This window comes from Sciurus carolinensis, chromosome 8, assembly GCF_902686445.1.
Source record: "Sciurus carolinensis chromosome 8, mSciCar1.2, whole genome shotgun sequence".
Classification (NCBI taxonomy): Eukaryota; Metazoa; Chordata; class Mammalia; order Rodentia; family Sciuridae; genus Sciurus; species Sciurus carolinensis.
The window spans coordinates 2,848,196-2,917,990 of NC_062220.1; the positions used below are offsets into that span (position 1 = coordinate 2,848,196).

General features: G+C 55.6%; 2 protein-coding genes across 4 annotated transcripts in view; both read right to left on the minus strand.

The window, feature by feature from the left end:
* Window positions 1-21,495: 21,495 nt before the first annotated feature.
* Window positions 21,496-32,005, minus strand: LOC124990553 (collagen alpha-1(XVI) chain-like). The gene is made up of 4 exons (XM_047560669.1): window positions 31,929-32,005; window positions 31,241-31,315; window positions 25,307-25,768; window positions 21,496-22,769 (listed from the first exon to the last, which is right to left on the minus strand). Exons 1-4 carry the CDS (start codon window positions 32,003-32,005, stop codon window positions 22,673-22,675), a joined length of 711 nt encoding a protein of 236 aa, XP_047416625.1. The 3' UTR covers window positions 21,496-22,672.
* A 30,826-nt stretch (window positions 32,006-62,831) lies between these two features.
* Insig1 (insulin induced gene 1) overlaps window positions 62,832-69,795 on the minus strand; it is a 10,999-nt gene continuing 4,035 nt past the window's right edge. For all 3 annotated transcript variants that reach the window (XM_047561519.1, XM_047561521.1, XM_047561520.1), the window contains exons 4-6: window positions 68,323-68,489; window positions 67,914-68,013; window positions 62,832-64,762 (exon numbers count right to left, since the gene is read on the minus strand). In XM_047561519.1, coding sequence (XP_047417475.1) covers window positions 64,733-64,762; window positions 67,914-68,013; window positions 68,323-68,489 — 297 coding nt within the window. In that variant the 3' untranslated portion in view covers window positions 62,832-64,732. The remainder of the gene's footprint in view (window positions 64,763-67,913; window positions 68,014-68,322; window positions 68,490-69,795) is intronic.

Genomic DNA, 69,795 nt, shown 5'->3' on the forward strand with positions numbered 1-69,795 from the left:
CTGTCACTATCTAGACACCTACCCACCACCTATCATCTATCACCCGTCACTATCTAGACACCTACCCACCACCTATCATCTATCACCTGTCACTATCTAGACACCTATCCACCACCTGTCTATCATCTATCACCCGTCACTATGTAGACACCTACCCACCACCTGTCTATCATCTATCACCCATCTCCTATCTAGACACCTACCCACCACCTGTCTATCATCTATCACCCGTCACCTATCTAGACACCTACTCACCACCTATCATCTATCACCTGTCACTATCTAGACACCCACCCACCACCTGTCTATCATCTATCACCTGTCACTATCTAGACACCTATTGACCACCTATCATCTATCACCCATCACCTATCTAGACACCTACCCACCACCTGTCTATCGTCTATCACCCGTCACTATGTAGACACCTATCGACCACCTATCATCTATCACCCATCACCTATCTAGACACCTACCTACCACCTGTCTATCATCTATCACCTGTCACTATCTAGACACCTACCCACCACCTATCATCTATCACCTGTCACTATCTAGACACCTACCCACCACCTGTCCATCATCTATCACCTGTCACTATCTAGACACCTATCCACCACCTGTCTATCATCTATCACCTGTCACTATCTAGACCCCTACCCACCACCTGTCTATCATCTATCACCCATCATCTTTCTGGACGCCTATCCACCACCTGTCTATCATCTATCACCTGTCACTATCTAGACACCTATCCACCACCTGTCTATCATCTGTCACTATCTAGACACCTACCCACCACCTGTCTATCATCTATCATCCATCACCTATCTAGACACTTACCCACCACCTGTCTGTCATCTATCACCCAATACCTGTCTGTCATCTATCACCCATCACCTATCTGGACGCCTACCCACCACCTGTCTATCATCTATCACCCATCACCTTTCTGGACGCCTACCCACCACCTGTCTATCATCTATCACCCATCACCTTTCTGGACGCCAACCCACCACCTGTGTGTCATCTATCACCCATCACCTATCTGGACACGTATCCACCACCTGTCTGTCATCCATCACCCATCACCTATCTGGACACCCATCCACCACCTGTCTATCATCCATCACCCATCACCTTTCTGGACGCCAACCCACCACCTGTGTGTTATCTATCACCCATCACCTATCTGGACACCTATCCACCACCTGTCTGTCATCCATCACCCATCACCTATCTGGACACCTATCCAATATCTGTCTGTCATCTATCACCCATCACCTATCTGGACGCCAACCCACCACTTGTGTGTCATCTATCACCCATCACCTATCTGGACGCCTATCCACCACCTGTCTATCATCTACCTATCATCTATCTATTATTTATCTATCTATTACCTGTCACATCTATCTCTCTAATACTAAGGGGAAACACTGGAAAAGCCAAGGGCAGATACACCAGGTAAGTCCGCACAAGAGGACACGGGGCCGAGGCCACATCTGGAAGGGCACCCTCCACCGCGTGGTAAAACCCTGCGGACGGCTCCTGTCAGTGCAGCTGGGGAGGCGCTCTGGTGAGGAGCAGGGCTGTGGCCTGAGGCAGGAGTGTGTGGGGGTCCAGCTGGATGACAAGGGGTAATGTGAGTACCGTGTCACAGGCTGGATCGTGTCCCCTGATCCACACCTTCATGCCCCACGCCCCAGAACCTCACGGCATGGCTATATAGGAGAAAGGTCTTTGCAGAGGGTGTCAGGATAAAATGAGGCCATCAGGTGGGCCCTGATCCCACAGGGCTGGTGTTCTTAGAAAAAGGGGAGGTTCAGACACAGTCAGATGCATGCTGAGGGAGGGCCCATCTCAAAACCAAGGAGAGGCCTCAGGAAGAAGCAGGCCTGGGACTTCTTGACCTCAACCGCTGGCCTCTAGCCCCCAGCCTCCAGCCCGTAGCCTCCAGCAGTGCGCTGAGTTAGCAGCCCAGGCTGCGGGTTTCCTTTCAGTGGCCTTGGTCCCCTCTGCAAGGGTACACGAGGTCGAAGCCCACACAGCCAGCATCTGGCAGTGCAGGGTCCTCGGGTTGGGTTGGTGACTTTGTGGGGTTGGGGGCAAAGCAGGATCAATTTATCTTTACTTTTTGTTTGTGGCCTCACACCAGGAAAAGTGAATGGCAATTGCCTGAGAATCAAAAAAGAACACAGAGCTACTAGAGAAAGAAATGAAAAGCAAAAGACTCTGGATGGTGTTTCAGGACACTGAATTAAGCTAAGATTTCAAATTTTGGAAATGTTCTGGGAAATTTGAAGCTTTATACAAATTTTTAAAAGACCTCTACTTGGGTTTAGGAAACGGATATTTGTAGACATGGAAAATGTTTCCATTTCTTTTGCTAGGGTCTCTTTCAGGCATAGAGTGATTTGTAGACTGTTTTGCTCCTAAAATCATGGTATTTTGTCTTTCCATAACGGACAACACTTTCTTGTAATTCTGCGGGGAAACTCAAGGTTACAAACTCTGGTGGAATCCGGTTCTGACCTCAAACCTGGGGACAGAGCCTCAGTCCTGGCCTCGAAGCCTCTGCACCAAGCAGCACTCTCCGTGCTTCCCACCCAGCTCTGCGGCCTGGACAGAGGGCAGAGTGGACACCCGCTGGCCTCCGGAGCAGAGCCCAGCCAGGAGTGGCCCTGGTCCGCCTGGCCAGGCTCCAGTCCGGAAGCCAGTGCCGTTAGCAGTGAGCACCGTCCCCCTTGCCAGGGGACGCGGCGGGCCTGGAGGCAGAGGCACGCTGGCCCTTTGATTTCGTATCTGCACCCTCGGCTCGGCCTCTGTTCACATGCTTTAATAGGAGGCTGAGATGGCCAGAACCTCCGACTGCATAGTGATTGTGGGAATAAAGATTTGCATTCTCCATAGAATCCCCAGAAGCTGAAGGCTAACATCCAAATTTGAGAGTTCAAAACTGTTTCCATGTCTTTAAAATCACCAACATTTTCAGGGCATAAAGGGTGGGCGAGGAGAATCTATTTCCAAGTGCTTCCAGAGGCTCGTGCGGGTCCCGACTGTCACTCAGGATTGTTAGTTGTTCTCCAGATCTGATCAGCCACTAATTTGGCCTCAGGTTTTTTATCCATAAGCCAGGCACAGATGGACGTGCCAGAGAGCACTGGGACCACCTCGATCCGGGCACCTGGCCCCCAGGATCCAGGGCCTGCTGAGCAAAGGGGCGTGGCGACATGACCAGACCTGGCATGTGAGGCGTTCCCACACCCTGCGCACTCACTGGTGATCCTTGAGTCCGAGCTGGGCAGCAGGGACCACACCCGCCTTGCTCCCTGACTTCCCTGCTCCTGGCCCTCAAGAAGTATCTGCCAAGAGAATGGACATCATAACGAAAGCCCTGATCCCTGAGCTCGGCGGGACCCTAACCCCGGCAGGGGCTGCCTGGCGTACCCGACCCTTCTAGAAACTTGCTGGAGGTGGAACAGCTTTGGGAGGTAGGTCCTGCCTCGACACCACAGTGGGGCTCCAGCAGGGTCCCTGGAGGCTCGGGCCACGCTCACTGCCCTGGTGCTGGTCTGCACCTTGTGATGATACCCATGGTGGCAGCCATGTCCTGGTCACCTACGGAGCACTGCACCCAGAGGAACTCACTTGAGCCTCACAGCCGCTCTACAGGGTTGAACCTATCATCACCCCCATTTCACAGATGAGAAAACCGAGGCTCAATGAGATGATAGCTGCCCTGGTCATGGTGGTCTGAGGCAGGGCCAGTCTTACTGGCTCAGTGGGCCCCTGTGACGTGGTGGGGGGCTGAACCTGGGGCCGAGGTGGGGGTGTAGGGCACATGTTTGAGACTGTTGACCAAGGGGGGAGACTAGACACCCTGCCCTCTGGGTGTGCACTGCAGTGGCGGGTGCCGAGGGGCCTGGGGTGCACAGGTGGGGGCCTTATGCTGCGGTAGCCCTCTGCCAGAGCCCTCTGGAAGCCTCTATCGTCCCTCCCAGGGAAGACCATCCGCGTTCCTAAGAGGGCTGTGGAGAGCAGGGAGCCCCTGGGAGAAGTCGGGGGCAGTGGGGGCCTGGGGGCTCCAGAGGGCTGTGGTGAGGAGCTGTTCCTGATGGCCCCTGGTCGGTCATGGTGGCTGTTAAGGAGGCAGTGAGCCTAAGGGAACACCTGGCCAGAGGGGTCTCCCCAGCCCCCAAGATGCAGACCCCATCCCCAGAACCTGCAGGGGTGCAATCTTAGGTGGCGTGGGGACTTTGCAGTTGTGGCGTGGATGTGGGAGGGAGCCCGCTGGACGAGCCCTGTGTGGTCAGCAGTCCTTTACTGGGACAAACACTTGCAGAGCCACTTACCAAGACAGAGGTGGCTCTGGATCACAGCTCAGAGCTTTCGGCTTTGGTTGGTTCCTGGGGCAAGGCCGCACGTCATGGTGGGAAGTGTGGGCAGAGCAAAGCACTCACCTCACGGACAGGAGGCAAAGGAGAGGAAGGGAAGGGGCCTTCAAGGGTGTGCCCACTACCTGAAGACCTCCCACTGGGCCCTCTCTTAAGTTCTGCCTGTCCCAACAGCACCTTCCTGGACAGAGCCTTCACCACGTGGACCTGCGGGGGACCCCAGATCCCCTGCGGCAGGCCTCTAACATGGGGTCCTTCAGCAGAGAACCCTTCCTGGTGCAGGGTGGATTTGAACCGGGCTCTGTCAGGTATTAGCTGTGAGGCCCTGAGGGAGGGCTTTAACCTCCTGAACCTTGGTTTCCACGTTGTGTTAGTCAACCTTTTGTCACTGTGACCAAAATACCTGACAAGAGCAACTTGGTGGAAGAACCGTTTATTTTGGCTCATGGTTTCAGAGGTCTCAGTCTATAGTCAGCGGGCTCCACGGCTCTGGCCCAAGGTGAGGCAGAACACCATGGCTGAAGGGCGTGGCAGAGGGAGCAGCTCAGCTCAAGGCAGCTGGGAAGCAGAGGACAGAGGAGCCGGGGACAAGATCTAACCCCCAGTGACCTACCTCCTCCAGCCAAGTCCCTCCTGCCTACAGATACCACCCAGTGACCCATTCCAATTATCAACCCACTGAACGGATCAATGCCCTGCGCCCGTTGCAGCTCCCACAGGCCAGCCGTCCCCACCCCTGAGCACGCCTCGTCGTCCATCGTGAGGCCCGGCAGGGACCCTCACGTCCAAACCCTCACGTGTCTTTCTAATGGGACCAGGGCGCCTGCTTTCTTGGTTCTGAGGGTTGAAGAAATGAGTCGGTGTCTGCCATCCCTTGGCGGAGTGCCTGGCACACGGCGAGCGCCCTCCACCTGCTGTCACCTGGAGTCGAGGCGACTTCTCGCAGCGAGTCCCCTCGGACTTGCCTCCTGTGCACACGGCTGGGAGTGCTTACCCAGCCCCGCCTGGCCCTGCATGGCGGCACTCGGCCCCAGGCCATTGTGACCTGGTGCAGCTGCAGCTGGCTGGGCCGGGAGTGGAGCTGGGGTGGCCTCAGCAGCCTGCTCCACCGGGGGCGGAGGGTGCGAGGGTCAGGAGCAGAGGGCTGGAGCCTGGGATCAGGGGAGACGTGGCTGCGCCCCAGCAGGGCTGCAAGAGCCCACGCTGAAGCACAAGGCTGGGGCCACAGCAGGCGGCCATGCACCGGGCACCAGGCTGGATACACAGGTCACGTTGAGGGTCGGGCCATCCCACCCACCATCTGCTCTGCTCTGTGGGGCCTGGAGGCCTCTCACAACTGGGACACCCAGGGCAAGAGGACCCATGTGGACCCTGCTGAGCTGGAGTGTGGACCCTGGAGACGGTGCAACAGGTCCCCAGCGGGTCCAGTAATGAGCCTCCAGGGAGGGGTGATGGCGTGGACGCTGGCAGCCCGAGTCCTGCAGGGGGCTGGCCACCAGCAGGGGGCTGAGGCCTCTTCAGACGGAGTAAGGGTGAGTTCAGGGCCCTGGGACCAGCTGGGGATGGAACCAAACCCTCAAGCGCAGATGGGGGAGTTTGGGGGCTGTTCAGTTCCACACAAGACAGCCTCTGATCTCAAGGGGAATGGCTGAGCCTCCCTCCGGAACTGCCTCCGCTTCCTGGGTATCTGGCAAATGCCACCATGAAGACCCCATAAGAGAAGATTTCAGACAGTAGCCTCTGTGAGTCTAGATGGAAGAAGGGAACAGCCAGGACACACCCATCTCAGTTCTCTGGAACCAAGTTCTAAGTGTGGCAGGCTGTAGTGACTTTTGGGGTGGGGTGGGGGCTGTGGATTGAATCCAGGGGTATTAAGCCAAATCCTCAGCCTATTTTATTTTAGATTTTGAAACAGGGTCTCACTAAGTTGCTTAGGTCCTGGATAAGTTGCTGAGGCTGGCTTTGAACCGCATCCTCCTGCCTCAGCCTCCTGAGTGAGTTGCTGAGACTACAGGTATGTGCCTATAAGCCTGGTTAGTACATTTTTTAAGAAGAAAATCTTGTTTGATATTCTTTTTTAAATTGACTCTTCATATTTTTCCTTAAAAATAAAAAATTAAACAGCCATTTCCTGAGACAGGCAGGGAAATGACTTCACAGTTTGTTCCGGGGGCCGGCACGTGGAGGTGGGTCTGGAGCAGAGGACTGGCGGTCTGGCCTGAGGCTCCCGGGTGGCCGAAGTCTCTCCTGAGCCCAGGACCTGCAACAGCATGTGACTAGTGAACGAAGCTGGCCCGATGGCAGGGAGGACAGCACCCACCTGCCCTTTGAATGACCGTGCGCCGCCTCCCAGCCTGTGCAGGGCAGGGGCATGTGCAGGGCAGGGGCAGCCAGTGCAGGAGCCTCCGCACCTGGACCCAGCCCACTCCGGGCGACCTGGGCATGCTTTCTCAACTGCCCAGTGGAGAACAGTAGTGCCTGGCTGGCCACATGCTGGTGAAATAAGAGAAGGGACAGTGCAGCGGGGTTCAGGGACGTGTCCTTCAAAGACACTGAGTGGTGGTCTCCTGGAGGATGGACCCAGCCCTGGGGCCCAAGGCACAGAGGCCATGTCCTGCTCAGGCCGTGGAGAGCCTTGCCCACAGGCCCCAGGGAGAGGGTGCCAGCCCTCACCTCAAGTCCTGGGCTGGGCAGCACACTGCCCACCTGCAGACCTGCCCCGCCGGCTCTTGGCTGTGTACCGCAGACCTCGGCAGCGGTATGAAGTTATGTGCTTGGGTAGTGACAGCAGCCTCCGGGCTAAACTTTTGATCCGTCTGTAGCTGACATCTTCAAAACAGAGCGGCTTGCAGGCTCCCTGTTCCCTAGCCAGCGGTGGCAGTCTCCTGCCGGGAGTCGCAGGACGGTAAACGCAGACACAGCACACAGACAGTCTGCGTGGCCACCCCGTCCCAGGGGTTCACCCGGCTGACCTGGCCAGGGCGGTGAGGACCAGCTGCCCGCTAGAGGCCCCAACCCGAGGCCAGCCTCCCAGGGCTGCTCTGTGTCGCCTTCTTTCTGTTCCCCTGGGCCCTGCATGTCCTCAGGAGGCACCAGTGACCAGGGCTTGGCAGAGTGTGCAGGGCCACGGCAGCTCCCTGGGGATCCTGGAAGCCCCTCCACAGGGCCTGGGGACTGAGGGCCACGAGCACTGGTGGGCAGGGCCAGTCTGTGGTGCGGCCCTCAGGGCCCTCAGCTGCTCTGCTTCCTTGGTCATCCAGGGGACCAGTGCCCTGTTCACAGAGCAAGGGTCAGGGAAGGGTCCTCGGGGAGTCCCGGGAGGTGTGTGTGCTGAGCTGGATCCTGAGAGGAATGAAATTGCTTGGGAAGCCACAGCGAGGCAGGGGGAGGGAGAGGACCAGGGAGAGGGGTCTCTGGTGCAGTGGCCCGGGCAGGCGGGGCTGTGCGGCAGCGGCCGGGCAGTCTGCACATGCCTGAGCCGCTTCAGCCCCGACCTCAGTAAGATCCGTCACCGTGGAAGCTGTTTTAATTGGGGGATGTGAACCCAGCCACCGCCCCAGGGTGTGCAGGGCACCGGGGGACTAGCCGTCTCAGACGGGGAGGGGCCAGGCGGGTACCCCAGGGCTCCCAGCCTGTGCTGCCTCTCCCCACTCAAGAGGGATGCGCTAGTGGAAGCACAGAACTCACAAAGCAGTGATGGCATGGCTTCCCTTCCAGAAGCTTCTAGGCATAGCCTGCTAGAGAAAGTTGCGCTGGGATCAGCATGGCGCTGTGCGTCCCCGGGAAGGCTCTGTCCCTGTGTTGGGGAAGAGCAGAGAAGGCTGGCAGGAGGAAGGGTGACCACCAGGCTGAGCCCCATCCTGCCCGCTCCTCTGCTCTGCAGGGCCCGAGAGGCTAGCAGGGATGGTGCGGGCATCAGAGGTGTCTCGGGAGGTGCACTTGGAAGGCCACCCTGCCTGGCGGGGGGAGCGCAGTCGGGTGCGATGGCGCCTGGCCCCGTGAGCCCCACGGGTCCCAGTGATGCTTCCTCATCAGAAGCAGCACACAGTGTCTGTGGAGCCCAGTTGTTGGCGATGCCCGGGCTCCAGCCAGGCAGCCGGGTCAGGCAAATGGGATGTAGGAAGTGCAGAAGAGGTGACTGATGGGCACGAGGTGACACAGCTGGGAAGGACAGAAGAGGCCAGAGCCCGTGTCTTGACCCAAGGGCACTGTGCTTCCCACTGCCACACAGATGTATCTGGTCAGAGGGCCAAGGGGCCAGGAGGCCACTCAAGGCCACAGGATTCCTCCCACCCACCACGCCTGGGCAACATTCTCGCCCCAGACTCCCCGCAGTGGGTGCTGCTCCTGTGGAGGCCCCAAGATCTGCTGTCTGAAAGCTGGGACCAGAACGGTGGCGGTGGAGTTCAAAGGCCCGAGATCTGGAGATCCGAGGGTGCAGATTCCAGCAGCTGGAAGACCAGGGCACTGGGACCGGAGAGCCCACCTCACGCAGGCAGCTGCAGCGCAGGGTCTGCTCCTGCTCTGGCTCCTGCAGGTCCTCCAGGACGCAGGGGCCAGTCCTGTGCCTTCTACTCTGGTTCTCTTCTAGTTTGGCCCTGAGGTTTATCTCCTGAGAGGGGCCATAAGCCAAGATCGCCCCCCTCTAGGAGAGTCCTGATGGTGGAGCCAGATTCCTGGGCGCCTGTGAGTGAGATGCAAGGGGCATAAACCAAAATGTGGGAAAGAGGAGACCAGGGTGCCCCTGGGACGCTGGCAGGAGGTTGGAGTGGTGCAGAGCTTGGCCAGAGGGTGGGGCGGGGGAAGGACCTGTGCAGCCCGTGTGTGTGCGGCACGGATCAAACCTGCGGCCTCGATGCAGGCAAGGCTCTGCACCTGAGCCGCACTGCCCGCCCCAGACGCTTCTTTCTCATTTTTTATTATCCTTTAAAATTTTGAGACAGGGTCTCACTTAGTTGCCGAGGTTGGCCTCAACCCCGTGATCCTCTGGCCTCCCTCCTGAGTCCCTGGCATGACAGGTGCGCTGCTTCACCTGACCCGACTCTGGCTTTCTTGGGGTCCACAGGCATCATACCACGGGCTTGGACGGGGGCGGGGACTGGCGAGCATGAAGACAGTGTGCCCAAGTGGGGACGTGGCCACAGCTCGGCCTTCATGGGGGTCGGCAGCCATGGGCCTGCTGAGTTGGGAGGAATAAGTGGGCTGGACCACAAGCAAGCACATGGTGGGGAGTTTGTACTGGGCCAAGGGGCAGAGGATGCTGGGCTCCAGCAGCTGTCAGGCCTGTGAGCAGTGCTCTGGTGGCCCCTGTGTCACAAAAACCTGGGCTGCAGATGGGCTCCATCCTTCTCCAGGGTGTTAGTCTGGCTCACTCAGAAATAAGGCTGACTCAGAGAGCGGGGCACCCTGTAGCCCAGTCAAATTAACCATCACAAGAGGGTTGAACGCGGTGCCTCCTGAACTCGTATCCACCCAGAGCCTGAGTGTGCCTTATTTGGAAATAGGTCCTTGCAGAAAGAATTGTTCACAGACCTTGAGTTGAAATCACCTGGCTCTAGAGTGGAACGTTCGTGGTCATCACCAGAGGAGGCGAGGACTCCCAGAGACACAGGGAGACAGGCACGTGGAGACAGAGGTAGAGACTGGCACGAGGCAGCCAGTAGCCAGGACACCAAGGGAGCTGAGGAGGTGGGGAAGGGCCTCCCCTAGAACTCCAGAGGGCGTGCAGCCCTACGACACCTTGATCTGGGACTTTCAGCCTCCAGAACCTCCAGAACTGTGAGAAAGTATGTTTCTACTGTCAACACCACCCCAGGAAACGGACAGCATGTGTGACAAATGGGGCTACTTCCTGTCCTCATGCATGCATGTCTGCCCTTGGCTGGGGACTTCACAGGGCTCCCCCTGGTATGGGCAAAATGCCCTCCCCGGCTTGTGACTTGGCCAGGCCACCTCCATGTGCTGATGGCATCTGAGCAGACGTGACGCTGCACCACAGCTGACCAGAGTCACTGACTATGCTTGCAAGGTTTCGCTCATTCTCTGGCATCTCTGCCATCCACTGTGAGGAGTGAGCTCCTGGGTCCCACTGATCCCAGGATGAGAGACAGGTGAACCGACTTATACCTGACCAGTGGCATGAAGTGGAGCTATCCCCGCTGCCCATAGACCCCAAAGCAAGACAGGTATGTTTTTTGTGGGGACCCATTTACTTATTGGGGCTACTTGTTACACAGTCTCATCATAGCAGTAGCTGACTAACACATTATGCAACATCTATTCCTGTCTTCCAGCTGCCTAACTGCCACCCTCTACATCCAGATAACCACCACTGTTAGCTGTAAAATGTTTCACTTATTCATTTATTTATTTATTTTGAGGAGGAAAAGAAGGAAGAATCAAACAAAGGCAGTAGACTTCACTCCACAGCGATGGGGACCAGTTGAGGGTTGCAGCGGGAGGCGCTATGGCGAAATGATGGGGATCAGCCTGCTCAGGCCCCGGAGGCTACCAGGTGAGGGAAGGGGAGGAAAAGGAGGCTGAGGAGCCAGCCACCTTCTGCTTATTCCCTCCTCTTCCTCCACATTTCCTCTTTGGTTTCGACACTGTGCTTAGACCAGGAGTCGCAGGCCCCTGCTCCTCAACGCTGTCATTTTTCAGCCGGGGAGGCTGGGCCTCTGGCTGGGCAGGTCGGGGGGCCTGGGCTGCAGACGCCATCCGTCCAGGGCGTGCTGACGTGGCTGCAGAGTGGGACTGTCTCTGCCGCGGCCTCCCCTCGCCCCTCCTCTAGCTCCAGGGAGAGCGAGGCTGATTTAGACTTCCGAATGCAGGAGGCCGCTGCAGGCTGGATTAAAACTCACTTTCATGGCAGCTGGGTGTCTGACAGAAACGCCACAAGCTGGCGCCTGCCAGTGTTTCTGGGCCGGCAAAGTGAAAACCTTGACTTTCTGCAGCTCACACAGAGGCGCCTTGGGCGTTCTGCAGACCTGCCATGTGACCAGCACGGCTGAGGGGCTGCTGTGGGAGTCACGTCGGCTCTCACGTGACGGGGGAGCTAATGGCGGAATGCTGGTGCTGGGCACCCACTGCCCCCTGACGGTCACAGCTCGAGGCTGGCAGGGCTGCCTCCCTGGGTGGGGACTGCCCCCCACCTGGCCCTTTAACGGGAGGCCGGGCTCTGGTCCTGCCGTCGCACAGAGGCTTGTAACTTCAGCAAAGCAGCGCGCTCGCCTTCAGGCACGATGGAGCTCTCCGTCTTCCCACCAAGCAGGGGCGCCTCCGGCTAAACGAAGAAACGCTGGGTCCCAGCCCAGCTCGCACCTCTCCCGAACCTGCACCGCGCAGGCAGGAGGAACCCACCCAGGGAAGTCCGAAGTGCAGAGTGGACTGGAAGGAGGCCGCAGAGGGGTGGAGGCTGGAGTGAGGCCTGGCCCCATCCCGTTCCACGGCGCTCCAGTGGGGACGGTAAGCAAGCCACCACCCTGCCACCTCATCTGGAGAACTGGCCATTCCTGGGGCTTCAGGGCGCTGGTGTGGAGACTCCTGGCCTGATGGCTGATTGCAAGTTGGATGGAAGGATAGTCCAGTGAGCCGAGGCCGAGAAGGAAGCTCAAGCAGGCATGGGCGGAGGGTTAGGGCGCGTCCTGAGGTCCAGTGCCTTCTGCTGGCAGCAACCATCTGAGATTGTAGTTATCACCCCTGGCAAACGAGGCAGCTGAGGCACATGGAGGCTGGCCAGCTTGTCCAAGGACAGAGCTGGTGAGGAGCAGGAGCACTGGCCCCAGAGTGTGGTCCTGGCCACAAAGCACATGTCTACCCACTGTCCCCAGCCAGGCTCTGCGTGAGCATCTGGGGGCACCAGGTGAGTCCTGCATTCCCCATTCAGCAGGGGAGAGAAACCGGCTCCCCAGGGGCAGGATGGGGGCAGCAGCAGAGCAGGTGAAGGTGGCCTCTGCAGAGGGCACTTCTCAGGAGGATTCGTGGTCTCCCTGTCTCCTGCTGCCTCTGCCCCCTCAGCCTTTACTGATACTGATACTGATACTTAAGCAACAGTCACCACTACTCAAAGGAAAATTGTCAGGTGTCAGGCAAAAGTGCAAAATTGGGACTTCTGCAGCATATAGGAAAATTGTGCATGTCTCTTCTTGGAAAATTCTAGAACACTCAGATGCACTGAAAGGAGCTGGGCAGCTCACAAGGAGCTCTGGGGTCTCCAGCAGGTAAGTGAGTAGGAACAGAAGTGTGGAACTAGACAACAGGAGGGACGGGGTGGAAGCAAGGCCGGCCTCTGCGGCTGCAGCATGAGGGTGGAGGGAACCCAGAGGTGGAGTAGCTTGGAGGCAGGACGGGGTGGGTGGCAAGCAGGAGCAGAGACGGTGGTCCAGAGGCAGGTCCCGCAGGGTGCCGGTTCCCCCACCACCCCATGCTCGACAGCCCCGACCTCCCTGAGCCTCAGCTTCTTCATCTGAAGCAAAAGGGCTTCCTGCCGCCTCCACCTGCGTCCGTCATGAGGCTGCTACGGCCTGCTACCTATCCACTGCTTCCTGCGGTCAAGGCCCGGGGGGGTCTTGAAGTTTGTACCTGTGGACACAAGGCTTAAATGGCTTAAAGAGGCCACCCAGCTGGCCGGTCACCCTCTTCTGCTCCTCCCTCCACAGGTGAGTCCTACCCATGTATTTACTGAATTGCTTTTACCATCTCCAGGTCTGTGCAAGGTATTTCAGGAACAACAACTAAGCAAAAAAGATCCCCTATCTTCTAGAAGTATATTTGCCAGCTGGAAAACCAGACTCCTACTCAGACAAGGACCCAGGACAGGCAGACTAGCCTGAAGCGTGGAAGTGCTGGTTACAAGCCAGCAAGGATCACCCTGCGCACATAGGATTCGGTGCACCCGAGGTCTTGGCATGGCGCATGTTCTCTGGGGTGAGGGAGGCCACTGCGGAAATCCCAGGTAGGCCTCCACTCTGAAGGGTCCCTCCAGCAAAGAACTGAGTTCTCCTGGGTTTCAGGTCAGCACCAGCTGGAGCTTCTGGGCGGCCCAGGACAACCCTGTCGCTCACTGAGTTGACAAGGTTTGAGCCCAGTGCAGGGGTGCCTGCTGTTTGCTGGCCAAGCAGCACGTGCCCCAGTGAGGTAGGAAGAAGTGAGGTGGTGAAAGGAGGCTGGCAGAGAGGGGAGGAGCCGGAGCTCCAGACCCAGCAGCTGCAGCAGCACCAGCTCTGCTCCCAGGCCCATTTCCTCCAAGAGAGTCTGCAAAGCGCGCAAACCTTGGAGGGCTGTGAGCGTGGATTGCTGACACCTGCACGCGTCACTAGCAAAGGGAAAATACTGTCAGCGGCCTAAGACAAGGGTGCTGCCCAGACGTCATCTGTTGACTGGATGGAGTCGGCCCAGCTCCTCGAAGACCCAGACCCCTGCCCACCCTGTGCTCACGCCAAGGAGAGCAGCCACCAGGCTGAGGCCAGCCCACACAGCCCTCATGCCCACGGCCTGCAGCTTCCTTTGGAAGAGCCCCGGGCGCACCTCCCTCCCCAGCACGCACACTCCTCCTGGCTCCGCGTGAGCATCCTGCTCTACCTGTGGCTTTCCTGCATACATAAACCTTGCCTTCAGGTTCAGTCTTTGTGCTTTTCATGAATCCTGAAATTCCTTTCTGTGGCATAAGTCAGGAACCTGCCAGGGCCAAGCTGAGGTCACTTCAGAGGCCCTCAATGGACCCCTGTCCAGTAGTGCTGGACACATGGAGGAGGAGCCATGTGTGATTAAGGCAGGTGCCCACCACCCAGCCCACCCACCTACTGAGACCTGACTGGTCCCCTGGGCACCTGGGAGAAGAGGGAGGTAGTCCCAAAGGGAGCAGGTAGGGACGTGTGTCGTGCATTGGCTGTCGCCACATCTTCTGGGCGCTGCAGTATAAACATCAATAGTCAAAAAGCTCTGGACGCACAGTGGAAGATCCAGTTCTGATTTAAGTTCTTGCTAACTAGACGATCATGGGGAAGTGACTGAATTCGTTTAGGCCTCTGCTGCTACATCTATAAGACAGGTATAACACCAATTGAGCGGTCAGCCATTCCCACAGAGCATGGCAAAAATACTCCAATAACTACTAAACCTAAAATCCACGTTGCCTGGTCAAGAGGATCACAGTCTCCTGAGCTCCAACTCCTTGGGGTCAGTCGTGGTTACCTGCTGTCCTCCCTCCCCACAGCTGTATGTTCTGCCTCTGGAATGCCCTTGGATCTGCAGCCTCCCCACACGCCACCCCAGCTCCTCACTGCCCCTCCCTGATAGCCTCAGGAGCTGCCTGGCTGCTTGCTATCCTGATGGCTGTGCCCACTGTCCATCAAACATCACTGGCAGGATATTGTTCCAGAAAAAATAGCTGACAATCTCCCTTCCCAGATCAGAAAACCCAGCTGGCCTCCCTGCCCATGGAGTGGACTCCAGGCCATGAAGGATTGTGCAGAAGCTAGCCAGGTCTCCCCCAGCCCTGTGTCTTTAGGCTAGTCATTCTTTCTGACCTCATCCACCCTCCTCACCAGATCTACTTCCCTAAGATCCAACTCACCGAGGTACCCAGCAGAGGGGCAGGTCCTCGGGCAGCAAAGCAGATCATGCCCAGTGGTGGCACCCACGCACCAATCTAGTCATCGACTCATCTTTCCATCTGTGTGACCTGTGGGCATTCCCAGGACATTCTATGGGTACTTTGCTTCCACATTTCCACCAGCACACAGTAGGTGCTCAATAAATGTGCTCCCATAGTGGGAACCCAAACTCAAGCCCCCGACACAAAAAAGACAGGATGAGCTAACACAGCTAAGAAGTCCCCGCCTGGTTAAGGTTGGAGATTAAGGTTGTAGATAAAAATCACCTGGCTGAATACAAGTACGTCTGTAACCATACTTTATAGATACGGAAGTGGAAACTCAGAAAAATCAAGCAAGTTGCTCAGTGTAAAGTGGCAGGTTCCAATTCCAAGCTGCCAACTGCAGAGTCCATGCACATCCCCCTCTCCTGGGTGGACACCTCCTGCCCTTGACTCTCAGGAATTGCTGGCGCCCTTTGTGGGCAGTTTCCCTGTTGCTTTCCCTCCCTCCCTTCTTTTTTTTTTCTGGTGCTGGGGATTGAACCAGGGTCTTTCTACCACTGAGCTACACCCCTAACCCTTTTTATTTTTTATTTTGAGACAGGGTCTTGCTAAGTTGCTTAGGGCCCCACTAAATTGCTGAGACTGGCCTCAAACTTTCAATCCTCCTGACTCAGCCACCCGAGTGGCTGGGGTTGCAGGCATGTGGACTTTGCCTGGCAGCTTCCTGTTTCTGAGAAAGCCTAGAGATGCAGTAATTGAGGACTCTCAGCAGAGTCCATGTCTCCTGCCCCAACGTAAATTTGGACTTTTTTGTTTTTTAATGGTAGGACAAAGAGCAGGGATAGTGAGATGGCAGAAGGGCTAGAAAGAGGCATGTTCTCTCTGGTATTGTACTTGACACTGCGAGGTTGCTGCTATGACAGCACCCTGCAGCTGTGAATAAAATCAGAGACACTGACCAGGCAGTGACCTGTGTGTTGGGCCACAGATGCAAAGCATGACGGGGTGCAGATCCCTCCCAGGAGGGTGTTCACCAGTCCTGCTGGCGTCTGGGGTAACAGGGGCCCTCCCTGGGCTGTTTAATGACAAGCCAGTGCCATGGCACACCATTGTCAAACATTCTTAAGCAGGGATCATCCTCTTCTTCAAGCTGAAATAGAATATTGTAAATTCAGAATTGTAGTCAAAGGAACAATGAGACTCAGAGAAGCCAGCTGTGCTGCATTTGGGAAAAGACAGGGATGGGGTAAGTCGCCATGGTGCCATCCTTGGGCAGAGCGGATGAGAGGGCGTCTCTTTGTCTGCCCCTGTGGTTGGATGCCTCTGGATGCTGGCGCTCTGGTTGGGAACATCAAGCGTGCACACACCCAACTCACTGGAGCCAAAGTATTTGCAGTAGAAAGTGGTATTTGCTGAGGGTAATGCCTGCCCCTGGAACCTGTCTCTTCCGGGCCATGCCAAACCCACCATGTGAGGAGGAAGCCTCCCGCTGGTGTTTCCAAGGATGACTTCAGAAAAACAACCTGCTTTGTCCAGCACCACAGACAAGAATGCTGCTCCACAGGCCCTGAGATCCAAGTTGTGCACAATGCTGAGGCTGGCACTCTGCAGGCAGGAAGGGAGGTCAGGCCTGTGGGGAACCAGGCGTTCCTTTAACTGCTTTTCAGTTTCTCCATTCTTCTCCCTGTTTTTCTTCACCCCTGCGTTATCTAAGGAGAACATTCTCGATGTTGGTGTGTGCCTCCGCTGGACAGCCCACGATTAGCCAGGTGGCACGACTGTGCCAGGATTAATCAGTGGGCACATTCCTTCTGAATTCAGAGGGAACCAGGAAAAAAGCAGGTGCTCACCCAATGGCCCCAGGACTTCTGTCTGCTTGCAAGTCGACCTGGAAAGGAGGTCCTCAGGGATTCCTTCTAGAACAATCTGCAGATATCCTGGAGAGTATCTGAATACAAGATGGTGGCTTTCCCAAAGCAAGCCTGAAAAATGCATTTCAGACCCAGTTTGTGCACCATGGATGCACAGACAGGGCAGCCGTTCTCAGGGTCAAGGTGACAGGAGGAGGAAGCCCCTCCCTCCATGCCGACACTCAGATCTGAGCAACGAGGTTTATGTGATAGCTCGAGAAAACATGATCTTGTGCCGCGAGGGCTACTGCCACAGAATGGAGAGTCGAGAGACAGCATCGTGATTTAAAATTGAATTTTAAATGACTTTTCCCAGCTCTCAAAGTCCAGCCTAGTTCCTAAAGCAACACACAACTGGTTTCTTTTCCTGCTTTCCATGGAAAACAGATGCACATATTTTATACTTTATCTTCCGAGCAGCGGCGGATGGTTGCCTTTTCCTTTCCTCTTTTCACTTTTCATGCTTTTTACACTTCTTTCCAGTGTTAGGATGGAAATTCCAAAGCCTCACAGTTACATAGTACTCCTACCTCCCACTGGAGACCCCTTTTGAGAGAGGACAGGCTTCCGGAACCCACCATCCACATGGACTCTGTCTAGGTTGGAACTGTGGTGGAGCCCCGCACTGCTTGGGCTGCAGGAGGCCAGAGGCGCTGCTCCGGCAGCTAGTGTTCACCCTGGGGCCCTCTCTGTGCCTGAGCCCCAGACCCCTCCGGCTGCCCCTCCCCTGCCCTGAGCTTTGCCCTCCTGGACCCACCAAGAGTCTTTTGGAGGCAGGACTTCACAGGGAAGGTGTCCTTGTCCCCAAGGAAGAAGGCATGGACTCCCAGTGGTGCCTTTCAGACACCGTTGGGGAAGTGCTTGGGGTGGGGTGGGGGCTGTGGCACAGGAACATGAATGCGGATCGGGCTCCACGGTTCACCACCAGCTCTAACCTGCAGACAGACAAGCAAAGAAACGCGGGTTTCCGAGTGACTTGCATATTTCTCGATCAACCACCCTTTAAGCTCAGGCTGGATAATGTTTGACTCCAGGCTGTTCATGGCGCTGCCTGCGTTCGCTCTGCCAGCTTAAGGACCTGTGGCGTGGGGGAGGGAGCATCACTAATCCAGCGTCCCAGGCTGCGCATGCCGCGTGCGGAAGCCAGCTCTCTGGCATTTGAACACCGGCAGGCTGGAGCCCTTCCAAGAAGGCAGTGTTCTGAGCTCGGACTTGCAGGGGTGCTGGGCCCCGGCCGGGGTGGGCACACCACCCGCTTGCACAGGGTGTCACACTCACATTTTAAGGAAATTGGAAGATCTGTGCTTTATGCTTTCTATTTTGTGGTATTTCCCAAGAGAGACCAGTCTGTGAGTTTTTGTGGTCAAACATACACAATTTATGAATGTACACAAGTCTCAAGAAATGATGTGACTCCATTGGAAGTTAAATGTGTTTAGGACGAACAATCAGCACCTGCACGCTTGGTGCACAATGCAAGTCAGGTCTGACTGCAGTGAGGCTGTGTTGGCGTCGTCCGCGTCCCCGAACCTCTCGGGGTCCTGTGAGTGCGTTCCATGCTCCAGGTAGGTCATTCCTGCGGAGGTGCCTTCTCATTCGCAACAGAAACATGAGAGCAGGGCCTCTGCAAAGGGGAGAGGGGCGTGCTGCCCTTGCTTAGTTCAAAGAGCACGTCCTTACAGACGCTGCCACCTACGACACACACTCGTCATGCCACCGTCTGCCTCAGGCACACCCACTCTCCTGAAGGGTGAAGAGGCCGAGCCTGTCCGAATCCCCTCTGGATTGGTGGCATGTCCTGGGCAGTGCTGGGTGACCTGTGTCCCGCGGGGCTGCACCTGGTTAGTACTTCTCCATGAGCATCCTGCCTGTCCACCAGGCGTGAGAGGCCATGGAGGAAAGCTAGGAAAGCTGGCCATGACCAGGCAAATGGAAAGCAGGAGGAGGAGGCCACGAGCTTCCTGGGGGCTGTGTCCCCACATCCTTCTCCTCTCAGAGGAGTCACGAAGGACTGATCTTGCAGAGCCGTGGTCCTCAAAGCAGGCAGGTGGCCTCCAGGGCCGCCCTCATGGGCATCATGGCAGAGGTTTGGGAAGGTGCAAGGGCTTCCCATGGTCAGGAGGAGGAGGACCCCTCCTGAGTCTTCAGCCTCGGGCTGTGGCTTCCACTGCGCCCACGCACCCTTCCCCTGCCTGTGCCCCTTCACCAGCCTGTGGACACAACCAAAGAGCTTCCTTGACCCTGGCTTCCCTGGGGCCCTCCCCTGGTCTGGCTGTCCTCGGCCTCCTCCTCGGCTGCTGCTGGATCTGATCCTGACCTGACTGGATCATCTGGGGCTTCTCTGTGGCCAGCTCTTGGCTCGGATGTCCCTCAGGTGTCCTCTGGGTGAATCCTCCCAGTCTGGTGAAGCTCCGAGGGCTCCCCAGCTCTGACGCTGGAGTCCGTACCCTTGCTTCCTAGGAAGCGAGCATCCAGGAGATCCCCAGGGGCTTCCCCTCCATGGGAGGGGCTTTGCCTGTGATGGAGAAGGGGTGTACAGTGGGTCCCTCCTGGGGGGGAACAGCATGGGGACAGAGGCCGACTTAGGTAGGGAAGTCGGGCTCCGCAGGCTCTGGCACCACGAGGTGGATAAACCCACTCCATCCCTTCCGAACTAGAGCCTTCAGTGGCGCCTTGCCTTCTGGCCTGCCGCCACACTGTGCGCTGTCAAGACTGGGGAACTCTGCCTCCCATCACCCAGACAAGAGGCACACTGTGTGCTGTCCAGGCTGGGACACTGCCTCCCATCACCCAGGCAGGAAGCACACTGTGTGCTAAGGCTGGGACACTGCCTCCCGTCACCAGGCAGGAGGCACACTGTGTGCTGTCAAGGCTGGGACACTGCAGGAGGCAGCTGACTCAGGGCCCCGGGCTCACCTCCCACCTCTGGCCCCATGACCTGCACTCGGGGCAGCCTACTTTCTCCCAGGGGCGTCGCTCTCCACTCCAGGGAAAGGAGGAGTGCTGAGGTTGTCCCTGCCCACAGGAGCTGCGGCCAGGTAATGCATGGGGGAAGGGAGGCAGTGCGTGCACACCAGCCATCCAAAGTCTCCCCGGCCCCCCTGCAAGGCTTGGTTTCCCCGAGGTGAGGAGGCAGGCAGCAGCCAAGCCTACAGCTGGGAGACGCTGCTGCTGCCACCAACGGAAGTGCTGCAGGGGTCCTGGAGGGCCCTGGGGACAAGGGGATGACAGTGAGACCCACCGGCATCCCCTGCAGGCAGGCCGGCAGGCTGTCGGGAACAGCCGGTGGGGCAGGGGCCGAGGGATGCTCCCCCTCTCTACCCCATCCTCCAGGCTCTGAGGAGGCCGTGACCCTGGCGAGCCTCCCTCCTACCTCCCTGGCACTCTGCGTCCTGTGCCAGCCCCTTGGCCTTTACCCATACTTCCTACAGTTGGTTTTGACTTCCTAACTGGACTGTAAACATTTCCGGCAGGATTCGTAGCATGAACTGTGGATCTGTGCAATCGGTAGGAGTGGAGATGAGTAGGCACGGGTAACTCACTGGGCCACTGAGGACCTCGTTTCTGCTCCTGGAAACTGATGGTGTTGGAGGAGTGTCTGATTTTATCCTCAGCAATGCTGAGCTCTCTTTCGATTGAATTCATTCCTCCCTTTGAGGGGGTTCTTCCATCCTTTTTTTTTTTTTTTTAAAAAAACTCACTCTATTTTATAGTTCAGATCATTCTACCTAAAACTTCCTACCCAACAGCCACCAGGCCCCAGGAACCTCAGACAAAAGGCTCTGCATGACCAACGCTGTATCCCACTAAGCACACAGCTGCTGTTTAGATGCAGGGGACTGGATGAGAGGAGCAGATGAATCCGAGTGAAGCGGAGCCCCTTGGACAGCGCCGCTTGGATGGAGGCACAGTCTCACCTTCAAATACGAAATGCAAGTGCTCTGAGTTAAGAGGGCCCTTAAATAACGCGTTCGAACCTCGGCAGGCCACGTCCAGGCGCCTGGCCCCGGGTCTAGTTTTCTTCTTCCATGTGATGAAAGGCTATGCTCTGGCTCCTGGCGGGAGCTCCGCCCCAGGTTGTTAGCATTTTAGCAAGCGAGCGCCCCTCCAAGAGGCCCACCGGTCAGCACACTTGTCAGAGTGCCTTCTACCTGCCAGTCCGTAGAAGAGGAGCCCAGTCACCTTCCAGAAAGCGGGGCCTGCTGGGGAGATTCCACCAAGCCAGGCGAACTGGTCCTAAGCCTGTGCTGCCTGCGCCCTGGCCCCGGCCCACCACGCACCCGGCTCCGCCCACTGCCCCTCTGTTGGCATAGTGTGAACCACCCACGATGTGCAGGCCATCCTGGAAATGACCACTGTACCTGCTCCCACAGGGTGGAGGACAGGGCAGAGGGGCCACACAGCTGAGCTGAAGGGTGCCCCAAGCACCAGAGCCTTGGTCTTGGCTTGTGAGAGCAGAGTCCACACTCCTGCAGATGTGAACGTGGGCTGCAGAGCCCCCCCTTCCAGCTGGAGGGTGCAATGAGTGGCATATCACAGACGGAGGACCAGCGCCTGCCCACCGGCTGCTCCTGAGCCTCCCTGTGCCTGGGCACCTGCACTCAGCAGTCATGCCTGCACAAGATGGGGCTGTCGTCCCTGCCACTCCCTCGAGGCCCACATTCATGGAAATGGAGAGCACCAAGGTTTCAGTAGGTCGGAGCCATCAAAGACCTCGGGAGGCAAGGTGCCCCTTCTGGAGGTCACTACCTGGCCTGTGGCATCAGCCCCTTCTCAGGGCTGACTCCCAGGAGAGCCTTGCCCTAGCAAACCCAGAGTCACTTCCCTGGGCTGGAAGAGGAGTTCACTCAGACCACAGAGCCACCTGTCCACCTCTTCCACCCACAGCACTACCGGGCAGGCACTGGACCCAGCACTGGAGGGAACGCTGACTGCTCTGGGGGAGTCACCTGTCCGGGTTTAATCCACATCCACTCCTTCCACAGCACAACAGAGCTTTTATCTTCACTGTCCGTGGAGGGCAGGACAGAAAAGGGTGCTTTGGATGGATACTTTGAATTTGGTGCATGGTTGAAGTCACGTCTTGTAGGAGCCCTACTCCCAGGGGAAGGGGCTAAGCCAGTTAGGAGTCTCTTCCTGCCCATGGAGGGAGACTCGGCAGCTTCCTGTTCATTCAGCACCCAGTGCATGCATCCCCCTGCCAGAGGACCCAGAACCAGAGGCCTTTCCATGTGGAAGATGGACCAGGAAGCACATTGTATGCACGTGGCTGGTGTTGTGACCAGCCCTACACTGGCTGCCAGGACCCAGAGGGCCCATGCCAGCCCGGAGTGGATAGGAGTTGGGGACAGTGCCAGGAAAGGCCTTCCAGGAAGAGGTGGGCTTTCAGCATGGTCCAGGTTCCCAGGACAGTGCAGAAATGGGCCTTGCATCTGTGCCCAGTGGGCACTGCTTAGAAAGCCAACAGAGGTGCTGCAGGAAGTGCAGGAGCAGCTCATAGGAGGCGCCCTTCCACGCGTCCCTCCTTGTCTGGATCATCACACTCTCCCACCTGGGGCTTGGAGGGAAGCTGACGCTCAGGTCTTCCCAGTAGGAGCCAGGCAGGCAGGTTCAGGTGGGGGTAGCCTCACGGCTAAGACAGCAGGTCTCACCTTTGATGCTGCCCAGAACCACAGTCTTCAAAGCTGCCGGGTGACGCATAAGGCTGGGCTGACAGGCACTCAGCTTCACCCACGGGCTGGCGTGTGGACTGTGGGTCTCCTGTGCTCCTAGCCCTGGTGTCTACTCAGGATGGCAGTAGCTCTCCCACTTGTAGAGGAGGCCGCAGATTTCTGGAGGCCAAGTGACTTCCCAGACATCACGGACCTAACGAGAACCAGGCGTGGGATCGGAAGTTCACAAGCCCAAGGTCAGCTCCTCCATCACCTCCACTGGGGAACAGAACTCCGAGTCCTGACGGTACACACCTGGCACGCAGCCAGGGACTCGGGACCTGCTGCCACGGTGCACAATTTTAGGGTTCCCTGGAGCCCCTATTTTTGAAGGGGCCACAGAGCCACGAGTCTCCTCAGGAGCAGGTGCTGTTCTCAAGAACTTGTTGTTAGAACTGAAAGTATACAGTTGGCTGGATGCAGGGGACAGGGTGGGACTTAGAGAGGACAAGCCTCCTAAGAGCACCTTGACAGTGGAGGTCCTGCAGGGGAGGGAGCTGCAGGGAGCCAGTCTCCCTCCTGAGCAGGAGGGGAAGGTGCTCAGGTGCCACTTTGCTTCTAATGTTCCCTGGCTGTCAAGAGACACAGACACACCTGAGGGGAGGTGAGCTGAAAGAGACCTTGGAATGCTGCATCTCCAGCCAAGGAACACCAGGGAATGCAGACTGGCAACCCCAGAAGCTGGGAAGAGCAGAAGAGGTCTGCCCACACCTTGACTTGGGACTTGAGACTTGAGACTTTCCTCCAGAGCCATGAGGAAAGGCCTTTCCATGTTCTGCACCACCCACTGCCAGGGAACTTTGTTCTGGAAGCCCTAGGGTGCCCGTGCAGACAGGTGAGGTGACAGTGGAAGGATGACGCGGTGCCAGGTGGGCATGACCAGGGAGGCTGGAGACGGAACATGGCGTCTGGAGGCCGGACAGGAAGATAGCAGGGCAGGGAGTGAGAATCTGGGCCTTGAGCCACTCTGCACCCTGTGCCAGACAGGAGGCAGCCCAGAGAGGGAGGCAGGAGGGCCTGGGAGCAGCCCATGCCTGGGTTTCCTTCCTGGGAAGTAGGGGTCTTAAGCCTTCGTCATTTGGCCTCCTCAGCCCTTACTGTGCTTGGGACACTGCAAAACAGGCTGGCCAGCCAGACAGGCAGCAGGTGGCTCCTGATAGGTCTCCTGAATCCTTGGTGGGCACAGCTGGAGTAGTACCCTGCTCCCTTCCAGAGCAAAACCAGCTTCCCAGTCACTTGGAGGGAGACCCTGTGGGTATGGGAGAGGCAACCCCAGAAAGAGTAGATCTACATATTCACCAAGACCTAAAGCTCCTTCTCCCAGCCTGGCCTCCGCAGACTGGACCCAGCCAGGAACACTCGCTACTGCCCAGGGAGCCAGTGCCAGACTCCCAGCTTCCTACCAGCCCACCTCCCTGCTTCAGCCTGAGTGCTCCTGGCTCTGTTTCACTTGCAGAAATATTTTTTAAATTTCATTTCATTCAGTCATTTTAAAAAATACAAGTTGTAGTCAGGCATGGTGGTACACACGCGATGCCTGCAACTCAGGAGGCTGAAGCAGGAGGATCACAAATTCAAGACCATCCTCAGCAACTAAGACCCTGTCTCAAAATAGAAAATAAAATCAAAAGGGCTGGGAGGTCAAAATAAAAAGGAAAGAAAGAAAAGAGGGAGGGAGGGAGGGAAGGGGAGAGAGAGAGAGAGAGAGAGAGAGAGAGAGAGAGAGAGAGAGAGAGAGAGAGAGAAGAAATAAAAGAAGAGAAGAGAAGAGAAAAGAAAAGGAAGGTGCTCCCCATGTGAGGCCATTTTGTATGCTGCTTGTCCCCCGGAAAGGCAGCACTGTCCCTCCAATGGAGTTGAAACAAAGTGAATTTGTACTGTGAGAGAGTAGGTCAAACTTCACACAAAGAAAAAGAACAAAATGAAAACCCATCTAGCTAGAAGCAACTTGCACCACAGGCTAACCCAACCTACTCCTTCCACAATGAAGCAGCAGAGACCTAAAAGCTGAGAGGACCTGCATGCTCAGGGTCAGTCTAGCTGTTCCACCCCAGCCCCTGCTGGGGGGAGATAGGCAGTGTCCCGACTGCCCACCTCCCACCTCCTGTCTTCTTTCTCTCCCAATCTACTTCTCAGCCTCCAGCAGCAACCCCACACCTGGCTGCCTTACACAGGTGGACAGAAACGTCAGGCTCTGTGGTAGCTTCCCGGGAACCACGCAAACACCAAAGATGGAAAAGCTCTCCTGAGCCCCGCACCCCTACCGGGGCCAGTCCCCAGCCAGGCGCCTCGGTCTGGCTGCCTGAGCTCTGCCTGCCTTCCCCAGATTCTGCTTGGAACCCTGCTTTTGGACGTGAACCTCACATCTGGCTAAGGCGCTGCAGCAGCTGGAAAGGGACAGTTTCCCCAGGTCCAACGTCTCTCCCCAGACCGGTGACCCCGACGGGGGAACTGAATTCTGAGGAGTGAGAGGGGAGGAAGAAGATCCAGACCCTTCTCCCTCCAGACCCTGCTCGAGCCCCTCGCCTGCCGCCTGGTCCCCTCCTAGCCCACGCACCCCGCGCCCCGCACGGGGACCCAGAGCGGCAGCAAGGTCGGGTCCCTCTGACCCGGGGGAGGAGCGGGGGAGCCGCGGGAGAAGAGGACCCATCCAGAGGGTGGAGTCGCGGCGCCCCGGCCCCAGACACTCACCGCAAGGCCCGGGCGCCCGCGGTCGCGGCGAGGCCTTCTGGGGCCGAGAGAGTGGCTTCTCGCTTCCTCGGGAGCGGGACAGGTCCGCCCGCAGCCAGGCCCGACCGCCCTTGCGCACCTCGCACCCCGCACGCGTCCGCGCCCGGGGGTCCACCCAGCGCTGCCCCGTGGCGCGGGCCGGCCCGGGCGCGGGGGACGGGGCTGGACGCTGCTGGTGGCGCCGGGGTCCGGACAGCGCGGGAGCGCCCGTGCAACCGATGCCGGCCACGGAGAGGCCGGTGACTCGAAGGGCCCGAGGGCCCGGGCCTGGCGGAAGCCGGCGCTGGCGGGGCGGCGGACCGGGGCCACGGAGCGCGCGGGCGGAGGGCGGCCCTGCCCTCCGGCCCCTCCCCGCCGGGCCGCGCTACTGTACCGGGCTTTGCCCAGATCCCCCCGGAGCGGAAGATGGAAGTTGGCTTTTGTCTGACCCGGTCAGACGGAGCCGTTTTGTGGGATAAAGGCTTAACGCTCCGTGAACACGCAGAAAAAGCTCAGCGCTGGCCCTCTGACAATCCCATTGTCTCGGGCCTGAGCCCGGCGGTTTGGTCTGAAAGCGCCAAGTTCATGACATTTCAAAGAGAAATGATACTGGGAGCGGGGGTGGGAAGGGAAGCGGGCGCGGGGGAAATAAAATCCCAAAATACAAAGATAACAATATTTGACTCTTTCCCCACCCTGCTGCCCTCCCCAACTCACAACAAATCCCTTTCTCCAGACCTATCCGGAAGGGGGGTCAGGCTGGAAAAGCCGGGATCAATCACCAGCGACTGGGGTTTGGGAGGTGAAGGTGTGAAAAGATGTCCAAATAAGCCTCGTGGAAGCTGTCTGGACTGCTCGCCAGCACTAGCAGCCATTAGCACAAGTTCCCATTGTCTGTGAGCCCTGCAAGATCAGAATTTGCCAGAAGGACTTTAGGTGCCAAAATGAGTTTATTTTAAAGATCTAGAATGTTATTGTTTTCTTTCAATTTTTATTATTACCATATTCTTTTTTTAAAAAAAGCAAAATATTTTCTGAGGCAGGGAGCAGAGGAAGTTCCATTTTTAGGGTTTAATTTGTTTAATGTGCCCGTCCAAAAGCAAATAATTCAGGAGAGAAAGCAGAGTAGTCAGGAAATTGAATGTGTTTTGTCTCCAGTGAAGTTTCCCTTGAGTGATTTCGTTTGCTTTCTGTCTCGCCCAGGCTCTGCACTCAGACCTCCAGCGAGCCTGGGCAGAGGGGGCAGCCCCCAGGCCTCTCCCCAACCTGACTGCCTGGGGTTGCTTGTCCCTGGCTAGGTAAACTGCCCTTCTGAAGAACAAAAGTGGCCTTGCAGAATCATTCTAATGCAAGGAGAAAATAGGATTAGACCAAAGTATCAGCAAGGTAAGTTGGATTAACAGCAAGGTTGGCTTTCTTTGGCAATTTTTAATTATACAAAGGTATATGCTTCTCTTCCCTGGTTTTATTTAAAGAGGCTGTTTGTTTGTGCCCAAGAGGTGAATGATGAGCGATAAGGCTCTGTGTGGAACTGGAAATGTATAACCTTGCAAAATGTCATCCCGCCCTGCAAAGTGTGACACGCAGGGTAGATAAAGGGAGAGCTCGGAGCCGGCCTTTGTTAACGCTTCTTGCCCCCTGGCGTCACTTTGATGGAAGGACACCCCAATCGCTAGGCTGAGGTGTCTGCCAACAGTTCCCGCTCCTTCCCACAGACAGTGGGGAGATGACTACAAATCGATTCCTTTTTAAAATATCCAGACAAAGTCAGGTGTTTAAAAACTTATGAACAGGAATCATAGCTGATTAAACCACAGGGGGAAAGAACTAGCAAAAATCCGCTGTTCATATTATTTTAAAAGGTGTCTGTTGCCTTTTGCCACATTTAAATTTAGTCTACATTTATCAATCAGGTTCGTGTGTGTGTGTGTGTGTGTGTGGAAAATTAACACAATTTCTTTGGGGCAAGGGAAGAGAATTTATAATTGTTTAAGTTTGCAAATCATTTAGCAATTAACTTTGGGGCAGAGGGTTGCAGCTCCCTGGGCAGCCAAGGACTGTTCACAAGCCATTTGGAAGTTATTGAGTCTAACTGTCTGTGGCATTTCTGAAGGTCTTCTCCAGGCTGAACTGTAGACAGAAAGCCAGAGGGGATGGAATCTAATCCAAAATGTTTTTTGCAGTTCTGACTGAGAGCGAAACATGGGTTTGCAGAAGCTCAGGACCGAAGGAAAAGAAAGTTGTGCTTGATGGAAGTTTCCCCTTTTGGGGGACGGCTGGGGAAGAGGATGGCCATGGGACTTCAGCTTCCCTTTCAGACACTGCACATGGCACGACCATAGAGCAGACTGGGAATGTCATCTTCTGTAAGTGGAAATAGGTGTCCCCAAAAGGACTGACTGTGGTCAGACTGCTGGGGAGGTTGCAGCAGATGTAGGTCCAGGAGGGCTTTTGTTGGTTTGCCAGTGTTTCTTCTGGACGCAGAAGCAGGAGAAGCTTGTTTCATCTGAGGGGGGCTTTGCCCATCTTGTTTAACTGCTGTTCCAGCCCTTCTTGCAGAGAAACTAGAGAATCCCTGGGCGGGTATTTCTACAGTTTTCTCTGGGTGATGCCTTCAGTTAAATTCAAGAAGCCTATAATTCCATTTTGATTAATCTGATAAAACAAGAGTTGGCATTTATCTTTCAAATTTCTTCTTCTTTTCCATATTTAATGTAGATATGCACATATGTAAGAAGTAATGGGCTTTTGCAAAGCCAAACCTTGCTGATTCCATGTTTTAATGGAATGGTTTGTGAATTCATGCATGGGTGCCTCTTTAAAAACTAATCAATAATCTAGTTCATTGGTAAGATTGCAGAGCTCAGAGGTAGGAGAAGACACTCATGGCTTCTTTGGTCTCAGCTCTACTCTGGCTACTTAGTAATACACCTTTAAACGCTTTTTGTTTTCATTGGCCTCAGCGTGCCAGAGGCCTGGAAGCCCGCCCTTGTCGCGCTCCCGTCTGTAAGCTATGGCACCTTCCAGGAGCCTTCCTGCTTCTTCTGGAGGGTCCTGCTTCCCAGCTGTGCAGCATCAGTGGTGGCAGTCTGAATGCGACTGAGGTGCCTTGTGAAGGAGAGGGTGGGGTGGAGCTTACCTGGGTCCTCCCATCTCCACGGCACCTTCTCTGACTTACTTTGCTGAACCCTGACCTTAAGTTGGTGAGGAAAAGTCCCTGCACTGGAGAATGTTGGACAAATGTCTTGGTAAAAGAGAAGGAAGAACCAGCCATGGGGAGGGATGAATTGGCAAAATGTATAGAGAACACCAAGGCACACTGTCCTTGGGTCTGGGATGGGTATTCCTCTGCTGGTCTTCCCAGCTCCTTTAGAACTAGTAGGCATATTGCTGGAGGGGGTCCTGCTGTTCTTTGTCCTTGTTACTAGCAGCACTATTTAGCTAGAAACCCAAGGTGAAGGTGAGTCAGCCTCTAAGGTGAGTCAGCCTCAGAGGTCGAAGAAGAAAGGCTGAAATTGGCAAAAACAGAATGTGACAGGAAGGCAGCTCCCTTCTCCCCCTGCACTGGAGGAGGGGGAGGGAGGAGAGAGAGGTGTTTTATTTAGTAAATCCAGACCTAGGCGGGAGAAACCCCAGGACCTTGGCCTTCCTTCAGGCCTTGCCTCCCCACCGCAGCCCACTGCTGCTACATGTAGCAGAGACCGCTGGGGCCTGTGGCCACTGTATCTCTGCCCTTGTTGATCTGAGGCCTGGGGAACATTCAGTCCACAGGACAGTAGTCTGCAGTGCCAGCTGACCCAAGCTTGAAGGATCCTTGGAGGCCCTGGGGTCTGGATGAGGCTGCGCATTTGCCGGAGCGGTGAGGTGGGAAAAGCCACAACTGCCACTGTGGCGGGACACTGGGCGTGCACTGGTCAGTGTGGGGCTGGGGCTCCTGACAGCCAGGCTGGCACAGGCTGCAGAGGTTCTGCAGCAGGGGCTGCCTAGCACTGGCTGCCCTGGTTCAGGCCCGAACCCAAGCTCCTGGACTTGGAGGTTTTTGTGGATTTATTTTTGTTAGGGAGAGGATTTTGTGGATTTATTTTTGTTGGGGAGAGACCTGTGTTTGAGCTGGAAACATGCAGGGGGAGTATTTGGAGGCACTTTGCAAGAATTCTCCTCAGGACCAGGGAACTCAGCTATGCCTGATTTGGGGGAAGCCCTACCAAGGTGTCCTAAGACAAGAAGGGACCTCGAGCTAGCTCTGCTGGGTTGTTGCCTTGAGGTGACCTCACGTAAGAAACTTCCTTCCATTACAACTTCAAAGGATGGATGGATGGATGGATGGAGGCACAGGAGCCCTGGAAGTCCAATGAGTCATGAGCTGCCAATTCCTGCTGTCATAGTCACAAAACCCTGGGTCAGGCGGGAGCCCCAGACAAAAAGGGGGGAAGTGGAAACCCACCACGTTTGGGATGAGAAGTGGAAATGGGGAGATTCATTCCTAATAATCTGCTGTGAAAGTAGGTTGGGAAGAGAACAAAGTGAAAATATGTTTGTAGTTATACATATTTACTTAATTTTGTCTTCTCTAAATATAGCTTTATTAGATATCTCAAAACCCCTCAATTGAACAGAGTCCAGAAACCATCTCTTGGCCAAGTTCACACATGTCAGCTCCCTCAGTGGACATCCCACACATTTTATTTATTCTCCAGTTTATTCAAACTTATTTTTGAACTGCAGGAAGGCAGTTTTATTTGGCAAGTAAAGATTGTGTTTAATTCATTGAATATGCATTGTAAAAGTTTAGCAGTCAATGCCCAAATTGGGAAGTTAAATATTTGTTTTTAATTTTCTGGCTCAAAAATGTTAACTAACAGAAATGATTCTTTCTGCTCGAATGTGCTTGCAAAAATGGGGTTGTTGCAAGAACCTGTCCTGAAAATATTTCCTTTCCGTCTTGACACAGAATGTTTGGCAACTTAACTCCTCAGAGAAAATTTACTATGTAGAAATAAAAAGCAAGTACCTGGGCCTTTGAATGTTTTGGTACAGAGGTTTCTAGGAGCAGGAAATGAGAATGCAGCATTCACACTCGAGTGGCTTTTGCATAGACAAATTCAGGGAAAGAATGCATTTTGTGGGAAATTGTAAAAGAAAATATTTTTACAGAAAACTTTGACCTCAAAGTTCCTGTAATAGTTGTCCTTTAAAAAAAAAAATGCTAACTTGTAAAGAACTTCAAGTTGTAATTGTCAACTATTTTAGTTTTGTCTGATTATTTCCTATTTATCCATACTTCTTAAAATAAGCAGATTGCTCTTTACTCTACTGCAACTAAATGATGGGACTGCCATGCAAATTGCTTTGCACATAAGCTGCACACTGGTGGCCACGGAGCCAGAACTCCGCTTTCTCTGGAGTGGGGCGTTTGGGTGTAAATCAAATTGCAAACAGTTTTAAACACCCTGCTCAAACTGAATCTGTCCTAGAATGGTGGCAGTGAGCCCCTCTGACCACAACCCGAGGTGCAATCCATCATAGAGAATCTGTGCCAACAGTCTTCAGATCTGGCTTTTACAGAGAGGGGGCTCCTGTGGAATGGGTACCTCCAGAACTCGGGGAGATGAGAAACCGGTGACAACCACATCCACCTAGTAAATAATGGTGTCCTAACCTGTGTGCTGTTATTTCTGCTCCACTTTATTCTCTCCTACTCAAAGGGAGCAGAGATGTGACCGAGGGGCTTGGATGCAGGAGATATAGCAGCAGCCAGAGTGGGTGAGTCATGGGAAACACACTCTCCCCTAGTGGGATGCCCAGCAAGGAGCCTCTCTTCCTGAACCTGGTGTTAATGCTGGGATGTAAACACCTTTCAGGAAGTGTCCACTGCCCCTTCTAGAGTGACCTGGGCAGCTCACATGGGCTCCTCACCGTCTGCGCAGGTCCCCGCAGGTCCCCGCAGGTCCCCGCAGGTCCCCGGGAGAAACATGCAGGAGGGAGAACCGCCTTAAACACCAGAGCAGCACAGGCTTTAGTGGGTCCAACAGCCACCCGGCGTCTCCAGGCAGCCGACTTGGTAACATGCCTTGTCCTCTTCCTGCGGAAGCCATGGGAAGAAAGGGAAAGAGACAGGATTCCAATTTCTGAGGTGGGCAGAGATTGAGAGCTTTGCGCCAGGAGGCCATTTCCTTTCAACAACTCAGGGATTTGGCAGGTTACCAGGTAATTCCTACAAGCAGGTTATCTGTAGCCAACACCATTTGAAATCTAAGGACCACGCCGGGGAAAGCAATCGTGCTACCGGCGGAGCTGGCGGCCCTCTCTGGGCGTTGCTTCGCTCCATCAGTCTGAATCTCTCTCGCTTAGGGCGCTGTACCCAGCCCTAGCCAGCCCTGTGTGAAACCCGCTTTGCCCACTAAGTCTTAGAGGGCTGCTGACCTGGCAAGAAGGAACTAGGAGGTGTTTTCGGTTTTAATTTTGCTAGACCCTCCCGGTTAGAAAAGAGCGGGGGAGGGTGGCGCCGACCTAACCTAGGCTCGTCCATCCTCTTGCAGATCCCTTAACACAAGGGCCCCGTTTTTTCTGTTTTTGTTTTTAATGACTTGACCACCCCTCGTACGGTTTGAAACGCGGCTGTGGGCTTCGGCCGCGCTGAGTTGCGTGTGCAGCCCGCACTTGAGCCCCCGGCGTGGGCATCTCGCGAGCGCAGGGAAGCGCGCTGCGTGCGCCCCGGACCCGCGTCGCTTCCCGGCAGCCGACCCCGCCGAGCCTCGGAGAGACGTGCTGGCGTGCAGGGGGTCGGCGGGAAAGGAGAGACACAATTAGGATTTGTCGGGGCGCCTGAACTTTTCCACCTTCCCTAAGTGACCTTTTCCAGCCCGTGGCGCGAGGAGGGTGAACTATCGATCAGGGCGTCCCCGGGCTCCACGGCCCCGCGCCTAGCTCTGCAAAATGAACCATTAGTGGACGCCATTGATCGAGCCGCGCTCGCGGCCTCTCCCATTCACTCGACCCCGAGTAATGAATTCGTCCATTTAAGAACATTACAAGGAATATTGGAGATTGACTGCCAGAGGAAGTGACACTTGACCCTCGCATCCTGCGCCCCGGAGGGGCGGCCGCCGCATTTCAAAATAGCAGTCCCGGTGCAGCGCCACGCAGCGGCGACAGGCCTCGCTCCCCGGGTCTCCCCGGGTCCTCGTTCTCTCCAGGTCCCCTTCGTCGCCCCTCCCACCTTGCTCCTCCGTCCCCGCTCCACACCTTACAGTCGCGTTTCAGTCAAACTCTCTTGGACGCACCGAGCAGGCGCCAGGGACTAGAAACACAGCGCCAGCGACAGCGCACGAACGAGCCGCGCGCTCCGGCGCCGGCACCGACACACGCCCTGCACGCGGCAACCCTCACCCAGCCCCCGAGGGTCCCCAGAAAGCTGGGTGCCCCTTGCTTTCAGGGTCGCCGAGACTGCGTCCCCGCTCCCTCACCCCCTACTCCACACTAATCGAGGTTGCTCCGAACCCATCGCGCTGGGCCTGGACCCTCCGGGCGGGTCACCTGGAGGAGCCGGAGGCTAGGGGCTGGGGGAGAGGGAGGAAATGTCGCACTTCCTAGGTGGCTTTCCAAGGTGCGCTACGTGAACGGTGAATAAAGAGGCAGACAGGGAGTAAAGAAAGGAAGAGGGCGAACAGAGAGGCAGGGAAGAAGGGGATTGGCGTGCGTCCCCGCCCGTGGGCCTCGGTGCCCCTGGGTCCCTGAAGCCCCGCGCCCGGGGAAGGCCACGCCTGAGAAGCCCGGGAGTCTCGTAGACCGCGAAGCGTGGACTTTAAGGAAGCGGGGTCACTCACAAACATAACTGGGGTGCCGAAATGGGCTTCTTAAATTGGAAGCCGGGATGGGCTGTGTGGCCAGAGGCTTATGGGCGTTCGAGGACCTGGGATCTGTTGGTTCTGGTCTTTGGGCCCCTGGGCCAGAAGCCCGGCTTCTTTTTTTCTGGCCGTAGCTGTAATTTAACATAAAATGCCTATTAGAATTACTGCTGCGCGACACGAGTTTCTCCTTGTTTTGCCACCAACTAACAGGATTAGCCAACAAGGGCGAGATTTCAAATTAACCATAAAAATTACAAATTGCAATTCATTTAGCTGCCCATTTGCTACATTAAAAAACGTAAATAAATGAATCTGTGTATTCGGAGGGTTGGAACGCAGGAGGAAGCCGAGCGGTTGGAGCTCAGGCCTCAGCATCTGGGAGTCGAGGCTGTGGCAACGAGGGCGCGGCCCTCCCGGGGCCTGAAAAAGGCAGGGTGGGTACACGGTCATTGGAGGGCTCTGGTGAAGGAAGGAAGCGCAGAGCGCGTCATTGTGGCCCGAATTACGCCAAGAAAGGGGCTGTTTGGGCAAGAGTGGCCGCGGAGGCAGGCTGTGGGGGAACGAGCGCCTGTTCCTAACCCAGTTCTTCAGAAGGAAACCAACAAACGCGACTTGCACAAATCCGGGGAGGGGCGATGTCCCTTTGGTGTCTACAGTGAATGGGAAGCGCTTCTGGAGGGTTTTGTAGAGAATTCGTAAGTGGCCTAGCCACGTTGGCGACTCCCGTCCATTTGCACGGGGCACCCTAGCCTTTTCAAGGTGAGCAGGTCCTTCTCCCTGTGGTGCGCGTTAGGAGCGGAGGGAGCCCTGCGACCCACTTTCCGCTTTCGCCATTTTTGAGGTTTTTCGCGTTATAGATACACCGACCCCTAAATAATTGTCTGAGATGTGGTCTCAGCGGGGCTTTGATATGTGGGAGAGGCGCGGCTCAGAGAGGGCCGGGAGGGCATCGGCTGTGCCGAGGGAGGCGGTTAGGCGGGAGTTCGCGACCTTCCGCCTTGGCCAGTCCTTACGCACCCGGAAACACGAACCACGCTTCGGTTCCACCAGTATTTTGTTTGTTTTTGTTAGTCGTTTCAGAGTTTTCGTCTCGGTAAACTACACACACTTTTCTCCGCTCCCTGCAGCTGTGACAAACCTCCCAGAAGGAGCTGGGATTACCCCTAGGGCGCCCAGTCGGCAGGGGGCGCGCCAAGACGCACTGGAACGGCCTGGTGCCGGTCCGCCGCGCTGTGTTGGGGTGAGTGGGGGAACCTCAGCCTCTCTCCCTGGGAGAAGGGATCCCGAAAGTCGGCCTGCGCCCACTCCCTGACAGCGTGGGAACAGATTGGGGACTTGCCCGTGTACACTTCCCTGAGTTTGGGGATCACGGGAGCTGGTGATGGAGGACCGCGGCTTTGAGCCTCTGACACGACAGCAGCTCAGGACCAGGGTGAGAAGGAGCACACTGTGCTTCTGCATCTCCAGCACTGGTGTTGCCTCAGAGTCTGGAGAAAGAGCACAGTAGCCCCGCTTGCATCTAAGAAAGGTGCTCTACTTCTTTCAATGCCCCCTGCCCTTGCCCGCTCCCTCCCTGCCCTAAACTCCCAAGCCCAGAGCCCGGGAGGCCTTCTCCCTACGTGTTCTCTAGTAAATCCCCAAAGTAGTCGATTCCATCCTAGTCCAGGCCTCCAAGGATGGGGGAAGGTGGGCCCGAGACCAGGTGGACACCAAGGGCTGTCTAACCCTGTGTAATACTGGTTACAGATGTCCTAGCCAGTCTGACCTTTCACGCCCTTCAGAAGCTGCCTGCCCAAGACCCAACGAGGCCCGAGCGGGGGCTCCATTCGGTTCGGGAAGGCCCGGACGGGGATGCAGACTTCTAGACGCGCTGGGGGCCTGTAAGGCGGTTGCTTGCAGACAGGTCCTTGACTCCCCAGAAAGGGTGAGCTTGGCGTGGGGTTACGCCCCCTGCTTCTGCTTCAGGCGACTTCTGCACCCCTGCGAAAGGGGCACTTGCAAGACCGCACAGTCCCGAGCGTTCAAATTGAGAAAAGGAATGAGGCTGCGGAGCAGGTCAGGAAATTGTTTTCCTATTCTCCTGGCTCGCTTTATCGGCCTTGCACACCGAACCAGAAAATACAAAGGGGAGTTTGTTGTTTAACTGTGCGCCAATGACCGCGGATCGGATTGTTTCAGCCCTCCCCGCTTTGCCTCGGCTTACTATGATACAGTTCCCAGACGTGTCAGAGCGGGGAGGCGCCTTTGTTCGCTGACAAAGACTGAAAAGCTCGAAAGCTCGCCTGGCCAGGATTTCTGCAGGTTGGATGGGGTCCCCTGCGTCCTTCTGCAGGTGTGCAGGCTGCTGAACTGATATTCTCCCAGGTGGTTAGGGGACATTTCCTGGGGTTTGACTGTCCTGTTGCGCTCTAACCGGTTCCTCCCTGCTGCAGAGTCCTAGCAAAAATGCTCATCTCATGCAACACAGTCTGGCATAAAGGTGGAAGTGTCTGTGGATAGGATGAACATGCCTCCAAGCCAGCATGCAGGTGGACTCAGAAGTAGCCCTGATAACAATGACTGAGTGTCACTGCCTGATTCCCGCAGGCTAGGTGTCTTTTTGGCAATTTACCTGGGTAACTGTACTTAATTCTTCCACAGACTCAGTGGATAGGTGTGTTTATCATGTCCACTCCCCAAAAGGCACAAACGCTTCCAAGGTGGCACGACTAGAAAGTGGCCAGAATTAGATGAAGGCACCCTGCCTCTGAACATGCTGCTCCTGCTGCCCCCCTTCTGCAGCAGTGTGAGCTCTCAGACCCCCAGGATCTGCCCTGTGCCTAGGCTTCAGGTTTCTCACTTGGAAAATGATCAGCCAATCCCACCTTCCTCCTTAGAGTGGAGCCCGGATTAAAAATGGGGTGCGAGTACTCTGAAGCACAAGCATCTTAGGGTACTAGACTTTGCTTAGGATGTGAGCCAACAGGGAGGGAGGTTGGCCCTTGATCGTGCCAGGCCTGCATACCTTCTCTGGATCCTTGCTTGGCTCCTCCCACTGCGGGTCCATGTGCCCCGCCCCTCGGGGCGGGGTGGGGGTGGCAGAGTGCATTACTGTGCACTAGGAGGCATTTTAAACTGTCGAAGAGATGGAAGACCATCCGAGTTCCACAGCAGTCCATGAACCATTGAACTGACCTCAGGGACTGCAAGGTGGAGTCTCCCAGGAGCTCAAATCACAAAGATTTCAGGGTTCGGGGATCAGCAGGTATCTACTAAACACTTGCTATGGGTCAAATATTGAGTTAGTGCACTGGGGGCTATTCAAATGTGTTGGCCCTGCAGCCCCCTAAAGTCCCTGCGTGGTTTCCTCAGAGGTGTCCCCAGACAGCCTGGGTGAAATCTCAGCACCACATAAATGAACTCTAGATTCTACCCACGGGCTCCACTAAGGCCAGCTGTGCTGTACCACGGAACCTGCTCCCACTAGACCGTCCCACAGGGCAGCTGCTCTCTCGTGAGGCCTCTGGGTCTCCACACAGGGAGGGGCAGTGTGTGAGCCCAGCACGAGGAGCTGTCTGGGCCCACGTGACGCAGTCAGGCCGTGGACAGGAGCGTGAAGGGGGACAGACGCGGGAGAGACCTGAGATCCGCGCTCGTTTATCCATGTCAACAGAACAGTCACGCTCTGTGGCCTCTCCATGTCAGAGCCGCCCTTTACACCCCCTGGGGCCGGGGCAGGACTGTTATTAGCCTCTGTTCCCTGGGCTGACTCCGCAGGCCGAGGAGCACAGATCAGAACGTTCAGGAGACAAATTCCGACCGAGCCTGTCCGCCTTTCCTTCAGCTCGTATTCCTTAGGTACCCGGGTAGGGCGTCTGTTTACACAGCGTTTACGTTGTATGAGGCCTTAGGTAATCTGGGGGTGGTTCTAAGCCACAGCCACGTATGTAGGTCATGTATGCGAGTCATGGCCTCTTACCCCGTGACCTTTAAGGGTCTCTGTATCTGATGGGGGGTCCTGGAGCCATGCGCTGCAGACATTGCAAGACCACTGCACCACTGCTCGGTGCCCAGTGTGAACTTGTCTCACTCCTCACACACCCTGCTTCCTGGTGACCACACGGCCTGGCCCGAGACACATCTGTTACCTCACAGTGTCCCAGCTGGCCTGGGAAGGGAAGTCCAGGGAAGGCCCGACCATCAACTCCGAGGGCCCCAGCCGCTGGGGAGGGGGAGAGCCCCAGCAGACAGCGCGCCAGCCGTGCTTGGACAGCTGCGCCTGAACACAGGCAGCATCGTGTGCCTCGCTCCGGACGCAGCCCACTGCGATCTCATCCCACTTTACAGATGGGAACATGAAGGACTGAGAGGTCTGGTGACTCCCAGGGTCACACTGCCAGGTGAGGCGGCAGCACCCTGACTTCTAACCAGACCACCTGGCTCACCACCAACCCTGCCTCGCACGAGAGCCCACGGTCCAGTGCGGACAGAGGAGCCGGATGAGAGCGAGGCCCAAGGGAAGGTCCGGGCTCGCCTGGCTGCTGAGACCTGCCCCAGTCTGACTCTGAGGGCGGAAGTGAGGGAGGCAGCTCCGACTCTCCTGGCCTGTCAGGAAGGGCCCTCCTGGCCCACACGCTGTGGGGCCCGGAACCCAGCCGGGAGTGATTCCAGATGTGGCCTCGACCTCAGCCCCTCCCTCTGCCTCAGGCCTTTTATCTAGGGTCCTTAATCCCTGCTGGTGACCTGGCCCTGTCCATCTGTTTGCGTCCACTCCCTGGATGGCGACATGAGCCCCTCTGGGATTCTCCAGACTGAACGTCCATCCCACCAGCCACTCAGATTCCTGAAACCTCCCACCTTCCTGACAGGCATCAACACAGCAGGCAAGGATGTCACTGTGTCACTACCTGGACAAAGGTTCCCTGTCTTCCTCAGGAAAAGGGGCACAGTTAGCACAGTGCAGCTGAAAGTTGGGGATGTGTGTGTTCAAGGGCAGCTTGGAGCTTTCTTCCCAAGTCAGAAGAAACTTTAAAAGTGCAGACTCTTTCTTATTAGAAAACTGAGCTCCCTACCGAAACGAAGGCTCCACCATAGCTCCTTCCCAGGCTTTGGAGCACAGTCACCCACAGAGGACCTGCAGGAGCCTGAGCAGGTGGTGGCTGTGGGTACTGATTGGTGCTAGCAGGCTGTGTGGCTTTACATAAGTCACCTGACCTCTCTGAGCCTGGTTCGCTTGCCTTCCTGTGTGGCAGGAGAGTGAGCATGGGTTGCTGTGAGGTTATGCCCGTGGTGGGGCATGGCGAGGCCTCCCAGGCACCGAGATTTGGTGGGTAGAATTGGGAAGGGTCGGTGTGGGCAGGGCCAGCCTCCCCCCAGTTGGCATGCAGGCCACGAGCTTCTCCGGGACGATGCTGTCGAGGTTGTGCTGTCTGGAGAGCTGGCGTCCGTTCCTGGTGCCAAGTTCAGAAGCCCCTGTGAGGGGCAGGGCCAAGCACCAGCCAGACAACAGCTTGATCCTCACGGTGCCATCAGACCCCATCACCCAAGGTGGTGGTGAGGAGACGAGGGCTGGGAAGACAAGCCGTCGGACTCACAGGCAGAGGTACGGCAGCGTCAGGACGCACCAGGCCTCGGGTGGGCGGCTGGCGCCAGGCCCCAGGACGCCCGCCTCATGGTGCACCAGCACGAGACACCACCCGACTCGCCTCACAGGGCACCGGCTTCAGATGTCAGGCCATGCAGCCGACCTCCCACCTGCCTCCCACCCGCCCCTCCACAGGGCTTCGATTTTGTCTGGATGAAACTCCATTTGCCACCTGCACAGTGTCAAGGAGCTGGGCTCCCAAACTTCAAAGGCGCCGGCCTACCCGACCGCGGGCCTGCGGGGCCTTCCTCTTCACAGCTGAGGCTTTGCCGTCTAATTTAAACTTTAATTTCTCAAGTCTGAATGAAGTGAATGTCAAGAGCCCGGGCTTTGCACCTCCAGCTGGGCGGCGGGGCCTCGAGAGAGGAGGGCAGGGAAGACGTTCTGGGTCGAGCCTGAGCCGTCCAGTCAGCCCTCAGGATGGGGGGCCCACGAGGGGAGGGATTAAGGTCCCCAAGCCCACGGGCCCTGGAAAGCCCGCGCACTGAGGCCTGCCTCTTGCCCTTGGTGTTGCGTTTAGCAGCCGTGCGATCCTGCTGTCGTCAGTTCCCCGAGATGCAGCATCTCAGGTGCTGACTCTCCTCTGTGCTTTCGTCCTCGCTGCCTGGGGCCTGGGAATCCTCACCTTCCCCCTCTGTCCTGCAGTCCTTGCCCACAGTGCTCTGGGTACCTTGGTGGTTTTGCAAGGACAGAAAACTTACCGAAGTCTGCTTGGCTTTGACATTTGTCTTTACCCCAGCGAGCTCCCCAGCTCCAGGACGGAAGGCTTCCTGCTGTCTCGCCTGGTGTTTAAACCAGCTGTTGTGGGTTGGTGGGCTCCGATCCCATTCCCGACTGTCGGGACCTCACCTGTCCTGATGCCAGCCACCCCAGCAGCCTCTCCTTCCATCACAAGCTCCTTCACAACCACTGGCTCTTCTTTCTGCAAACACTGAGCATGCCTGCATTGCTCCAAGTTCAGAGACTGGAAATGCATGGAGGGACACACAGGACAGAGACAAGGTGGTCGAGTGGGGAACGGGGAGTCTGGGGTGCCGGGAGGGGCGGGTGGTTCACAGGTGGATCAGGGTGGTCCTACCACCGTGGCGGCCTCTCCGGCAGGGGAATTGGGAGTTAAGAGGTTTCACCCCTGCTCTGTCACAGTTAGCCCAGGGGCCTCAGAAGCCATCAACACCTGCAGTCACATGCACAGTGTGAGCGGGTGGCCCCTCAGCTCCTGGGGAGGGTCCAATGACCTTGGGGAGGAGGAGATGGAGGGCTTGCACCTACGTCAACCTGCTGTCCTGCAAAGGAGCCCCGAGGAGCCCGCTCCTGGTTGAGAGCAGGGTGTGCTGGCCCCTGGCTCTGAGCTGAGATGCGCGCAGGGGCCCTGCGTTGGGAGTGGGGCTCCCGAGCAGAGCGACTGCACTGCAGTGAGCCGTGTCCCCCACATGCGCACTCTTCCCAGAGTCTCAGGATGTGACCTCGTTTGGAATTGGACCTGTAAGGACAATGGCTGGGATCATTAGAGAAGAGATGCAGGGAGACATCCTGGAATAAGGCCATGTGACCCCAGAGGCTGAGACCTGAGGGAGGTGCGGACCAGCAGAGCTGGCGAGGTGGAGGAGGCAGGAAGGAGTCTTCCTTCAGCTTTCGGAGCACACGGAGGTGCCCTGCCTACATCCGATTAATATTCCGGCCCCCAGAACTGGGAGAGAATATGTCCCACCAGTCTGTGGGACTTTGTTATGGTGGCCACCGGACACAGCACTAAAGGGTACTGTGGAGGGTGTGGAAAGCAAGAGGGAGGCGGCGAGGCAGGTCTCTGAGCCACCTTCTGCCTGCCCAGAGGACGTGAGGTGCAGAGGCCCTGGGGCCATGTGCAAGGGTGCTGGCCACTCCCTCTGACTCTCCCCAGCCTCAGCCCCACCTCGAAGTATCTTCAGGCCAGTGGCGGGGCTCCGTGTGTCCATGCTGGGAGGTGGCCTGCAGGATAGTCGTGCAGCCCCCGAGATGAGAGGAGGCTCAGAGGGCGGAAACGTCCAAGAGACCCAGCACATGGGCACACAGGGCCCCAGGACACCCCAGCACACTCAGGAGGCAGGAGGCGGGGGCCAGGGGAGACTTGGGCCACAGCATTGGGGTTCCATGGGACAGGCCGGACAGCGCAGCATTGACTGGTTTGAGTAATCGCAAACTGTCGGCTCAGAGGTGGCTGCTAGCGCCGGCCCTGACCTGGGAGGCCCGGAGGAGGAGTCCAGCTTCCTGGGCCTGGTGGAGGTCCAGCTCCGACCAGGTGAGCTGGTGTGGGACGGGCCAGCTCCTGCTACCAGTGCCCTAAGAGCCCACCAGAAGGGCACTGCCCAGCCAGGAAGGTGTTACGAGGTGCCTGGACACAGTCTGCAGGAGGTCGTAGACAGGCGAGACCCGTGCGGCAAGGCTGCTGGGCGGTGGTGTGGGTCGCCTGCCGAGTCCCCCAGCGTCACAGGGTCACAGGTGGTGCAGGTGCCACGGGCTGAAGATGACAGCCAGAGCTCCGCCTCTCCTCGGGGCTGGGGCAGGGCTGGGGCTGAAGACGCCGGGTGGCTTCTCTTTATCTGCAAAGCTCCGCTCGCTGGTGAGTGTCAGCACGTCGCGGAGGGCTACATACCCACGGTGCAGAGACCACGGGGGTCCTGCACACCCGTCTGTGCCCGGAGGACATGACATTGCTCACCATCTGCCCGCGGCACACGGCTGCCTGTGTTTGCTCCGGGCTGGGGAGAGTTGGACAGGTGACCTTGGAGGAGGGAACAGCTTAGAGCGCGTCAGACTCCCTGTGGGGCTGCGGGTCTGGCTGCACATCTGTCCGGCATGTGTGGAGGAACGGGGTCGCCATTCGCGGGGCGGCAGTTCAGCCCTGAGTCGGGAGAGACCGCACAGCACCTTCTGGCCGGTCCCCACAGCAGGGCTGCCCTGGGCTCCAGGGGAGGAGCAAGAAGCCTGTGGTCAGGAGGACCAGGCAGAGCCGGGCCTGTGCCTTCCTGGCTCTGCCCTCCTGCCCTTCCTCCCTGTCTTCTCCTTCCTTTAGAGGGCAGGCAGGTGCTGGGAGCAGAGGGGCATTTGTCCATTTCTTTCGTGTCTCTCAGGCCTTGTCACAATGATCCCAATGGCCCTTTAGAGCAGTGACTCATCTCCCTGGTCTAATTGCCCCCACCAGAAGCGAGCTGCTGACCAAGAGCTCCAGAGAACCTTCCCGTTAGCTTGAGCTGCAGGCTATGCTTCTCCAGGGTGGTCCTTGGAATTCTGACCTTGCTAGAAGTTACTATCATGCCTTGCAGGAAGACGGGAAGGTCCGCGGCAGAGATGGCTCGGGGCACGCCAGGAGCCACGGCCTCCGCCGGGAGGTCACGATGCTCAGGAAACCTTACTAAAGGCTCCAAGAAACCTGAGATGAGCAACCCCACCTGGGTCTACTTAACCAGGCGTTTCCCAGGGGTCTCTCCTTCCTGCTGATCCCTCAGAATCTGGTGTTCTGGAACCCCTGCAGAGAATTCTGTATGACAAAATGGAAGAAAAAAGCTCCAGAAGCAAATGGACTTGCATTTCCAGAGCACAGGCCTGTGACCAGCTGTCTGCCCAGAGCACAGTCCGAAGAGTGGTCATGTGAGCCAGCTGGGGAAGTGATGGCGGATGGAACACATGCTGTGCTCAGTGCCCAGGGTCCGCATGGGTCTCTACCTGGGTGCTTCCTGTTGGAGCTCTTTCCTCCCACCTGCTCAGATATCTGGCGTTCTAATCTGCCTGTCTTTCCTCTCTTAAGACATCATTTGTGGCTAGGATGGTGATGCTTGTTTATACTAATGTGTGAATGATTTGCCAGCCACGTTGCTTGACTTAAACTCTTTGTGGGCAGGGGCTCAGGGGCTCCCCCACCCCATCTGCCTTAAGTCAACGCCATGGACTGTAGTCACAGTTTCAAATGCCAGGGAGTTGGCAAGATGTGCTGTTTATAAGCGTTCGTTATTTAGCAAATACTCACAAAGGACCTACCCTGAGGTGAGACAGGCCATGGTCAGACACTGATGGGCAAGACCAGGTCCTGGGGCCTGGGTTCTGGAGGGGAGGGGGCTGCACTTGAGGGGACATGGATCTCTCCAGGCTGAGCATGAACTGAATGCCGAGGAACCTGGAGCAGGAAGGGGAGAGAGAATCAGGGGTGCGTGGCGGGGGTCAGAGCCCCCCACAAGGCTGATGTAGGGAAAGCAAGCACGCGTGCCGGCCACTCGGGCATCTGTTTCCTGACCCTCCGAGCCAAGGTTGTTTTGCCCGGGGTCAGCTTCTGCCCCCTCCCCTGGCTGGATGGGACCATCTGCCCATGGGAGGCACTGGTTTTAGAAGAACTCTCTGGTTTCCTGAACCATTGAAATCAAAGTGTGAGGTGTGAGGAAGGCCTGCCCGCCCGGCAGCAGGCGAGGCTGCTCCCGTATCAACAGCCCGAACGCGGCCCTGAGGTCCTCTGTAGACGTGGTGACCGTCTGCAGTCAGTAAGCGGCCTTGGAGTGAAGCAGGGGACCTCACAGGGCCAGCAGGAGGCCTCGAGGACGAGACAGCTTCCGGAAAAGGTGGGCCTCCCCTGCCGCTGCCCCTCCCTGGACGCAGGCTCCAGCCCGTGGCCAGTGGGCAGGTCCTGGAAGTAGGCCTCTCCCTCCCTCAGTCTAGGTGCCACTCCACACTCACACACTCTCCCACGCACACTCAGACACACTCTCACACACACATTCTCTCTCAACACACACACTCAGACACACTCTCACACACATACACTCCCGACACACTCACAACTGTCTCTCACACACTCTTACACTCATACACCCCCACACTCACCCCCACACTCAGACACCCACACACTCAGACACACTCTCACACACACACTCTCTCACACACACACATGCTCTCACCCACACACTCATACACACACACACTCTCACACACACATTCTCTCTCTCTCAACACACACACTCAGACACACTCTCACACACATATTCTCTCACACACACACGCTCTCACCTACACACTCAGACACACACACACTCTCACACTCTCTTACACTCATACACCCCAACACTCACACTCTCACCTACACACACACGCGCCCCTTGGCTTGCCCTCTGGAGAACCCCGCGACCTGGCAGTTGAGGAGAGGGCTGTGGCCGCCTCACCTGTGGAACCCCACGGCCCCGCGGCCTCCCATGCGGGAGAGTCGGCCAGCACGGGGGGCCTTCTCGCAGCTCAGCCGCCTCTGCTGCTCTTGTTCAGCAGGCGTCTACTCCACGATGCCTTTGTCCCTCAGGGCCACTGCATCACACGGAGGGGATGGCTGCCCCCACCCCAGGCCCGCCGGCCGCAGCCCTTCAGGCAGGGGGCCATGTGGGAGGCCCGGCTTCTCCTCCCCGGCCATCCTGTGGTCCGTGGGGGCTCCTTGACCCCATGCAGACTTTACGGTGGCTGTGTTGGGGAGCACAGCCACTCAGAGAGACACCTTCCTGTCTCCCTGAAGCGGCGGGGTTATGGCTACTTCCTGGCCCGTCCCGTGGGCTGATGGTGGGCCACCACACCGTGGGCATGCCTCCGTCACTGCCAGCCTCGCCATTTACGTGAGGGACCAGTGCAAGCTGGGCTGCATTCAGGGTTCGCCTGGGGACCCCCTAGCGCATCAGCGAATGTCTAGCTCCTATTCCTGCCTCCGTCGGCGTCCAGCGTGGGCCGACCTGGGGCGGGGCTTGCTGGGGACGGCTTTGGTGTTGGAGCAGCCCATCGGGACGGGTGGGTGGAGCTGGCCGGGGCTGTCTGGGGTGTTCCCTGGTGTTTCCTCCGTCTGTCTGTCCACCCTGGCCCTGTGCCTCTGTGCAGTGGGTGAACCTCGGCCTCGCCTCTCCGTGGCCTTCCCAGAGAGGCCGTGAGGGGAACAGTCCTGGACCAGCATAGACCAGAAACGGCCCCTCATGCGTGTGGAGTTTCTGTCCTACCCTTGAACTCCTAACAGCAGCAGAGTGCAAAAACGACAGTGTGTGTGTGTGTGTGTGTGTGCGTGCGTGTGCATGTGCGAGCATGGGTGTGTGCATGTGCTTACATGCATGTGTGTGCGTGCGCATGTGTGTGCATGCTTTGAGCGGACCTCCCTATGCCACAATTAACATCTGTTTAATTTGGTCAGAGAACCTGGCAGTGGAGTGGGACGCAAAGCCAGACCTCTTGATCTTCAACCCGAGTTGCCTGCCTTCACTCAGTCAGACGGTGTCAGTCCTCACTAACAGCTGGGGCTGGCAATTGCAGACGGTGGTCCCGGGGCCCAGAGCACCAGGGTAACGGGCCACCAGGAAGACCCACTGATTGGCTGTCCTTCGAGCTGAGCCACGGTAAAGGCCTTGCGGAATGATTATGTAGAAGGAATGAATTTTAAAAATGTGTGCTTCTCTTTGTCACATGGTTCTTTCAAACATCGCCTCATGCGGCAATCTGAAATATTTGACAAGATCACTCTTTCTAGCACCATGTGGGGCTGCCTCTCACCTAAAATGCTGGCGTGTGATCCCAGACGAGGAACCCCAGAGGGCGTCCTAGCGGCCATTCCCTGAGGGTCCCACCCCAACAGCTGCCCCCAATTCAAGACATCTGTCTTTCCCTTCCCTTGGGAGGTGGCACAACCAGCCCTGGGATGGAGATCCCACCCGCTGGGCTCCACAGGCTTGGCCCCGTGGTTCCTGAAGGCAGTGGTGAGGTCACATTGATGACATGGTTTGGTCAGGACAAGAGGTGCAGCCTCAGGTCCCCCTGGTCCAGAGCTGGGAAGACAGGTGGACCCATGGTGGGCAAGTCCCAGGGAACCAACTTGCCATCAGCCTCCTGATGATTTCCAAAGTTGAGGACCTGGCTTTGCACCTGGACGTCTTTTGAGCCTCTCTGGGCAAAATGGCCTTTGCCTAGACAAAATGATGCTGGCACTTTGTCCTTGCACAGACCCCTTGCAACAGACCTGCGTCCAGGAGCAAAGCCCCGCAGGTGGCGTTCCCTGCCGACTCGTCTGCTATATCAATGGCACTGACGTGCTTGCGGGGGGCAGTTCCGCGGGTTTCATTGCTGTAAACTGCAGAAAACGAAGCCATCGGTGCCCTGAGCGTTTCAACCAGTTCCTCCCGAGGCCCCAAAATGCGGCACAGGGACAAATTAAATGATAATGTCACACCTGCTCCAATCTGCACTTCAGACCCACTTAACATAGACACAATGGCTGGCTGCCTTTGTGCCGGGCTGGAAACTCATCCCGGGTGCCCGGTGAGAAAGAGCCACTAGGCCCTGTACACGCTTGCACACACCTGTGCACAGGAGGCCTCGAACACATGCGCTCTGTCCGGGGAAGCCTCACTAGTCGGGGTCTTCACCCTGGCTGGCCCCTCTCCTCCTGGAGTGTTGGAGGAGTTCCCCGCTAGGTGACCAGGAGGACACAGTGAGAACAGTGGACCCAGAGTTGAATCTGACATCTGCCACTTTCCAGAAGAGCAGCCCTGGTTTCTCTGAGCCTCAGGTCCTCACCCGAGACCTGGGGATGACCATACAGCCGTTTCCTGGGCGTTTGTGAAGATCGAATGGGGTCGTAGTCGGGCCTCCCTCTCCCAACGGTGACGCCTGGTGACCCTGCATTACTGTTATCCATTTAACAAGGGGTGTAGGTGTCCTTGCTTTTCTTGCTGCCCAGGGACGCAAGGTACCCTCACCCTGAGCCACCTGGCAGGGTCTCTGGGTGTCTGTGTCCCACACACAGGGCAGAACGCACCGACCCAGGCCACTGCCTCATGAACACAGGATGCAGGAGTCCTTGGGTGTCCTGGGGTCAGCTAATCAACAGGCCCCTTAGCTGCCAGGAGCTAGGGAGTGTGGTCCTTCTCAGAGCAGCCTGGTGTTCCAGAAGGTTCTAAGGGTGAGGGTGGTACCAGGGACAAAGAGCAGTCTCCTCCACAGCCAGAGTGCCTCAGGCAGCGGCCCCAGCCTGCTAGCCGGGACCAGAGAGTTGGCAGTGTGCACAAGCCTGCCTCTGAGAGTCCCCGCCTCCTGTCCACCCACACAGGCCAGGCAGTGGTGAGCGGCAGGGAGGTGCCACAGGGCTGGACCCAGGGTCTGAGGCTGTGTGGACCCTGAGGAGCCCAGGCCAGGCTGTGCTGCCAGCCCAGGGTCCCTGCTTAGACCTTTGCCGCTCCCTGGTTCACAGACCCCGCTCAGGCCTGCCGGCCCTTCCCGCTGAGGTCACCTGCCCCGTCTTCTTCCACACTGCGACCACAGCCTCCCGTGGATGAAGCAGCCTGGCAAAGCTGAGGCCCAAGCCTTCGGGGTGTGCAATGAACCTCCAACTGAGGGTGGCCCGTGCCTTTCCTGGGCAGTGGTAACAAACACCACAAATTTCTTGTCTCATGCTGCTGTCAGCTGGCGCTACTGCCTCTGAGCACACTAGGCAAGGACTGACTGTGACCTCTCCATGTGGCTCCCTGGCTGTGCAGGGTCACCCAGACGCTTAACGGCCTCTCCCCATGTGCTTGGTGGGTCTGCATTTCCCCTTTTCACAGAGCGCCCTCACATGGGACTTGGGGCCCACCTCCTCAGGGACCCAAGTTACGCGGTAGTGATACCATCTCCAAATAAGGCCACCTTTGAAGGTCCTGGAGTAGGCCCTCAACATCAACTTTGGGGGGCACAGGTATGCGCTGTCTTTAGGTACGAAGGAGACCTGAGAAGCCACAGCCCTGGGAGTGCGGCGGAGCCAGGGCAGGGACGCTGGCAGGGAACAGGCACGTCGCACTGTAAGTTGATGAAACGTAACTTTAAGTTACGCGCATTTTGACAATATGAAACAAATATGATGTCGTCGCACACTTGAACGTATTTTTAAAGATGGATACACAGAACTTGGTGATCATGGATTGAGCTCCAGGCTCCAAAACAGAGGTGGGAGCAGGTCCCTCACCCTGCCCTAGTGACACCGTGGGCCAGGCTGTGTTGGGGACTGTCCCACGTGTTGTTGGAGGATGCTCAGTGTCCCTGACCTCTGCCCACCAGACATCCCCAGGGTACTTCAGGACCAGCTCCAGACACTACCCAATGTCCCTGGGGTGAGCGTCAGCAGCCGGGAGAGCCAGGCTGGCGTGCCCCACCCAGACAGCAAGATTGGTGGGCTCTCGGCACCTTGACCCTACGGGGGGAGGGTGGGGAGCCTTGGTCACTCCGGTGGGGCTGGCAGGGACAGTGTTTTGGGTGGAGAGATGCCCCTGTCACCCCTGGAGAACCTTCTCTCGTCTTCCTCACTGAGCTCTGTCTTGATTTGGCACAAGCCAGCTGGGGTTTGGGACCTGGTGGGGCTGCCCACACAGGCTTGCTTCGCCAGAATCCCACTGTGGGCCTTGGGGTCTCTTCTAGGCCCTCATCCTTCCTCTACCTGGTCATGCCTGTGGCGAAGTGTGCAGCGGCAGTCTGGCCGGGGTCAGCCTCTGTGGCCATGGCCCGTAGGCAGCACCTGGGGACACTTGTCCTTTTCCTGGCGTGCTTTCCTGCCCAGCAGGTCCGGGGCTGGCTGGGGCGTGGCTGACTTTGTGGTGCTCCTCTGGCTCACTGCTCTGTCCTTGGCTACAAAGGGCAAAGCTGGAGCCACACAGCAGTGGACCAGTCGGAATTGGCAGGCTTCACGCGGCACAGAGGCGTGACCCGCCTGCCCTCGCATGGGGGGCCGGGCCTTCTCCTCGCCTTGCCCATATTATTTTCCAGCTGTTTACCCCATGAATGGAAACAGAAAGTGCCTTTTCCTGCACTCCTGCGCTTGCTACGGAAGTGACTCATTTACAAATCCATTCTGGCAGGGCAGCAGCAGCTGTTGTAATTTTTACCTGGGCCCCAAGGGCACAGCTTCCTACCTGGATGGCTTCAAATTATCGTGTGTAAGTATCTTCTCTGCCCCGAGGTTTTGACAGCAGGCTGCCGCCGCTGGGAGCTGATGGGAGCTCCCGATCCGCGCCAGGTCAGGCAGCGGGGATGGCAGTGAGCTTCGAGCAGGCCGGGGTGCCCTCCGGCCAGAGCCCTTTCCCCATGCCTCAGGGCCACCCAGCCCAGGGCCCAGCGCCTCGGCTCCTCCAGCAAAGCCTCTCCACTTGGGGCAGAAGCAAGAACATCTTTCCTAAGGACCCAAGGTGGCAGGGGCAGGCTCCCTGGACACCAGGAGGGCGCTGCCAAAGTGGGCGATCGAGCCAGGGCTGGAGGAGCAGTGGGTCGTGAGGGCGCTGGAGAGGGGCAGGGAGCTGTCTCTATTCATGCTAATATGACCTGCTGGGGGGGCATTTGGGTCACAGCGCCATCTCTTTCTCAAGCTTTCTTTCCAGCACTCCGGAAGTCCATCCTCAGGACCCAGCACTCAGGCCTTAGAGGAAATTGCCCACTGGCTTGTCCAGTTTTTACTCAGTTTACAGAAAGAGAACAGACCATGTATAACTTTACCAGCATCAAAATTCCCACTGAGAATCAGGCTTTAAGAATCTCTATCCCTAAAGATAAAGGCAGGGCATCTTTGGGGAGATGGGAGCGGTGGGTGGGCTGAGGGACGAGAGGGCCCTGGTGGCCACCAGGGGGCGCTGGTGCCGTTTACTGGAAATCAGGGACAGGAAACCAGTGGTGGCTTCCCCTCCTGGCCGCAGAGCCTGGGGGGCACTCCCCCCAAAAGTGCTGGTCCAGGTCTTATCCCAGCCCCGCCCAGTGAGCAGCTGGCTGCTGGGGCCATGCTTGGGTTGAGAGGGGAGAGTGGTGGGATGGAGAGGGGGAGGGCAGCCTCATACCAGCCTGGCACAGATTGTCACAGGGAAACGTGACAGAATACGGCTGCCCGAAGTCCCCAGTCAGGAGGACGTCTCTGGCAGAAAATGTTTTGGGGGACATTTTTAAAAGGATTAAAACATGACGTTATCTGTTGACCTAAAAAATACAAATTAAAGACCACAGCAACCCCCCAGGTCAGCCAGCCGCCCGTCACCTCTGCAGTCCCCTTGGGGCAACAGTGCTGTTCCCAGGTGTCATACCAAGCTGGTGTTCCCAGGTGGCCCGCGGTTGTCGTCTCCTCACTGTGAGGCGGGAGGCAGGCACAGGCCGACAGGCGGGTCTTTCTGGAATGCTGAGTGAGGAGGCCCTGGATTGGTGGGCAGAGGAGGCTGCCTGGTCGTTTCAGGGGACTGGGGGAGGCAGGGAGGCTCACACAAAGGCCCTGGCTATGTCTGGTTGAGCGCCTGCTGTGTGCCAAGCAAAAGAGACAGGCGGCAAGCTGGGCCCGCCTCTCGTCCCTTGTCCCTGTGACTTCGCCCAGGCCGCTGGGTGGTGTCCAGAGACAGTTTTGGTTGAGGGTTATGGCATCTAGTGGGTGTGGGCCAGGGTGCTACCACCACCTCACCCTACTTGGTCTCTCCGAGGGGATGGGCGGCTGCTGGCCATGCTCGGGGGGAATTAGGGCTGGATCCAGCAGCTCCCATGGGAAGTGAGGTCCTGGAGACTCATGCCAGGTCTCCACCTCCAGAGAGGACTTGTTTTTCTTGAGGAATTAAAAGCCACTGGAGCCACCCGCCTGGCCTCTGCTCTCAATGTGCACGCCTCGTGCTGTGGGGCAGCAGGGTCTGCTGCCTCGTGTCCCCTGCATCCGGGGAGGCGGGGGTGACACTACAGTTCCCTTGTTCTACTTCCATCTGAGCCTCACCATGCAGAAAGATCCATGCGCAGAGGCAAAGGCCTTGCTCCCAGCCCCAGCTGCACGTGACTTAAAACTGAACCAGGTGAAGAAAGCACTGTAGACGTGTGACAGAGAGCCGGAGTTCCTCCACCGTCCCTTCCCCGCCAGCCCTCCGGAGGCGGGAGCTGCCCTGACTGCCCCAAGAGAGCTCCCAGGCTGGGCTGCTCTTATTCCCAGTCACTGGGCGCCCAGAGGAACCCCAAAGCGAGGCACTGCACCCGCCATGACACTCTCTTGATTGGGGACGGGAACATACTTCTTGGAGAGGAAGGGAAATCGCACGAGAAAGGGAGAAGAGACAATGACAGAAGGGACTGAAAAGGAAAAAAGAACAGAAAGGTATTAGTTTCCTGGAGCTGCCATACAAAGCAGGAGTGTATCCTCCCAGTTCAGGAGGCCAAAGTGCAGGACTGAGGTGCTAGCAGGTTGGTTTTTCTTGTGGCCTCAGAGGGATGATCTAGAACATTCTCTCCCAGCTTCTGATGGTGCTGGCCATCCCAGGCATTCGTGGGCTCAGTCACGTCACTCTCGTCTCCAACTGCATCACCAAGGGGCCCGCCCTGCTATGCCAGGGTCTCTGCAGGCCTTCCCTTGGCTGTGTCTCTTCTCTCCCTGCGAGGTCACCAGCACCTTGTGTCAAGAGCCTTCTATTCCAGTGTGACCTCGTCTTAACCACTTACATCTTCAGTGACGATTTTCACGTAAAGTGACTTTCTGAGCTACCAAAGGGGAGGTCCTGGACAGTCACTGAGGGGGCACAGGAAGGGCAAGAAAAGAAGTAGCCTGGAGTAGAGGGAAAGAAGATGCAAACGAGGAGCTGGACGCTTCAGGTGGGAGGTTCCAGCAAAGGCTTTGTGGGCCCATCCGTCCCAGGCGGGTCCCTCCGGTGATCCACCCATGCCCTATCTGCTCAAGAGCCCACCTGGGTTGTGCCCCCAGCCACTGGCAGGTGCAGCCCTAGCGCCCTCACCCTGGGAGCCACACACGTGTCCAAAGGCAGCCCTGTGCCCTGAAGGACGTGAGAAACAACAGGCTGGCCTTCTGCTGCCCCAGGCCCTTGTCTACACCTGTGCCGCCACAAACAAACAGGAACCAGGTGCCCCAAGGCCACGTACTAGCTCTGCCTTGTCCAAAAGGTGCTGCATCTCTGCAGAACCAGGAGCAGTGGGCGGCTAGGTCCATCCTCCCCCAGCACCTGGGCTGTGTCCATGAACATGGACCGTGTCGAGTTTCCATCTGGCACCTGCGCCTACTCCAGCTGTGCTCTTCCCCAGCCATGGGCCTGTGACCTGGCCCAGCTCTCTCTACCTGCAGAGTGGGGACAAGAATACCAGGCGTACAGGTTGGGGTGTGATTCAGCAGTAGAGTGCTTGCCTCCCCAGGGTTCATCCCCCACCCTGGAGAGAGAGAGAGAGAGAGGGAGAGAGAGAGAGAGAGGAAGGAAGGCAGGAGGGAAAACACCCCACGGTGGAGGGCTGTGCTGGGAATACAGGGTGGGGAGCTCCCACACCACTGTCCTCACACCACTGCACTGGTCTTCTCGGCTATGGTGCGCTGGGGCAGCAGGGGGCTCAGGGAGATGGCAGGCACCTGTGCTCACAGCTCAGACTTTGGACACAGCCACAAGAGCTTGTCTCCATGTCTTTGTTGGCTCACTGTTGCAATGGATAGGAGTAGGGAGAGGGAGGCAGCCCGGGACAAGATTCCATTTTAAGGAACCATATGAGACTCTTGCCCCTTTAATTAGATTATAATTCTTGCTTATACTGTCTTTTATGTATATTAAAATAAAATAAAAACTGTGTCAAAGATGGTGAAAGCTTGCAAGCTCTGTTTGCAAGCTACCCAGTTAGGCTGCTGGAGTCTGTGGGCACAGGCAGAAGCCACGAGAGTCCTGGGTCTGAGGCAAGGTTAGCCTGTCACTCACAGCAACAGCAGCAGTCAGGATGGGCTTCTTTCCTATCTCCTTCCCTGAGCCCGGTCCCCACAGGACACCTGCCTTTGCAGCGGGCTGTTATGGGACTGAACGCTCAAACTCGGGGGCTGCTACCGCCCTCTGGAGACTGTTCTGTATCCATGCACCCCTGGTGAGATACTCGGGGACAGAGTGTCTGCTCTCGGGATGTGCAAATGCTCAAGAGACCCGTGGGGAACTGTCTCCTGACAGCTCATTGGCCACTATTAGTGATCACAACTGGCCAAAGAAGAAGGCATGCCACCAGGCTTCAAGAATGGGCAGACTCTCGGTCTCTGCAGCCTCCACTTCACGGAAGGATCTTGGGAGCGTCCTGGGGGAATGGAGGTGGGTGACAGGAGAGAGACACCTGGGACCTCTGGACTTGCTGCCTGAAGACGGTCGAGGAGGTGGTGCAGGGCGGGGAGGGGTCAAAGCCCAGCCCACACTGCCGCCCTCGCCAGGGGCTCCCTGCCTTCCTGAGCTTCTGGTCAGGACTTGAGGTGACATTCCCTGACGCTTCAGCCTTCAAGGGCTGCCTTGGACATGGCACTGTTCAATGCCACTTGGAGGTCTCCTGGGAGCACACCCACCTCACCAGCAGCAGCCCCAGGCAGTTGCCCGGGCAGACACATAGATGCTGCAGGTCTCACTGAGCCCTAAGTCCTGCAGGAGCTCACTGTTTTAATGGAAAATGTTCATATTTTACTTCAAAGGCTGTCAAGTGATTAATTGCTGTAAAAGTAAAATAAATGATATTTAAAATTGAAAAAAAAAAAAGAACGGGCAGACTGGAACAGACAGGAATCTGTGGGGGCGGACACACTCCAGCCTCCCTCAGACGACAGCTCAGTGTAAGCTCTGCAGCCAGGGGCGCATGGAGGCAGGAGCCAGGCCGGAGGAGGCGAGAGCTCCGTGGGAAACACTGTTCTCCTCCGTCTCTCGTGGATCTGTGTCTTCTGCCCACAACTCTCAAGAAGGGCCTGTTCCCTCCCTCCTACCAGATGCCCACCGGTCAGGATCACATCATGAGCCGTGGCGCTGGCCCTGCATGGGGCGCCTTGGAGGAAGCCTGCGGTGAGAATCGGGCTGGGTCTGGGCCCACCCCTGCGGCTAGCCCTGCTGGACGCCCGGCGGAGCGGCTGCTTCCTGGCCTCTGTACTCTGCCCCTGCTCACAGGACTGAGAAGTGGCAGCCCTGTGACCTTGAATATGTTGTAAGTGCCTTGCCTTTCGGTGACAGCAGACATTCACCTATATGGGAGAGCTGATGTCCAATGTGGCCTGAACCCCTGCAGGTGGCTCAGGTCGCTTGGTCACGTAAGGATGGACAGCCGGGTCTCCTCTTCTCCGGATTTGTCATGTCTGGGCTGCCGGGTTGGTGTGTCTTCTGGGATCCTTCTCGACTCTCTGGCACCTCCTGTCTCCTGAGAATGTGCTCCCCTGTTCCCTCCTCTCTGCCCTGGCTTCTCACTCCTCACAGCCTTCCTCTCGGCCTCCATCCTTAGCCCCACTGCCAGGGCTCTGTCCCTCTCTAAATGCCAATCACTGCCAGTCCCTTCTTCCCCTCCAGGTGACCGTCCTGAAACTTAAGGTGCAGAGGAGCGTTGGCCACACAGCCGGTGTGAAGTAACTGCGCGCTGAAGGGAAGCCTGGTCCAGCCGGAGTTTCCCACCCCGCTACACACGTCTGTTCCCACCGCTGTCCTCAAGGAAGTCCAAGCATTCAGAGTCTCCAGAAGCTGTGTACCCCTTTTCCATGAGCGAATCTCTTTTGTAGCCAGGGGTCTTGGTTGCAAGCAACAACTCTGCTCAGTGGAAGCAGAAAGAGTAATCCAGAGGGGGTGAGGCCAAGAAGACTGGAGGCTGCGGCCAGGAAAACCCACGGGGCCCAGGGAGTCAGCCAGAGTCCAAGCCAACACAGTCAGTGCCCAGGCACCCACAGGCCGCCCCGCCCAGCAGGCCTTGACCTCCCACTGGCCCCCAGCCCGCAGGAACAGCCCGCCACGCCTGCTGGCCGGGCAGCACACTCTCCGGCTCTTCCGCTCCTCATTCCCACTGCACTTCGTGTACGGAGCCAGTTTCTGAAGCCACGTTTCACTCTTCCAGAGTCAAGTCCATGGACGGTGATGCAGCAGGGCACTTACCAACCAGACCGCCCTGCTGGACCGTCCCGTCCATCACCAACACGGCGCCTTCCTCTGTGTAGCAGAGGAGCGGGCCTCCCCAGCCTCATGTGGAGCTGGCTGTGACCTGTGCTGCACCGTGAGCAGAACAGCCCTGCAGAGAGAAGCACCAGTAAGTTTGCAGGGCCACCAAGTCCAGCAGGCTGAGCAGCTTAAACAACAGGTTTCTTTCCCACAGTGCCAGGGGCCGGAAGTTCAAGATCAAGGTGCTGCCAGGCTGGCTTCTCCTAAGGCTTCTCTCTGATGCTCTAAAGTGGTCGTCTTCTCTGTGTGTCCTCACATGGTTGTCCTTCTTAAAAGGACGCTGATCCCGTTGAACTAGGCCCCATCTGATGCCCTCATTGTAACTTAACACCTCTTTGAAGACCCTATCTCCAAATGCAGTCACATATTGAGGGGGGTGAGGATTGGATCTGGGGGACATAACAGCACACAACAAAGGGATAAGTGAGTTCCACATCTCTGGCCTAGGAGGAAACCTGCTGCCCTGGATTCCACTGTGACTTTTCTACTGGCTGGACAGACAGCCTGGGGCACCCCAAAACCACTGGTCATGACAGCTGAGGTTGGTTGCTGGCCCCTGGGGGGCTCTCTGGGCAGCACTGCCACCAGCGGGGACCGCACGCCTCTGCCTGTTGCATGAACGAAAGCATCTTCTTTGTTCTGTGACCCATATTTTCTGGGGTTCTCTTGCTAGAGGGGCTCCTCCCAGCCTGATGAAAACCCCAGGTGCAGATGGAATGTTAACGGAAACGCAGCTCAGGGTGACTGAATTCATCACCGCTCCTCTCTGTGCATGCCGGGAAAGGTGGATGATAATGTAATGGCAATGATGCCCCCAAACCATCTCAGTCCCCTGTGAGTCCTGGAAATAAATTGAACTGGCAGGAGCGCCCGAGACAGAGGGAGAGCCTGACAGGAGCAATTGCGGGGATTCCTGAACTTCCAAGAACGTGCTCGATGAGAATCTTCTCTTTGTCCATTCACTCTTCCTTTAAAATACTTTAGTGCAGAAAAATATACGTAACAGACAAGCTTCAGAACACAGCCGTGCGATGAACCCCTGTGGTCCAACTCCTCACCACGAGCCGGGTCGTCGCCAGTGACTTGTGTGGCCCCTGTCCTACCTCCCCACTTCACCAGAGGGAACCACATCCTGGGGGCAGAGACCTCGTGTCAGCTGTTCGTCTGGATTATGAGGGTTTGGCGGTCCTGAAAGACCATTGATATAACAAAATTGATCTGTAGTGAGAAAAATTTAGGATTAGTGGGGGAGCTGACCAAGACTCTTAGTCAAGGCCAGCGAGCCGCAGAGTGGCAGGATGACAGCCACTTCAGAACACGCCTGTGGTTTCTATTTATGACTTTGGCCACAGAAGGTCCATGCATACAATGTGCCTAAATCTCTTCTCCAACGCACTTCTGTTATTTTCATGCAGAACTGTAAAATCCTTTTTTCTTTTCCGGCTACTTCAGAGATAAAAGCTTCTTGCTTCTACGCTGCTGCTCTGAAGTTGGTGATTATAATGATACACTTTAGAGATGCAAGATAATGAGTGGCCTCGCTATGGTAATCTTTGCAATGTGCCATCCACTCATGGGAGAACAGAATGCTCCGTGGACTCACTTGCCCTCTCCGCGCGTCAGTTTGCATTTGCAAGTGCTTTATATACAGTTTATAAAACAATTTCAGATTCACTACCTTGAGTAATCTTTGTGGTGAGAACATGAAAATTTTTTTGCTCTCAGAGATTTACAAACAAAAAAGCATTCTTTAAGAAATTGCACGATGGGTCTTAACGTCATGAGAATCACAGCCTGGCTTAAAAACCCTCTGGATAAAGCAGATGTGCTGTCATGGCCCTGGAGTGCCTGGCCGGGAACAAGAACCACGAGGAGGGACACGGCCCTTACCATGGGTATTTGTATCTTGTGGCTACTGTAAAAGTTGCCACGATGTGGGATTGGACAATGGAAGTTGAATTGAAGGCTGGAGGCCAGAAGTCTCCAACTGGCATTGTTGAGATGGATCCATGGCACGGGCAGGGCACCCTCCCTCTGCAGGCTCCAGGTGCTGGGATCAATGCCCAGCACCGGGGTAGGGGGAGTGACACTTACAGGTCCCAGAGATTAGAGTGGGGGCATCTTGTTGGGTAGAGGCTACCATTTTTTTAATAAATAAAATTATAAATTGGTAACAACAATCGTGACTCAACATCTTTCTTGAAAATTTGAAGCATTTGAAGTTGAAGGTCACCGAAAGAAATTCTGGCTTCACCTCTACAGAGGAACACACTGGAAAGTCATGGTCACCCATGCACTTGGCTGGCATGGATCTCTGCAGCTCTACCAACTTCCCTGTGACCACCTGGCACTGCCCACTGGCCGGGGGCCATGCTCCTACTCAGGGCCCAGGTGTGCCTGGAAGCCCAGGGGTCATTAGATATCTGGGGATGGAACTGGCCAGGAGTCACGCCTTCCTAGAGGTGCCCCAGGTGGTGTGGTCTAGTTTCAGCTCCATCTAGATAGCCTGGCGATGGCCTGGACAGGGTCTGTCTGCCTGAACTGGGCAGCAGTGCCCATCCTGTCTCTGAGAAGGGACTGGAAGTCTGCTCAGGTGTCATTCTCGCCACCTTGGGCCCCTGAGGTCCTTCCAGGGCAGAGGACAGGAACAAAGATGGCCAAGGTGGCTGAGAGGTATGGTTGGGTTGGAGGAAGGGTGGGTGGCTGAGATGCTGTCTGGGGCGTGGCTACAGGGTCTGTGGGTGGGGCAGGGGGTGACTGGGAGGCGGGGTAGAGGTGAAGGGGATACGGTTGGTGCCAGAGGACATGGCTGGGAGAGGCTGGGTGGGGGCCAGGGGTTGGCCAGGGCAGAGGCTGAGGTGTGCCTCAGTTTACCTTCCCCACCAGCACAGGGTGCTTGGACTCCTGCCCAGGTTCCTGACCTGCACCAACTTTTAGCTTTCCGTCCAGGAAGATGGACTGGAGGGCTCCTGGATCCTGGCTGCACACAGTCGCTCAGAATCACGTTGGTTATACAGACGAGAGAGTATGTGAGAGTCCAGACCTAGCAAGGGCGCAACGCTCACCGCGCATTCCACCTCTCCGCCGTGTTTGCCGCTCCTGCCCCCTGCGCTTAGGAAGTCTATCCAGGTAACCGAAAGAGCTTGCTGTGGTCTGGACCTGTCCCCAGATTCAGTATTGAAACCCGTTTGCCAGTGTGATGGTGTTGACAGGCAGACCTGAGCACTCCGCCCAGGAACTGGGTGAGGCTTCCGTGAAAGGGACTCGGCCACCCACCGCCTTTTCCCTCCCTCTTCTGCTGTGGGGTCCTGGCTCTGGAGGCAACATCACCATCGCCATCGCCATCATGGAAGCAGAGATCCAGCCTTTGCCAGGACCTGAAGCTGCCAGCACCTAGGCCTTGGACTTCCCAGCCTCCAGGACTGTGAGAAATGAACTGATATTGTTTTTAAATTACCCAGTTTTGTGGAGAAGAGTCAGGAAGGAACGAGGACAAACTACCTGACTGCCAGAGCCTCCCTTGGAAGACCAGCCTCAACAGGACTAGACAGGGTCTTGAGTTTGTTCCCTGTGGCCGGGACAGGTCTGCTTCTCTGGGCTGCAGCCAAGCTGCCTGGCTTCCTGCACACTTGAAGTCTGGCACGGCACCCAGGGGGTGGCTTTGGTGTGAGGCCGGATGGGGCGCCGCGGCACCCTGCTCCAGCTCCGGCGCCTCTGCTATCTCAGCCCCAGCTCAGCTCTGTGATGATGCTCATTTGACCAAACGTGCCCCTGGCCGTCGCTGAGAGTGAGTTGGGATGATTCTAATTCATCCATGGAGGTAAAGCAGCTGGAAAATCACCCAGGCTCCGAGGCTGCAGGGCACAATTGTGGAAGCCGACCCGAGTCCAGTGCAGGTGCCGAAGAGCAGGCCTTGTTTTTCACACCCTTGAAAGGGGGTTTCACAGCACCTGTTCAAAATGAGCTCCACATTTGTGAGCTCTAGCAGCGTTCTTAGTTCAGGGGACGTGTGGACAGGTGTGGCCTCGGTGTTGCTTACCACAATCAGCAGTCGTAGCCCCTGAATGCTCTCAAAAGGGAAGGTTGATGTGTAGCAAGAGCTGAGTCTTCCCTTTTGTCCGCTGATGCCCAATGGGCGGCTGAAAGCAGGATTGAAGGCTTGGAGTCTCCTTTGCTTGGAGCCCCTTGGGGTCCAGGAACAAGGTCTGGTGGAGAAACACCTTGGGGCTGGCTGAAGCTCCCCACCCCACCACAGAAAGGGTCCTAGGGAGACGAGGCCTGACCAACCCGAGAGAGTGACGGGCAGACCACAGCTGGTCGGAGGTCCTGCTTCGGCAGCTGTGAAAAGCTCCCTGCAAGCAAACCCTTGCCCTCATTCCCCTTCCTATAGAGCCTCGAGGTCACTGTCGCCCTGGAGGCCAGGCTGAGCACGCTCTCCGTGGGCGGCTGGACTGATGGGAGCTCCTCTGTGCTCTACACTGCCCAGTGCTGGCTCTGCCTCTTCTCCCAGAAGCAGATGAGCCCAGATGCCTCGTGTGGGCAGCTGCCTGGCCTCGATGCCCAGTGAGATAAGGTGGCGTTCTGAGACCAGAGGTTAGGACCAGAACCTATTTTCTTTCTGGGGGAGACACAATTTACCCTAACACAAGGTGAAGAACAAGGTCCCCAGACAAGAGTGCTGTGCTGGACAGACCTCCAGCCACGGAGGGAAGCACTGGAGGCCAGCACTGTGTGGCAGGGAGCCTTCCCTGACCAGCTTCCTTCCTGCTCTGGGGTCAGAGGGCCTCAGGCTTCCCAATATTCTTACCGACAGCCAGATCTTGCCGGGTGCTGGGTTTAAGATGACGAGCTATTTTACATTAAAAACGGGTTTTATAATGCCCAGCACCTGAGTCCTGGACAACTGACTCAGTCCCCTCCCTCAGTCCTTCTTTCTTTCATTTTATTCTTTCCTTTCTTCATGCATGTCTTTCTCTTAAATATCTAGTATGGAGAAGGATTAGAGCTACTAAGATGCTCAAGAACAGTGCCCCAGAGGAGTCTGAAGTTTCCAGACACACGAGCTTCATCTCCCTGGTGATGGGGTGGATTTCTGCCAGGTCCTGTCGGGACAGAAGCCAACCCTGTGGACACCGGGCACCCAGTGCACAGCATGGTTTCTGGCAGAGGGAGCCTTCAGCGATGTTTCCCAGTGTTCTTAAATGAACAATTGAATAATTGCAAATACCTTAGAAATGCCAAGTCTCACATATGAGAACCCTCAGGCAAGTGTGTCCAGGTCACCCGCTTCCTCAGGACTCAAAACTGTGTCTGAGGGTGGTAGGAGGCAAGTCGAGTGGACTCTCTCCTGCTGGGTCTGCGAGACTGTGCAATGCGCTTTCAGACGATTGTTGGTAAGCTGACCATTCTTCAGATGGCTCCTGCAGCCAGCTGGATGTTCCAGGAGGACATGAATGAGCACGGCCCCAACCCGACGGGACCTGCCACCTCTCTGCCCTGGCGCAACCAGGTGCAGGGAGTGACTCACCAGAGTCAGAGCTGCTCCAGGGCCGCTTCACGGATGCCATCTCCCCCTGGGAATTTCACTGCTCTGCTCACACTCACCCTACCCCGTCGGGTCTTTGCAACTAAGGTGATTGATGTGGAATCAGGGGCAAGGGGATGTGAACTGTGCCAACTGGCATGGGGGGGCGGCCCTGGGCATGAAAGAAAATCAGGACAGTGTAAAAGCAATAAGATACCACATGTCAAAGGGAGCCATGGTTCTCCTCTGAAAGACAAAAGTCCCAGGCACAGTGGGCATGTGGGCAGGGCAGGTGGGCAGGCAGACGTCTCCAAGGGCGCTCACACAGACAGCACCCACTTTGCCCAGACATCCTCCGCTCCTGGGGCTGTGGCCCCAGCTGCCAGCCTGGTAAGACACTGAGCTTGGGGCAGCGAGGCAGGAGACGACCCAAAGCCGAAGTAGCCCCATGGCTGAGCAAAGCAGTCCCACAGGCGGCAGTGCCCACTCGCAGAGAGAGGGCTCATGCCGCAGTGGGGCAGGCAAGGCTGGGGAGTCCCCCGCTGAGACGCAGCTCCATCCTGGAGGGACCTGCAGAGTTCTCTGCGGGCCTCTCCCAGGTGTGAATGACTTAGTCTCACCCACAGCACCCTGGAGACCTCAGGTTGAAGGCGATTAGTGAATTGCTGGCAGTGAAACCTGACAGCAGCCAGCCAGCATGCCCCCTCTGAAGCAGATGGAGAATATGACATCATTTATGCCATATCCTTCAAGAGTGCTTGGTGTGGATCAGGGACCAGGCCCTGCAGCTGGGCGCCAAAACAGGAAAAGCAAAAGGTGCCACCTCCTCTCTCCTGAGGCTGCAGAGTGCTGGGGACATTGGTGAGGGATGGTCACAAACAGCAGCTGCTGTGAACATGCTCTGCAGTCCAAGGAGGCCCTGGGAGATGCCGTGTGATGAGCAGGAGGGCAGGCGTCCTGGCCAGTTCCAGGGGCCAGCGGGAAGAAGCAACTTTCAGTGAATACCTTGCCAAGACAAGAAATGTGCAAAGCTAGGTCCCAAGGAGAAAATTACTTCCACAGACCATGACGTGGAATTTTCATCTTTATGTTCCTGAACTTGGGAATGTGCAGAGCCTGGCATGCAACACCACCTGGTGAGACAGGTGGCAGGAAGGGATCACAGCACCCAGAAACTTCTAGAAAGCGGAAATGGCAATGAGAAGCCACTTGACGCACTGTGCGCCATTTCCTCTCCACCACGACAGATCCAGATGGGAACTGCCATCGAATGGCACTGTTTCAGGGTAAGAAGGAAAACTAACATTTACTGAGAGCTTCTCTTGGCCAGGCACTAGTAGGTGTGTTTATAAATGTTAAGAAATTCTGGTCTAAGTCTTAAGATTTATAGAGAAAATCCATAGAGCACTGAATTTGGGTATTGGGACTCAGATCTATTTCACACTCCCTTTTCTTTGCATTTTTCCATTCTGGGGTCAACAGGAGCCTCTCTGGTGGCTGACTCATAGCTTACAAGCCCACCTTACTCAAGCATGATGGTGGATTAGCCCAGTGCAGACCAGTTTCTCAATGTGCATCTGCTAAAGCTGGACTCCAGTATCTCTGTTGAGATTTTACAATATTAACTTATTTTAGGCTTTAATCTGCTAGATAGTTATTCATTACAGAGAACCTGAAACTTTCAGGAAATGAACAGGTTGTCTATTTTAACAAGACAGGCTAAAATTTAAATGGTCCTTTCTTGCATTTCTTCCTACCAAGATGCAGGCAACCCATAGTTCAAGAGCAGGGAGGACACATCCAATGAATGATCTGATTAGACCCAGTGGAGTCTTTCAAGTCCTTACATAAGACCACGGTGACTTTGAACACTGGCTCAGTAAAGAAGCTGCCTGTCAACCAACCTTGAGCCAGTTACCCAGCTTTTGCTCATGTAGCTCAAGAAGCAAAGCAGAATTCCTTGGGGACCACACAGGCCTCTCTTTCTGTAATTCGATTATCTGCTCAAAGACCAGAAAAGTTCCAGGAAAACTCTGAACTTCTAAAACACGAGTTCAGATGCGTTCAGAGTGGACCTTCTTTGTTGGAGCCACTATACTGAGGACTAGATTCCTCAGGCAAAAAGTGGAGGCTCTGTAAGGAGGGATGTGTGCAAGCATCATGTGGACCAGCTGTCTTGAACACGTGTGGATCAGGGCTGAGGGGTGGCTCAGGGGTCCTGCTGGCGCAGGTTGTGCAAATGTTCTGGGAGGATACATAATTGCTTTTCTGGAAATATCTGCAGCTGCAGTGATCCCACCCGTGCTTATCCAAGAGCAAGCCGCCAGGAGCAAGGAGCCCGGAATCAGGCCAGGTGTCCTTGTGGCAGGCCACCCCCGTCTGCTCCCCATGTGAGAGGGGGCACCAGCAGAGAGGGGACTGCAGTGGGTGGAGACATGCAGCTGCAGGGTGCTTCCCAGAGGTTATGTTGGAATTCCATAAAATCTAAAGAGCTATAAAATAGTTTTCCATTTCAAATTCTAACACCTAGACAAGATACCAAGCCCTCTCTTTGTTAAAAAAAGAAAACCCATAAATACAACAGTTGGTTTTGAACCTTTAATAAAAGTAAAAAATGAATGCAAAAGGAACACAATGTTGAAAACAGTATGAATGTGAATCTCACTAGATGTTCAAATATGGCATAGTGCAAATTGTGTTCATACTATTTTACATTTTTACAAATTCAAATCACTTTGGTTCAATATATCTGCTATAAACTATTGGCAAAAAAATTCTTCAGATTCACATTTTTTGGCTACATCATTTCTAAGACATAGATTTATTTCCAGTTTAAGAGAAAAAATACTTGTTTGTGCATGATCAAGTATATTTTAAAGATTCACTTACTGCTTTCATCTAGTAACTCTGGTTTGCATAAAATGCTGACATCTTCATTGAAAAATGTTTTCACATAACTAATTATTTGTTTTCATTTTCATAAAATGATAAGGGATCATTCCAAAGTTCAGAATGGTCCATTTTCTTTTAAACAAAATTCCTCTAAAACAAATTAGCTTCAGAAACCTAGAATTTACTCCCATTTTCCTCAAAATAAAATAAACAGAACGAGCCTACGAGGATCAGCACATAAATGAAACCAAGATGCCCGTCCGGGGCCATGAGCCCGAGCCCCTCCTGCTGTGGCTTCTTGCAGCCACTCACTACCACAGAACTCAAACAAACCAAAACACTCAGGTTGCAAAATACAAAAAGGTAAATTTGTAAGTAAAAATTACTAAACCCACAAAACTGGAGTATGTCAGAGGACAAGGGCTCAGTGGAGGGTCTGGGTGAACAGACTTCGCGCTGGGGAGCGCTGCTGAGCGGGGCGGCGGCGCAGCGCTGAAATGAATGGAGAACCCTTCTCTCCAACATCCCACATTAAAAAAAATAAATATTTAAGAGGATACAAGGCTCAGATTGGTTTTTCATATACATTGCACTTGAAGTTTGAGACCCAATACTTGCAAATCAGGTCTGATATGGTCTATGCCACTACATGAACACACCGTGCTCCAGCGTCGCCGAGCATCCAGGACGCCACGCGCGCAGCGGGGTGACGCGCTCTTCCACAAGGCAATCACAGATTGCAAGTTCCATAGGGCTGCGGAGAACAGTTCTCACTACTCTGGAGTAACACAGACACAAACAATTTTGGCTAAGATTGAAATACGTGGCAGACAGGTGTTCACTCCTAGAGGATTCGGGTTTGGGGGCCAACTCGGTGAACAGAGTGACACGTCCCGTGTCAGTGTGGAATCATGCCCTCTCACTGCCGTGTGCTCTCAGAAGATTGTCTACACGGGGTTCTGCCGGCAGAATGAAAAGCACAATCCGCTCTCTGGTGACAGGCAGAGGTGCATGACCACGTGGTGGCCACTGCAGCGCTGGACGCGAGCCAGCCCAGGTGCCACCAGCGCCAGCCACTCAGCAGCCACCGCCCTACCCTTGCTTTTCTGTTTTTTTTTTTTTTTTTCCTTTCTCTTAAACACAACCCCATTTTAAAACCTTCTGGATGAACACTCCTGTTCTACCACACCTCATCCGTCAAGCACCATCAACCTGTTTCCTTTGGGCACAGACACAAACTGACAGTGGGTAATCAAGGGATAGCTCAAGGCTTTGAAATATGGCAACTTGTTTTTTTTAAAGCAGGAATGAACCTAATACTTGGGAAAACGGCCCAGCCTGGAGTCCCACAAGCCGCCAGGAAACGCCCCGCAGCAGACAGGTGTGGGTGTGCTGGGTCAAGGTAAGACTTCCAGGTCAGTAGTCATCGTCTCCAGTTTGCTATTCTAGACCAGGTGAACATAGCTTCCAGGAGTCATTTGTCCTCAGCCCAATCTAAATAGAGTATTTAGGAAAAAACATCTTCATCACAACCACTATCACAGCTTTCTTCCCAGATCTTGCTTCTTCTTCGGAATCAGTGGGTTTGAAGGCTCAATCACTATGTGGCTTTTCAGGAACACCCTATATGGAAAAAGAAAGAAAAAAAGAAAATTGAGCACTGTGTATAAATATCCTGTCAATGAAGTAGTCCTAAAATGTGAAAGGTAAAAGTGTCTTTGAAGAAAGATTCCAGCCACAGCCAACTGCGCCCACCTGCTACTGGTAGCCAGGCTGGTCTCCCCGCAGGCAGGGGAGCTGCCAGAGGCCCCCTGGAGGCCTCAGGAAAACGCTGTACCCCCCCAGGGAGCAGGGCCAAGCCACTGTCTGCAGGAGCATGCTCAGCACTGCAGAGCAACAGGTGCTCCCAAGGTGGGACTGGGTGTCACCAAGGGCTGTCCCCTTCAGGTCAGCTTGCCCACCTGGGCTAGGGGCACTGCTTCAGCCCTGCCAGCGGTCTGGCAGTACAGACGCCTGGTCAGGTCAGGTTTTGGAATACCAAGTGACATCGCCCCACCCTTCCCCATGTGACCCTCACCAGACCCCTGCGCCATCACCCTTGCAGGCAAAATGTAAAGCCTCAGCGCAGGACCACGGCTGGTGATGAGCAGACCCAGAGAGGCCTAACAACCTTCCTGAGGCCACAGAGTCGCTGCAGGGCAGAGGAGGCTCAGCACACCGCCTCGCTCTGCATCCGTGTCCTCCACCCAGGCGCCACACCTAGACAGCAAGGCAGCCAGCATTAGGATTCTCAGCCAGAACACTGGGAGGCCGCCTTGTAGGAAGAGCCAGGTCAGAAGCAGGAGCCGTGGTCAAGTCCTCTGCCGGCTTTGGCAAGCCAACCACACACAGGAAGACCTTCTAGGAACTCTACTTTAACGCGATGGTGATTTGAAAACACTACAAACACGGACGTGAGGAAGGTTCTAAATGAATTTCAACCGAGAGAAAAGTGAAGGCAAGTTCTTGCCAATAGCCTGGAAATGACCCTGCCATCACATTCTGCCACCTGCAACACACTGATAAGCAATGGGGAACAATTCAGAATCCACGGTCTCCAAGAGACCAAAGTTAGGTCTGGCACTAGTATAAGAAGAGGGGACTACAGAGAAGACAGCAAGCGGCCAGACAGACCCTGAAAGGACTTTCATCAGCACTGCCTAATGTTTTAAATGGCAACACAGTATCCAGGCTACCCACAGATTTTTAAAACCTATTTGGAGGATGAATGACAGTCTTGAGTTGTAGGTAAAAAGAGCATTTGGGTGCTAAGCAACTCAGTGAGACCCTGTCTCTAAATAAAATATAAAGAATAGGGCTAGGGGTGTGGCTCAGTGGTCGAGTGCCCCCAAGATCTATCCCTGGTATACGCCCCCCCCCCAAAAAAAACAGCGTTTGGTATGCTAGTGAGAAACGTGGCTCAAGTCCACCGGGGGTTTGAGCTGCCAATTTAAAATGGGCTAATAACGATCTCTACTTCAAAGTACTGAGTGTCAAGGGCTCAGCCAGTGCACCAGGAAAATGCACACCACCCTCACACAGCACGTGCTCGCTCAATGTGTGTGAGAGCAGCCATAGCTCTCATGCTGCACAGCAGGGCCGGGTCACCCAGGACAGGAAGGGGAACCTGGACCCACAGGCGGCTGAGGGGAGGCGCCCAGGCAGGGCGCCCGAACAGACAACAGGCAGCAGTGGGCCTCGCCCTTGAGAAAAGACCGAAGTGCAAACAGCAAGCAAGGACTCCAAGTCAACACTCGCTTTCCTTCACACATATGGGCTGAGGACAAACTCTTCAGCTATATTTTTGGACACCAAGGACAATGGCTTGTAGGGAAAACAACAAAAAGACCACAGGAAGAAACGACTAGCCAGTGGCGAGCAGAGAGCTCGCGAGCTGCTGGCAAGGCTGTCCCTGCAGGGAGCCAGCGCTCTTGTGAAGGGAGGGAACCCCAGTGAGAACAAGAAGGCGTTTCAGAGAACCAAGAAACACATAGGAGGCCTGCTGCAAGGAGCACTCAGTGAGACCACCTTCAAAACTTAGGGTTTATGCGACTCTTTGAAGACATTTCCTGTTTCTAGAAGTTTAAGACATGTACACACTGAAATTTCTGCTCTACTTCCTAGAACTGACTCGAAGACTTCACCATCAAGTGTGGCACCAGGGTGTCCTCCTGAAGCAGAAGCCGACCCTCTGACTACTGTTCAGCTGCTAGGCAGCCTGGCTGAGAGCAACTTTATTCCAAGTCTTCTTAGGAATTCTCTGCCCAAGACTATTGAAATAAGAATCTCCAAACACCAGGCAATTACAAGTGGCCTCACTGCTCTCAAACTAAGGAGGCTGTGCCGGGGAGCAGGCGCTGAACGTGAAGGAAGGGGCTCGCTACTTCCACGTGACACACAGTCCTTTGACTGTCCATGTGGGGACGTGAGAAACAGCTTTTTCAATGTAGTCTTTTTTGTTTTGGCAGCTCTGTGAAGAATTACCAGGGACAGAAGAGAGACGTTTTAGATTCAGAAGCCAGTGGAACACTACAAGTTCCATTCAGCTCCTCATGAATGGCCATCAGCTCATGCAAGTGAACGTACCATTTTAAAAATAGCATGAAGCACCAAGATAAGTTTTCTGAGAAAGTCCCAGAGTTTATCTCTGAGAGCAATGGCTCTAGCTGCTTTTTTTCAGTTCACTTTATCTGAGTCAAAGTCATCTTGAAACAACATTTACATGTCCACATTTGCTTTATTTTAATTAAGGTGTTCAAATGCTGATTTTGCCTATTGAAGATGACCGCCAAGATCACCCCTGAATCCATGTGCCTTTCCAGCTCTTGGGAGGTGCTCTCTGTGGCGCTCCCCTCTCTTCCTGGGGAGCAGGCGGGACAGCTCACCCGTGGGGCAATCAAGCCTCGAGCCTCGTGCTGAGTGACCCCATCTTGGGCCCAGGTCCACAAGTCCCTAGAAGGGCAGTGTCTGCCTGGTCCAGGATGCCTGCTGGTCTGCACATGCGCAGGGCAAAGGGCTGCCCGGGACTCATGGCATCCTTCCAGCACAAACATCACATCTAGACACACGAATCCTGTACTCAGTGAAGAATACTCAGTACCCTTTCCTCCTTCATAGATGCTTTTCTCAGTCATTGTTGCTACTGAATCTGAACCAGACACGTATCAGCACAAACTATAATGGACCAAACACAGCAGTTCCACCCAGCTAAGACACCAGCGTCAGGGAAACTTACCATAGCCAACTGTCGTCCTATGTTTCCCACGGTGACGCCTCCTGAGAAAAATATACATGGGAGCCACGAGCGAATATAGAGGAAATCTGGGGATGTGTACCTGAAGAGAAAACACCTCCGTCAATTTCACCTGGTGCAGTTCCAGGCCAGAGCTCTTCAGTGACAGAGTACACAAGACGCCAAAGACGCTGCCAACTGCCAATACTGGAATGACGGGCTTTGCTGCTATGACTTGATTTTTCTTACGTGAAATTATGGATGGTGTGCTAATTATGTGAGTTGAGAGTAAGCTGTGTTTTGAGAATTTCAAATCTAAATCTGTAATTTAGTACAAAAGTCAAATAAAACAAAATATCTAAATATAATGGGTCCCTCTATACAAGACAGTAACCTGAAGACATGCACTTACTGGTAGACACCATTATACACGAGAAACTGAGTGATCAGAGTCGCTAGAAAGGCTATGGTGATCCCCAGTCCCAGGCCACTTCTGGAACGATCAAATGTCCACCAGAGGCCCAGGGACAGAGCTGCCAAGGTCAGGGACAGCTGGACATTATTGGCAAAATCCAATTTCTGGTGACACAAGTTAAGGGAAAGTTTAATAACTTTTCATAAGATCAAAAACCATAGAAATGACACATAGGTTTTTATTATTATCCAATCAATACTTCACCATTCATGACAACTGCCTAGCTAGCAAACCCTAAATTTCTGCGGGATCACCAATGCAAAACCTAGCTTTAAGGAGGAACTTTGTTGGATTGGAATGTGGCTCAGTGGTAGGTGCTTGCCTAGCACGTTCAAGGACGTGGGTTTCATCCCAACAAAACACACACACACACACACACACACACACACACGCGCGCGCACACTCAGTCAACTTTCTGAAAGCCATGGAGTTCTGGCAGTATTTTGGCCACCAGCCAGCCTTTTGCTATGAAGTCACCCATGATTCCCCTTCTCTCCCTTCCAGCAGGCTGAAGTGACAGGCCTGGCCTTCTTGTCCACATTATGACATCTAATCAGTATGGCACCCCACTCAACAGACTCCAGTCTGCTACAGTGTGCTTGTCACCTGATTAACCAGAGCTCTCATATATACCATTAAAATAGGGGGAAAACAGATATAAGGATCTGCAATCCTAAAAATCAATCACACTCTCCAACTGGCTCTAAAGAAACCCTCAATCTTTTGAGGGCTCTCTGGTACACTTCGGACTGCCCTCCTTAAAAATACACACAGCACACGTGTGGGTGCCAGAGACCAGGGCCTTCCACTACTGTCCTTGGCCTTCTGTGGGTAGAGGGGCAAACTCAGACACCTCCTGGTGAGATGTGGGGTCAACAGCCACACCCTGGGGCCAGCCTTCCCTGCCATGGAATCACATCTCCTGCTGGAAGGACACAAGGGAGACATGTAAAATGAATTTATAAAATGAACTCTTAGGAGCTAAACCATAACTGCTGAGAAAAAGTGGGTAAGTCAATCCATTCTGCTGCTTTTTTTTAGGGCACTTAACCAGTGAGCCATATTCCCCAGCCCTTTTTATTTTTTATTGAGATGGGGTCTCACTAAGTTGCTGAGCCTTGCTTCAAACCTGCGATCCTCCTGCCTCAGCCTCCCAAGCCACTGGGATTACAGGTGAGGCCACCATACCTCGCAGTCCATCCTGCTTCTGGTATTATGTCAACTGTTTTCTGAAATGAACTACACAAGGATGCTAGGAACTGCACCTTAGAAGTCCCAGTAAGTGTGAACTAAGTGATAAGCTTTAAAGTAAAATACTTGGATGAGATATTAAATACTAAACACTCAATACAAGTTCTGATGCACTTTGACACAGCCCCGAGGGCGCTTTGGACACGCGCATGGACTAAA

What these genes read in the sequence shown, in the direction of transcription:
- LOC124990553 (XM_047560669.1), bottom strand. Translation starts at nt 32,005, where the DNA reads ATGCCCACGCCGGGGGCTCAAGTGCGGGCTGCACACGCAACTCAGCGC. An exon ending in CCACAGCCGCGTTTCAAACC is followed by an intron (nt 31,316 to 31,928) that starts GTACGAGGGGTG and finishes CTGGTGTTTAAG; the next exon opens with GCGGTTCTCCCTCCTGCATG. An exon ending in GCGGGCGCCCGGGCCTTGCG is followed by an intron (nt 22,770 to 25,306) that starts GTGAGTGTCTGG and finishes GGTTCTCGTTAG; the next exon opens with GTCCGTGATGTCTGGGAAGT.